The 72089-nt window shown below is 45.0% G+C and overlaps 3 protein-coding genes across 4 annotated transcripts in view; all 3 read left to right on the top strand.

The window, feature by feature from the left end:
* The first annotated feature begins 12224 nt into the window (after positions 1-12224).
* LOC142659753 (cytochrome P450 2C8-like) lies at positions 12225-29963 on the top strand. 2 transcript variants are annotated; one of them, XM_075836195.1, is made up of 7 exons: positions 12225-13976; positions 17477-19451; positions 20317-20464; positions 27830-27971; positions 28414-28601; positions 29115-29238; positions 29750-29963. In XM_075836195.1, the coding sequence occupies exons 3-6, from the start codon at positions 20444-20446 to the stop codon at positions 29154-29156; spliced, it is 393 nt and encodes a 130-aa protein (XP_075692310.1). In that variant the 5' UTR covers positions 12225-13976; positions 17477-19451; positions 20317-20443; the 3' UTR covers positions 29157-29238; positions 29750-29963. The 2 variants fall into 2 exon arrangements, with proteins under 2 accessions (XP_075692310.1, XP_075692311.1); XM_075836196.1 differs by lacking the exon at positions 20317-20464.
* Positions 29964-49085: 19122 nt separating this feature from the next.
* On the top strand, positions 49086-50824 carry LOC142660013 (cytochrome P450 2B19-like). Its single transcript, XM_075836662.1, has 3 exons — positions 49086-49221; positions 50001-50142; positions 50586-50824. Exons 1-3 carry the CDS (start codon positions 49126-49128, stop codon positions 50822-50824), a joined length of 477 nt encoding a protein of 158 aa, XP_075692777.1. The 5' UTR covers positions 49086-49125.
* Positions 50825-60473: 9649 nt separating this feature from the next.
* The window catches only part of LOC142659755 (cytochrome P450 2C8-like), a 13994-nt gene continuing 2378 nt past the window's right edge, over positions 60474-72089 (top strand). The window contains exons 1-2 of the mRNA XM_075836199.1: positions 60474-60875; positions 69810-70084. Coding sequence (XP_075692314.1) covers positions 70082-70084 — 3 coding nt within the window. The 5' untranslated portion in view covers positions 60474-60875; positions 69810-70081. The remainder of the gene's footprint in view (positions 60876-69809; positions 70085-72089) is intronic.

Here is a 72089-nt window from a genome sequence, read left to right on the forward strand (position 1 = left end):
AGTGTGGGAGCCGTTTTCACAGATCCCCATAGATTTGGGTCTATGGAGGGCACAGTGAACATGGAAGAAAATAGGACATATTCTATTTTTCACCGGATCCTACACACGGTCAATGTGAACGGCCCCTTTGAAATACATGCGTTCGTGTGACGGCAGTTGTTTTAACATCTGTCGCACGGAGGTATTTAACGCTCGTGTGAAAAAGCCCTTAGACTGTGTTCACACAGTGCACTTAAGCTGCAGTTGGATCCTAAAAGGCCACCTTTACATTTCTCTTTATACTTCTCACATTAGAATCTACTCATTGTCTGATTTGGCAAAACTAATTTCTTAGTAGAGTTTAAGGATATTAATAGAGAGAGATTCCTTATTTGTGACCTCTATCAATTAGTCAGAGAGTCGCTACAGTACTTAAAGCGTATCTCTCTCTTGCTGGAGGACCCAGCACATCGGTGCATATCATGGACAGTACATTAATAATAATGTGCACCATGTAATGCTTCATTTCTCCTGTGGTAGTGCTGCCAGGCTGCCCTCCCGATTACAGCTGATCGCATTAAAGGACGAGTGTCGCGAAAAAATTTTTTTTTATATCAATTTGCTTTTAGTGTTTTATTTAAAAAATATTTATTTATTTGTGTGTTTGTGTTTTACTTTTTTTATTTTTGAACTTTTTCTTGTCTATGGGGGCTGCCATTTTTTTTTCATCTCTGTATGTGTCGATTAACGACACATACAGACATGTAATACGGCACATACAGCCCCATAGTGAATGGCGACACACGGTGTAGGAGGTTTGACCGTTCAATCCCCTCCTTTCTCCTGGCACTAGCCAGGATAAGGGAGGGGGGATTCTGTGAGCTCACTAGAGCGAGTGTGTATTCTCAAATTTTGCAGCATAAAGCAATGTGGTTGCTTTACCACATGCCAATGCTGCAATTTTGGGAATTGCTCCATCTAGTTACCAGCACTGGGAAATGTTATAAATTAGAATCTAATTTATAATATTTCCTGACTCGTGAAAAAATTAAAAAAATTAGTACAATGTTTAATCGTGTATATAATAACTGTTTAACAAAAAAAAAAAATCTTAATATCTGGGATATATGCTATCCTTGCTAATTCGCCTCTTCAGGAGACGGCCAGACATAGCTATATGGCTAGGTGGGAGGCGTACCTGGGTAGGGAGCTCCCCATGTCGCTGTGGCAAATCATCTGGTCCCAGGCAGCGAAATCATCCCTATGTGCTGCTTATAAAGAAAACCAATATAAAATTTTGATGCATTGGTACCACACTCCAGAATTCCTCCATCGCATTTTCCCTTTGGTATCGGATAGGTGCTGGAGATGTCGCAGCGACGTGGGGTCACTTCCTCATATCTTTTGGGACTATCAACTAATACGACCCTTCTGGAGGAAGTTGGAGACCTTATTCAAGAGGTTTTGGAGGTTAGACCCCCAATGCAAGCTTTGACCTATCTTCTAAATGTGCCACCCAAGGGATGGGGGAAGGTCCAGTCCCGGTTGCTTCTTCATATACTTACAGCTGCAAAATGTCTTATTGCGGCCCATTGGAAACGCACTACTCCTCCTACTTTGAATGCCCTTCATAATAGAATTAGAGAAGTCAAGAGAATGGAATCACTGACAGCCTCACTGAATAATCTCATGGATCGCTTTACTAGTGTGTGGAGGCCCTGGGACATGTATGACTCCTCTAGACCACCATGACAGGGACCATTGCTCTCAAAGTACACTTAGGCCCAATAGATAGAATATGATATCTCCTAGGATTCATCTTTCCCTTACCTTCTCCCTACCATAGTGTATCTGTCTATTGTCATGTTATTATTGTTTGAACCTTTTCTTATCTAGTGCAGACAGTGGATGCTGACGTGAAGTAGCATAAAGCGAAGCTTCTTATTTCTTATTGTATATTCCGAGCTGAAAGTAGTCTCATCAATGTTTTCATAATGCATAGACAGATCTTGGACAATCCGTCCATTGAGTCCTCGTACCCCATTGTAGTTATATTGTGTTGAACTATGTATGGACGGTCATTGTAATGTACAAATTTTTTTTGTTAATCCACTTTGTGCCTGCACGGCTGTATATGCTACTGTTTTTTCTATGTTGATACAAATAAAAAGAAAAATATATAATTAAAAAAAAAAAAAAAGACAGTTTTCAAGGCATTCAGACATAAGATTAAATCCACCTGACTAATATTGTGTAGGTTCCCCTCGTGGTACCAAAACAGATCGGACCCTTCGAGGCACAGACTCCACAAGACCTCTGAAGGTGTCTATGTATCTGGAATTAAGATGTTAGCAGCAGATCCTTTAATTTCTGTAGGTTATGAGGTAGGGCCTCCATGGATTGGACTTGTTTCTCCAACACATCCCACAGATGCTCGATCAGATTGAGATCTGGGTAATTTAGAGAGCAAGTCAACACCTAAAACTCTTTGTCATGTTCCTAAAACCATTCCTGAGAAATTCTTGCAGTGTGGCAGGGCGCGTTATTCTAATAAAAGAGGCCATTGCCATTAGCGAATATAGTTTCCATGAAGGGGAGTACTTGGTCTGCAACAAAGTTTAGGTAGGGGGTACGTGTCAAAGTAACACCCACATGAATGTCAGTAGGCCAAGATATCTCAGCAGATTGCATCACACTGCCTCTACCAGCTTGCCCAGCCATCCACCCAGCCATCTACATAATGGAAAAGGAAACGTGATTCATCAGACCAAGCCGCCTTCTTTCATTGCTTGTTTCTTATGCCCACGTGCCCATTGCAGGAGCTTTCGATGCTGAATAGGGGTCAGCCTGGCACTCTGACCGGTCTTTGGCTATGCAGAAAGCTGCAATGCACTATGTGTTCTGACACCTTTATATGAATGCCACCATTATCTTTTTATGGGTTTTGTGCTACAGTAACTCTTCTGTGGATCGGACTAGACGTGCTAGCCTTTGCTCCCCACACGCATTAATACACCTCCAGCGCCCATGACCTTGTCGCCGATTCAACATTTGTCCTTCCTTGGACCACATTCGGTAGATACTAACCACTGCAATGCTGGTTTGGAGATGCTCTCATCCAGTTATCTAGATATCACACGTTGGACATTGCAAAAATCAATCAAATCTCAACGCTTGCCCATTTTTCCTACTTTCAACACATGAACGTCAAGAACTAAATGTTCACTTGCTGCCTAATAAATCCCACCCCTTGTCAGGTGCCATTGTAACCAGATAATCAATGATTTTGACTTCACCTATCAGTGGTTTTAACCCCTTCCCGACATTTGACGTATGGCTACATCATAGCCGGGTAGGGGAAGTAGTGACCACGGCATTTAAATCATTAGAAAGAGGGGGGTCGACACCCTCTAGCAGCTCATCGCGCCCCCCGCAATGCACTCGCAGTGCGGCGATGCTTGCTATGGCAGCCTGGTGGACTAATGAAGGCCCCCAGGTCCGCCATCTTTGTGCTCCTATTAAGCGCTGCCTCCGGCAGGGCTTAGTAGAAGCCTGTCAGAAAACGATATACTGCAATACATTAGTGTGATCGCTGGTTGAGGTCCCCTAGGGGGACTAATAAAAAAAGTAAAAGTTAGTAAAATAACGTTTTTTTTTTTATGTCAAAAAAACCTTTTCCCCTAAAGCATTGTAAATAAATAAATAAATAAATAAATAAATAAACATAATTGGTATCGCCGCATCTGTAAAAGTCTAAACTATTACAATATATCATTATTTAACTCGCACGATGAACGCCGTAAAAAAATAAAAATGTTAACGCCAGAATCGTTATTTTTTGGTCACCTCATCTCTCACAAAAAATAGAATAAAAAGTGATCAAAACCTCGCATGTACCCCAAAATAGTAGCATTAAAAACTACAGCTTATCCTGCAAAAAATAAGCCCTTATACCACTTAATCGATGGAAAAATAAAAAATGTATCGCTCTCAGAATTTGTCAACACAAAATACATTTTATTTTTTAAACGTACTGTTTCCTTTGGAAAAGTAGGCAAATATAGAAAAAACTATATATATTTGGTATCGCCGTAATCGCATTGACCCGCAGAATAAAGATAACATGTTGTTTTTATTGCACAGTGAATTCTGTAAAAATGAAGAGCAAAAAACAATGGAGGAATCGCTGTTTTTTTTTTTTCCGTTTTCCCTGGTAATGCGGAGGATGTTTTAAATATTGAAATAAAGAAGCAAAGATTTTATTACATTGCTGTGGATTTGTATCGCTGGAATTTCTCCCTCAATCCCTTTAAGAGGTACAGAAAGCTTATTAGTTACAGCACTTAAAGTTGTACAGTGACTAAAAAGTCTCTAAACAGTTAAATAACGAACTCCTTGAACAGGTCCCTGTCTATGAGACCAATCAGCTCTCCACATTCTTTTCAGCTTTCTGGCCTTTTGTCCAAGTGTCTGCGCTCCCTAGCGGTCCTCTCCACACCCGTCTGGCCCTTGTTATCCAATCCTATACTTCTGTACCTAGCAGCTTTGTGTCCCACCTCTCAGGGGGCTATCAACTCCTCCACAATACATGCCCAACAGGCACTACTTTTGATCGGTCACCAGACTCCACCCGGGTCTTCTTACTGACACCTCCAGTCACTCCAAAATCCAGGTAGCCAACTCACCAGCGCCCTACTCTCAAGGCACGCCCATCGCTTCCTACTCCAGTGTCTTCCAAGTAGCACAACCTTTCGCAGGACTACAAATACAAGGCCCTTTCTCTCCTAGTCCCTACTTCCAGGCTGACTATGCCTACAGCCCCCATTGGACTTTCCAAGAGCTAACACACCAGCAAGGCAAATACCCTGCCACTGGCACCGCTTGAGAAATGGCCCGCATTGACTCACGGGATCCCCTTTCTCCATGGTCCGCCTCTCTCCATACTAGACTACGAATAGTCTGACAGCTCACTGTCTGCTCGTGACTGCCTCCTACTGTGCATTACACAACAGCATTCCCCTCCTCTATTCACAGCCTTCTACTGATTGATGTTCATGCAGCAATACAGGCCACCCTGACCTGACAGATCCTACAACACAGCGCTCTCTTCATGTCACATGCTGTTCTCCCTCTCCCTTGGGTACCAAATCTCCATTATTCCTTCTCCTTCAGCCCACTGACTAGTTTCTCAGCAGCTGGATCCATGCCTGGTCCTCTTTCTCCCAATGCAGCATTTGCCTCTGCACTCCATGTGGTTCATTCACCCACTGAAGCGCTTCCTGCAGGAACTCCCTTTTATAACACAATACAACAGAGCCACCTAGGGGCAACATCGCAAACTGCAACATAACTTCTATAAACACATTTTCGGTGTCCAGCATCAGCAGCTTGGCAGCCATGGCAGCGCTGCAGGGCATTACTACCAGCCGTCCAGATATCCTGCAAAGCAAAAAGGAGGAAGACAATATATATCTACAGGGCAACTTATTTTCAAAGGATATATGGCAGTCCATAGGCTTCAAATGGAGGATTTGTAGATTTGCAGTTCACCCTCCTTACACATCCACTAGGCTGACAGACAGGGATAAATTAGGAAAGGACAATGAGGGGAGAAAGAATAATGTCTTCCTGGAATCCTCGGTCCATACTATACCACTGTATGGCTACAACTTTTTGATACCGCACAGTGAAGGGTTCAACAAGGGGATATTAAGGGAGGCCCAACCATGTGGCCTCACCACAAATGTAGTGCCACTGCTAAGTAGGCTGGGCCTCTTTGGATGCTCAGAATTTTAGTTGCCTGTCCGCTCTCACCTAATTGTGTATTTATTTGTACTAGTTATTAAATGTTGTTTTTTTTGGTTTTTTTACGGTTTGTTTTCTTGTTTTTGTTTTTTTGTTTTGTTTTTTACACATATATATTATATGTTATTACATTTTTAAAAAAAAAATACACAGATAATAGTCAATAGGGAGGGAGGGAGAATCTAACTTCCCCTAGCCCTGCTGTACCCATATTAACCCCTGCATTGCCCACAGTCATAGTCCCTACGGCCGATAAGCCTGAGGGCCTGTACATTTCTGTACATCCAGCATGTCTACAGATGAGGTACGGTATCCATACGTAATTGTAATGGCAGGAAGGAGGTGAAGGGAAAGTGAGCCCTAATCTACCCACCGCCCTGTCCCTGCCTACTTGCAACGACCCGCCCTAGGCGACGAGGTACAACTGGGCGGCGGTCCCTACGCTGGCTAAGTGCACAGGAAGACAAACAGGGAACACGCAAGGGAAGGGGCAGTAGCCACGGAACGCCACGAGGAAACGGGGCGGCGAACGAACAGTCAGGACCAGGACGAAGTGAGTACACCCGAGCAGGCACGGAGACAGAAGCAAGCCAGGGCAAGCAAGCAGGTCAAGCAGAACTGCAGCAAGGCAGAAGCAGGCTGGAGCAAGCAGCAGTGGGGCCAGGAATCCAAAAGAATTACAAGCACTGAGGGAGAGCACAGGGCAGGTAATAAAGGGCAGGGGGCGGAGCTAACTCCGAGAGACCAGGCCGCGATAGGCTCTCCCACTCCTGAGCCTGCCACCCTGGTTGGTGGGAGATGGTGTCAGTCGAGCAGGTCTGGCCTCAGGTGTGGATTGATTAATCCCAGGAGTATAGCTAGATGAAGTACCTGGCAGATCCCTAACAGTACTCCCCCTTTTATGAGGGGCCACCGGACCCTTACTAAGGGGACCCGGTTTAGTGGGGAAGAGGAGGTGGAACCTCCTGATCAATACCCCAGCGTGAACATCACGGGCAGGTACCCAAGTCCTCTCCTCCGGCCCGTATCCTCTCCAATGGACCAGGTACTGGAGGGAGCCCTGGACCATCCTACTGTCCATAATCTTGGCCACCTCGAATTCCACCCCCTCAGGGGTGAGAACGGGAACAGGAGGTATCCTCGAGGGGGACCAGGACGGGGAGCAGCGTTTAAGGAGGGAGGCATGGAAGACGTCATGTATGCGAAAGGATGGGGGGAGCTCCAGACGGAAGGATACAGGGTTGAGGACTTCAATGATCTTATAAGGTCCAAAAAATCGGGGAGCAAACTTCCTGGACGGGACCTTAAGGCGCAAGTTCCTGGACGACAACCAGACCAAATCCCCGACGACAAACCGGGGGTTAGCAGAACGTCTACTATCCGCCTGAATCTTTTGTGCGCTCTGGGACGCCTCTAGGTTCTTCTGAACCTGGGCCCAGACAGTGCACAGTTCCCGATGAACCTCCTCTACCTCAGGATTATTGGAACAACCAGGGGAGACGGAGGAGAACCTTGGGTTAAACCCGAAATTACAGAAAAACGGGGAGACCCCTGACGAGTTACTGACCCGGTTATTCAGGGAAAATTCAGCAAGGGGAAGGAATGAGACCCAATCGAATTGACAGTCAGAGATGAAACACCTTAAATATTGTTCCAGGGATTGGTTGGTCCTTTCCGTTTGGCCGTTAGTTTCGGGATGGAAGGCGGAGGAGAAGGACAGATCAATCTCCAACTTTTTACAAAAAGCTCTCCAAAATAAGGAAACAAATTGTACCCCTCTGTCAGAAACGATATTGACTGGGGCCCCATGGAGACGCAGGATGTGTTTCACAAACAAAGAAGCTAACGTCTTGGCGTTAGGTAGCTTCTTAAGGGGCACAAAGTGGCACATCTTGCTGAAGCGGTCGACTACCACCCACACCACCGACTTGCCCTGAGATGGAGGCAAATCGGTGATAAAATCCATGGAGATATGGGTCCAAGGTCTCTGGGGAATGGGTAAGGAACGTAGTAGGCCCGCAGGTCGGGACCTAGGGGTTTTGGACCTAGCGCAAACCTCACAAGCGGCGACGTAAGCCCTAACATCTTTAGGCAACCCAGGCCACCAATAGTTTCTGGTAATGAGGTGTTTGGTGCCCAAGATGCCAGGATGACCAGATAGAGCGGAGTCATGGTTTTCCCTGAGTACCCTCAGCCGGTATTGCAGGGGAACAAACAGTTTGTCCCCAGGGACGTTCCCGGGAGCTGCACCCTGATCAGCCGCGATATCAGAAGCTAAATCAGAATCCGTGGCAGAGACGATTATACCAGGGGGTAAAATACAAGCGGGATCCTTCTCGGAAGGAGGATTGGCCATGAAACTACGTGACAGAGCGTCAGCCTTAATATTCTTGGACCCAGCCCTATAGGTAACCAAGAAATTAAATCTGGTAAAGAATAGTGCCCACCGAGCTTGTCTAGGATTAAGCCTCCGGGCCGATTCTAGGAAAACCAGATTCTTGTGATCCGTAAGGACCGTTACCTGGTGTCTGGCCCCCTCCAGGAAGTGCCGCCACTCCTCAAAAGCCCATTTAATGGCTAGAAGTTCGCGGTTACCAATATCATAGTTACTCTCCGTGGGCGAAAACTTCCTAGAGAAGTAAGCACAGGGGCGGAGATGGGTGAGGGAGCTGGTACCCTGGGACAAGACAGCCCCCACTCCCACCTCGGAAGCGTCAACCTCCACAATAAATGGCTCCTCTTGGTTGGGCTGAATCAGCACGGGGGCCGAGATAAAGCACTTCTTGAGAGTCTCAAAGGCCTGGACGGCCTCAGGGGGCCAATGGAGGACATCGGCACCCTTGCGGGTAAGGTCCGTAAGAGGCTTAGCGACGACCGAGAAGTTGGCAATAAATCTCCTGTAATAGTTGGCGAACCCTAAAAAACACTGTAACGCCTTAAGGGAGGCAGGTTGGACCCATTCCGCCACAGCTTGAACCTTGGCAGGGTCCATGCGGAATTCATGAGGAGTGAGGATTTGCCCTAAAAATGGTATCTCCTGTACCCCAAAGACACATTTTTCAGTCTTAGCAAACAGATTATTCTCCCGAAGGACCTGGAGCACCTTCCTGACATGCTCCACGTGGGAGGACCAGTCCTTGGAAAACACCAGTATGTCATCAAGGTACACAACAAGAAAATTACCCAGGTACTCTCTCAGGATTTCATTAATAAAATTCTGGAAGACAGCAGGGGCATTACACAACCCAAAGGGCATGACCAGGTATTCGAAATGACCCTCGGGTGTATTGAACGCAGTTTTCCACTAATCCCCCTCTTTGATGCGGATAAGGTTATATGCCCCCCGTAGATCGAACTTAGAAAACCATTGGGCTCCCTGAACCTGATTAAAAAGATCCGGAATCAAAGGAAGTGGGTACTGGTTCCTTACGGTGACCTTATTCAGGTTACGATAATCAATGCACGGCCTAAGACCACCATCCTTCTTCCCCACGAAGAAGAAGCCAGCACCTACAGGAGAAGTCGAGGGGCGAATGAAACCCTTGGCCAGGCATTCTTGGATATACACCCTCATCGCTTCACGTTCAGGACATGAAAGATTAAATATCCTACCCTTAGGAAGCTTGGCACCAGGCACCAAATCGATAGCGCAATCGTAATCTCTATGGGGGGGCAACACCTCGGAGGCCTCCTTAGAAAACACATCGGCGAAGTCCTGAACAAACTCAGGAAGCGTGTTTACCTCCTCCCGGGGAGAAATAGAGTTAACAGAAAGACATGACATAAGACATTCATTACCCCATTTGGTGAGATCCCCAGTATTCCAATCAAATGTGGGATTATGCAACTGCAACCAGGGAAGACCTAATACCAGATCAGACGATAATCCCTGCATCACCAGTACAGAGCACTGCTCCAAATGCATGGAGCCAACCAGGAGTTCAAAAACAGGAGTATGCTGAGTAAAATAACCATTAGCAAGGGGGGTTGAGTCGATTCCTACTACAGGGATGGGATAAGGTAAATCAATACAAGGCATCTTTAGAGACATAGCAAAATCCACAGACATGATATTAGCAGATGAGCCAGAATCCACGAAAGCACTGCCCGTGGCAGACCGGCCAGCAAACGAGACCTGAAAGGGAAGCAAAATTTTATTGCGTTTCACATTAACGGGAAATACCTGTGCGCCCAAGTGACCTCCCCGATGATCACTTAGGCGCGGAAGTTTTCCGGCTTCTTATTCTTGCGCCTGGGACAGGTGTTCAGTAGATGCTTGTCGTCCCCACAGTAGAAGCAGAGACCATTCATTCTGCGAAACTCCCTACGTTGTCGAGGGGACATGGAGGCCCCGAGTTGCATAGGTACCTCCGAGTCCTCCGTGGAGGGGCGAGGAGACGGGACCTCGGGGGGAATCGCAGAAAAGTCAGAGGGGAGCACACTGAAGCGTTCTAGCTGACGTTCCCTGAGACATCGGTCAAGTCGTACTGCTAGGGCCATAACCTGGTCAAGGGAGTCAGGCGAGGGGTAGCTAACCAGCAGATCCTTCAGGGCGGCAGATAATCCTAACCTAAACTGGCACCTTAGGGCCGGATCGTTCCACTGAGAAGCTACGCACCACTTCCTAAAATCAGAACAGTATTCCTCAACCGGTCTCCTACCCTGACGTAAGGTCACCAGCTGACTCTCGGCTAAAGCAGTCCTGTCAGTCTCGTCGTAAATGAGTCCGAGGGCAGAGAAAAAACGATCAACAGAGGAAAGTTCAGGGGCGTCAGGAGCCAAGGAGAAGGCCCACTCTTGGGGCCCTTCCTGGAGTCAGGATATGATGATACCCACCCGCTGGTTCTCGGAACCTGAGGAGTGGGGCTTTAGGCGGAAATACAGTCTGCAACTCTCCCGGAAGGAGAGAAACGTCTTACGGTCCCCTGAAAACCGGTCAGGTAACTTGAGGTCGGGTTCTAGAGGTGAGGTGAGGGGTACTACTAAAGCAGCGTCACCCTGATTGACCCTTTGGGCCAGGGCCTGGACCTGTAGGGAGAGGCCCTGCATCTGCTGGGTCAGGGTCTCAAGGGGGTCCATGATAGCGTCAGCGTAGGAGAAATGGTAGACTAGGTAAGGGCTTGTAATTATGTAATGGCAGGAAGGAGGTGAAGGGAAAGTGAGCCCTAATCTACCCACCGCCCTGTCCCTGCCTACTTGCAACGACCCGCCCTAGGCGACGAGGTACAACTGGGCGGCGGTCCCTACGCTGGCTAAGTGCACAGGAAGACAAACAGGGAACACGCAAGGGAAGGGGCAGTAGCCACGGAACGCCACGAGGAAACGGGGCGGCGAACGAACAGTCAGGACCAGGACGAAGTGAGTACACCCGAGCAGGCACGGAGACAGAAGCAAGCCAGGGCAAGCAAGCAGGTCAAGCAGAACTGCAGCAAGGCAGAAGCAGGCTGGAGCAAGCAGCAGTGGGGCCAGGAATCCAAAAGAATTACAAGCACTGAGGGAGAGCACAGGGCAGGTAATAAAGGGCAGGGGGCGGAGCTAACTCCGAGAGACCAGGCCGCGATAGGCTCTCCCACTCCTGAGCCTGCCACCCTGGTTGGTGGGAGATGGTGTCAGTCGAGCAGGTCTGGCCTCAGGTGTGGATTGATTAATCCCAGGAGTATAGCTAGATGAAGTACCTGGCAGATCCCTAACAGTAATATTGTGATTTCTCACTGGACGACCAGTGCTTGTGAGCATATCCTATGTTAACTTTTCAGTGTTGGGAACCAGTTGCCAACTTCCCTGGAGAAATGCCATGGTGGTGGGGAGGGGGCGGGGCAGAAGTTCAGATGTGGCATCATCAATAAGCACCACCAGCTCTTCTCCTGGTCTCCGGAGCAGCATGGACATTCAGTGCAGTCACCTGTTCACGTAATACGTGTTGCTAGGCAATAGTCTAATTTACTTGCGTGCAGTAATTGATACGTTTTAGTTTATTTTTCAGCTGGTCTGATGAATATTGTTTCACGGTAGATGTCTGCGGTGTGTTGGCCAGTACATGCACCAGCCACATGTGATTGCCAATACAAGTCCAATATTCAGTCAATTGGAGCTCTGTTTTTCGGAGGCTTTACAAGATCACAGTGCACATCACTCCTACAACCTATGTCCAGTATATATCAGTGAGAAGCAGCGGTTGGGAGCGCTATCACGTCTCTCCCATGTCCCTCAACAGAAAAAATCCAACTGATTTTTTTTATTCAGTTGCACCTGTTTACAGCACAGGTAATGTGCACTACAGATCCCAGCATGCTCCTCTATAGTCAGAAGGGAATGAGCTAGATTTAAAATGTTAGACTTTTATAACCAGAACATCTCTGCCGGCTCCTCAATGAACCCAGACGATAGAAGAAACACACATTGGATTCATTACTATTGTCCATGACAATCCATCCAAAGTTATGTTTTCTGGCCTCCACTTGTACAGTGAGCGCTGGGATCTGTTTTGTTGCCGTGGGTAACACTAGTTAGAACCCCGGTGCTGTGTACAGCTTTATTACATGACAGAAGCGTTGCCCTGGAGACACGGAATACTCAGCAAGGACGGTCAGTACGAAGCAAGCATCGAGAGAGAGAGGAGCGCTGAGTACTTTCTGCAGAGCAGGCATTTGCCCGGCTGGGCTCTTATTTGTTTATTTGTTTATTGTTTGTTTTGTTACTGTTTTCTACTCTCCACAAACACTTTATCTGAGGGTGTTGTGGAAGAGGCAGCCAAATGGCTGCAACTGGGGGAAAACTCCAGCCCCGGAGACATCTCCAACGTCTCCGGAGGTCCCCATACAGCCAAAAGCCTGAAAAACATCAAGGGCAAACTGGCTGTATTGGATTTATAACATCTGCATTAAGAGGTATCGTGCAGTGTATAAAAAACCTGCTGCCTAAAGAGGAATCTGGCCGATACCTAAGGCTGCAATCACCACCACCGAGACCTGTAGCCACCTGCGCAGCCAGAAAAGAAAAACCCAAGGTCTGGACCACTGCCCCATGGCTGAGGAAACAATCTCCCATGGAGCTATATCTGGCAAGACAGTCATCAGTCTTGCCAACTCAGAGAGGGTCAGCAGCAGTAACATCAAGGGTCCGCAGTGCACCTTATGTCCTACCACCACGCATTAAGGTGACTGCAAAACAGCTAAATGGGCCCCGACCAATGGTCAGTTTGAGTAATGCAGCACGTAACAACTTGAGAGCTATGCTGACCGGACCTGTGGTAGATCAGAGATTGTCCAGCTCAGAGATGTCATCTATTCTGAGCAAGATCCCCAGGGAGAGATATCCTCATATTGCTGCAGAATAATGTAGTGGTTGAGTCAACTGCAGCGTGCGAATAACATCTTATTGCACTAGCTGCTCTACTGAATGATTGATTTTCCGGTTTTGACCTTGGCTTGATTATTGGACTATGCTTATTGACTGCCGCCTGCCCTGACCTTTGCCTGTTTCTGAACTATGCTTGTTTGCCGCCTGCCCTGACCTCGGTACGTTTATCGCCTTTGATTGTTTGCCGCCTGCCCTGACCTCGGCCTGTTTATCGCCTATGATTGTTTGCCGCCTGCCCTGACCTCGGCCTGTTTATCGCCTATGACTGTTTGCTGCCTGCCCTGACCTCGGCCTGCTTATCGTCTATGATTGTTTGCTGCCGACCCTGACCTTTGCTTTGATATTGACTATTCTTCTGCCTGCCGATTTGGTACCTAAAGCTGGAATCCAGCCCAATTAGCATTTCAGCATTCAATCACCCTTAAAAAAAAACTTCCTTTAATGCTCCAGAGGGTCCTTAGATCAATTTGAAGGTCCTACAGAATTAATTACCCCATGACAGGATACATACTATGGCCAGTGTCAGACCGGCCCACCAAAGGACTGGGGAATCCTCCTGTGGCTTGCCCCCTGTGCACTTACTACAATGCTCCTACTGTAGAGCCGGCTGGCAGCTTTTAAGTATAGTCAGGGCTCTGTCATATGATAAAGTGTACAAAAATTGCATGAAAATCAAGACATTGCTCAGTGGACTGCTGGTAGTAACACCTACTGGGGAAAAAATGGATGCATTGGTACGGCGACACCAAAGATGAGAAAGACGGTGGCCGCTGATTCGATTCTTCAGGCTGCCTGCATGTCAGAGGTCCAAACATCAGCGATCTGCAGAAAAGGTAAATGTCTATGTAATGTGTGTATAACTACTGTATATATATATGTGTGTAATGTGTGTATAACTACTGTATATGTGTGTGTAATGTGTGTATAACTAATGTATATGTGTGTGTAATGTGTGTATAACTAATGTATATGTGTGTGTAATGTGTGTATAACTACTGTATATATGTGTGTAATGTGTGTATAACTACTGTATATATGTGTGTAATGTGTGTATAACTACTGTATATGTGTGTGTAATGTGTGTATAACTAATGTATATGTGTGTGTAATGTGTGTATAACTACTGTATATATGTGTGTAATGTGTGTATAACTACTGTATATATGTGTGTAATGTGTGTATAACTACTGTATATGTGTGTGTAATGTGTGTATAACTAATGTATATGTGTGTGTAATGTGTGTATAACTACTGTATATATGTGTGTAATGTGTGTATAACTAATATATATGTGTGTGTAATGTGTATATGTCTAATTTGTATAAATGTAATGTTTTATGCGTGTAGTGTGTAATATGTATATACATGTGTATAATGTGTATATTTGTGTGTAATGTTGAATTTGTATATATGTGTATGTTTGTGTATAATATATATATATATATATATAATATGTGTGTGTATACAAATGTATGTGTATCATTATTTAGAGATACTATTTATGTGTATGGTTAGTTGTACTATTTATCTGTACATGTCGGCTGTACTCCTTACTTGTATAGTATAGTGGCACTATTTGTTTGGTATAGTGGTGCTATTTACATTGTGTGTAGTTATTGGTAATATTTATGTGTTTGATTAGTGGCACAATTTATGTGTATGGTAAGTGATACTATTTATGTGTATAGTGTAGCGGCACTATTTATGAGTATAAAATGGCGGCACTATTTGTGTGTATATAGTGTAGCGGCACTAATTATGTGTATAAAAAGGTGTCACTATTTATGTGTATAGTGTAAGCGCACTATTTATGTGTATAGTGTAATGGCACTATTTATGTGTATAGTGTAGCGGCACTATTTATGTGTATAGTGTAGCGGCACTATTTGTGTGTATAGTGTAGCGGCACTATTTATGTGTATAGTGTAGCGGCACTATTTGTGTGTATAGTGTAGCGGCACTATTTATGTGTATAGTGTAACGGCACTATTTATGTGTATAGTGTAGCGGCACTATTTATGTGTATAGTGAAGCGGCGCTATTTATGTGTATAGTGTAGCGGCACTATTTATGTGTATAGTGTAGCGGCACTATTTATGTGTATAGTGAAGCGGCGCTATTTATGTGTATAGTGTAACGGCACTATTTATGTGTATAGTGAAGCGGCGCTATTTATGTGTATAGTGTAGCGGCGCTATTTATGTGTATAGTGTAACGGCACTATTTATGTGTATAGTGTAGTGGCGCTATTTATGTGTATAGTGAAGCGGCGCTATTTATGTGTATAGTGTAGCGGCACTATTTATGTGTATAGTGTAGCGGCACTATTTATGTGTATAGTGAAGCGGCGCTATTTATGTGTATAGTGTAGCGGCGCTATTTATGTGTATAGTGTAACGGCACTATTTATGTGTATAGTGTAGTGGCGCTATTTATGTGTATAGCGTAGCGGCACTATTTATGGGTATAGTGTAGAGGAACTATTTATGTTTATAGTGTAGCGGCACTATTTATGTTTATAGTGTAACATCACTATTTGTGTGTATAGCATAGCGGCACTATTTATGTGTATAGTGCAGCTGCACTATTTATGTGTATAGTGTAACGTCACTATTTATGTGTATAGTGTAGCGGCACTATTTATGTGTATAGTGTAGCAGCACTATTTATGTGTATAGTGCAGTGGCACTATTTATGTGTATAGTGTAGCGGCGCTATTTATGTGTATAGTGTAGCGGCACTATTTATGTGTATAGTGTAGCGGCACTATTTATGTGTATAGTGTAGCGACACTATTTATGTGTATAGTGTAACGGCACTATTTATGTGTATAGTGTAGCGGCACTATTTGTGTACAGTGTAGCAGCACTATTTATGTGTATAGTGTAAGGGCACTATTTGTGTGTATAGTGTAGCGGCACTATTTATGTGTATAGTGTAGCGGCACTATTTATGTGTATAGTGTAGCGGCACTATTTATGTGTATAGTGTAACGGCACTATTTATGTGTATAGTGTAGCAGCACTATTTGTGTACAGTGTAGCAGCACTATTTATGTGTATAGTGTAAGGGCACTATTTGTGTGTATAGTGTAGCGGCACTATTTATGTGTATAGTGTAGCGGCACTATTTATGTGTATAGTGTAGCGGCACTATTTATGTGTATAGTGTAGCGGCACTATTTATGTGTATAGTGTAGCGGTACTATTTATGTGTATAGTGTAGCAGCACTATTTATGTGTATAGTGTAAGGGCACTATTTGTGTGTATAGTGTAGCGGCACTATTTATGTGTATAGTGTAACGGCACTATTTATGTGCATAGTGTAACGGCACTATTTATGTATATAGTATAGCGGCACTATTTGTGTATAGTGTAGCGGCACTATTTGTGTATAGTGTAGCGGCACTATTTGTGTATAGTGTAGCGGCACTATTTATGTGTATAGTGTAGCGGCACTATTTATGTGTATAGTGTAGCGGCACTATTTACGTGTATAGTGTAGCAGCACTATTTATGTGTATAGTGTAACGGCACTATTTATGTGTATAGTGTAGCGGCACTATTTATGTGTATAGTGTAGCGGCACTATTTATGTGTATAGTGTAGCGGCACTATTTATGTGTATAGTGTAGCGGCACTATTTATGTGTATAGTGTAGCGGCACTATTTATGTGTATAGTGTAGCGGCACTATTTATGTGTATAGTGTAACGGCACTATTTATATGTATAGTGTAGCGGCACTATTTATGTGTATAGTGTAGCGGCACTATTTATGTGTATAGTGTAGCGGCACTATTTATGTGTATAGTGTAGCGGCACTATTTATGTGTATAGTGTAGCGGCACTATTTGTGTATATAATGTAACGGCACTATTTATGAGTATAGTGTAGCGGCACTATTTGTGTATAGTGTAGCAGCACTATTTATGTGTATAGTGTAGCGGCACTATTTATGTGTATAGTGTAGCGGCACTATTTATGTGTATAGTGTAGCGGCACTATTTATGTGTATAAAATGGCGGCATTGTCCATTTGTATTGCATGTCAGCATGTTTTATGTACTTCATTATGAGCGCACTATTGTCTCATCTTCAGCAGGTTCGCATTCTCTTTCTGCGCTGCACATATATTTCAAAACCGGTAATCGGACTGTTCCTGTATAAGAGACATAACTGTGTTTACATTCTGACTTACATTCTGCTCTCATTTCTAAATTCTATAACATTTTCTGAGTATTAAATATCTGAGCAACGCAGAAGGAAAGCGGCACTTCAGGTCGCATCAAGAACATTGATAATTGTAAACGTAACATTCATTGTTTTTATTTAGATGGACGGTGGGCGCTCAGAATCAAGGAACCTCAGTCCCACACTGGCCGTGCCCTATACAATCCAGTGTCCCACTCATAATCATGAACTCATAATCATCGACACTAAGGCATCCCCTAAGGAATATACCAGAAGCCTCTAGGTCCGCAATCCAGATCCAAGGCACATACCTTCATTTTTGTAATACTGTGAGACAGAAGGCACCAGAGATTTTCTATTTCCACTGGACAATTCTCAACAGGGGTCTTCATCAGAGGCCTCCTCTCCCTCTCCCAGTATTTTAGCTGATGTCTGAGACTCCCTCATCCCTGCACCCTCCCATAACTGAGCAGTCCATGAAGCATTTATGGAAGGCCAAACAAGGAACATGTCATATCTCACAGGGAACCATTCTTGCTGCCTCTTCATAGGACCAGAGACATGTAATTTGCCTATATTGATGTACCGTCTCTTAAAGAGCCCACACCTGCAAGCTGCTGTCCACCATGTCCTATCCCTGGGAAAGCTGCTGGACTTTAAGGAGGCTCTGATAACTGACTCTAATCAGTCCCCCTTTATCTCTTCCTAATCAATACAAAGATAAACTATAATTATAAAAAAAAGAAAAAGGACACCCTCCTCTACTTCTGATTCTACATCCATAAGGCAGGATATTGAGCAATGCATTCAGCCTCATAAATATGACTTGATGGCCAGGCAGAGGTATTCAGCAACACTGCACTACTATTACAGCTCTCACTATGCCATACAGATTCCTGGAGTACAATACAAATCTAAATGCAAAGGCTGTCCTGACAGACTTACTGATTATTTTCAATACATTGGACAATTCTCAACAGGGGTCTTCATCAGAGGCCCCCTCTCCCTCTCACAGTGTTGTCAGAGACTCCCTCATCCCTGCACCCTCTAATAACTGAGGAGTCCATAAAGCGTTTTAGGCCAAAAATGGAGGATGTCATATCCCACGAGGAACAATCTTTGCTGCCTGTTCCTCTGACCAAAGACAAATCTAAATTGCCAATATTGATGTAACGTCTCTTAAAGGACCCATGTCTGTAGACTGCTGTCCACCTGGTCCTATCTCTGGGAATGCTACTGGACTTAAAGAGGACTCTACTGGTAACTGACTCTACTGTGGACCTTAGCAAAGAACTCCATGAAGCCTTTATTAAAGGCCCAACAAAAAGATGCAATATTTCTGAGGAAACCATCCTTGCGGCCTCTTCATCTGTTCAGGATCTAAATTGCCTTTATTATTGTCTCATAAAGGGTCCATGCCCATCCCTGGGGCAGCTTGCTCTGGTAACTGACTCTACCCGGGGCCTTACATTCCCCTTGATTTCCTAATAAGTACTAGGATAACAATATAAGGAAAAACAGGAAAAAAGTAGGACAGCCTTTCTCTCTCACAGTATTCCAGCCAATAGAGAAGACTTCTTCATTCCTGTTCAGGAGTTCATGAAGTATCTACTCACAGCCCAACCTGGAGGATGATAAAGAAATTGTTGACTTTCAAAATGAGGAATTGCTTCAGTTAGGAGACCTTGACCAAATCACATAATGAACTGATTAATAAAAATAAGAGAATGGAGTAAAACATGGATAAAACGTCCATAACAATTATCGACATGAGAGATCAATCCCTACAACCATATTTGACTTTACGGAATTGGTCTCTAAGTCACTGATTTCTGCTTCCTGATGTGTCCGCCATTCAGAAGACACTGGCCCCAAATCTTCTCCATCAGATGTGGACTTCTTTGTGACTAATCTCTTCAAGATCATTAGATTTCCTACAAATGGACCATTCCCGTGAAACTACTAAAGTGAAAAATGGCCATCATTATGTTTTCACAACCCCTTCTGCAGCTCTGAACGACTTGAAGAAATGGGGGCTCCTGTCCCATCACCACTGAGGAAAAAAAGGCACAACCTCGGAAACTCAATAAGGAATAGACGACAGTTGGATTGTGATGGTAAGTGTAAATACTGACTGATTTCCCTAATGATAATTTAGTATGTGCTTATACTCTTTACATAATGTGTATTAAAATTCTTCACAAACACGAGTAACGTCGGCACAAATCATAGATCACTGTAAGCAGCTATTCTAGTAAGGCTACAGCTACTAACCACTGACTGCACTGGGCATATCCGTCACACTGAGCAGACACATGAGAAATATCTGCTTAGTATCAGTTTTTTTTTTTTTTTTTTTAAATCAGCTGCTTGATGAGGGAGTGGTGCCCTGGTGAGTGCGGCGCCCCCTTCATTGTTTACACTGCTCTGTACAGCACAGCGCCGTACTCTTAGTAGTGGCTGTGCCTGGTATTACAATTTGCTATGGTTTTATTCCATTTAAGTGAATAGGACTGAGCTGTAATACCAGACACCGCGGCCTCTATACAACGAAGTCGACCAGCGCTGCGGCCCCTTCAAACAGCTCATCAGTGGGGGTGCTGAGAGTCGGACCCCCACCAATCTAATATTAATGTCCTATCCTAAGACTAGACCATCACTTTAAAGGAACCAGAAAAACCCTTTAAATATAAACCCCTGGTAAAGCTGCACATGTTCTGCACAACACACAAATCTAACTCATATGAATCGTCTGGTAAATTTACCCCTTTGATCTGATAAACGTCTCATATTATTCATTCAGAGCTTCTTATCATCCGTGTAAATAACATCCGTCAGTGCAGTGAATATATGAGGTCATTCTGCATGTAGCCTGTGCAGATCTTGTACATTGGACTCACGTGACTAAAAATAATAGGCAGTAGATAACCCTCCCCACACTGTACTGTATATATATAATATTTCCTACATTCCTGCTGTCAGTGTGCAGAGAAGATGGAGCTGGGAGTAACAGGGACCATCCCCCTGATATTTGAGGAGAAAAAACGTACACCCTGGTCCTCCCCCGCTTCCCGTACTGGGCACTGTTCTACATGTGAGCGCTACTGAAATGCCCCGGTCTTTCATGAAGGTGAGTAGCGATGAGCTCCATCATAAAGTATCTGCTGCACTATAATCCTCATCATTCATGGTATTCAGTGAGACGGGTATCACTTAACCTATCTTCTGCCTCCTGGGATGACGCTGCAGTCCATGTGACTGCTTCAGCCTTTGATTGGCTGCAGCAGTCACATGGGATGAAACTTTATACCAGGAGGCCGGGCTGCACTCAGAGAACGTAGAACGGGCACATTTCTGCACAGTGAGGCTGAAGAACATACACACCAAACAGTTGCAGTCCACAAGAATACGACGGGTCATGAAAGAGTCACATGTACATGTAACTTTGCCATGGACATTTGAGAAGTGTTTCCGATGACCAAATAACAGGAACATTTGCTCCATCGCAGCTTAATTGGCTGACACACTTAGTTTTTAGAGAGTTACTTCCAGAAACTCAATGTAAAGTTTTACATTTTTGGCTTGAGGTACGGCTTAACTAGTAATGTTTTGTGTCCATCAATCCTTTGATGTGTCATAATCTACAGAAGAGGCTGGACGCAGCTGCAGGCTTAAGGGAAGCCGACATGACCGTCCTGGTAGGGAAAGGGTTAATGTTACGAGGTCAGGGAAAGTTGAAAGAGCTGAAGGAGGGACGGGGAGGAGTTAAGGGGGGCGGGGGGGCCGTTACTGCGCTTCCCGCTGTTTCTCGGCATTGAGCCGGAAGCAGCGGGAGGAGTAACACACAGTAAGCAAAGCTCCCCGTTGCCCGGTTTTTTAGTAATGGCAGAGGCCTTGATTTTAGAGCGGCTGCGCGCCGCTGCTGTGCACCACGGTCCCGGATGGCTGGAGGAGACCGTGGCTGCATTAACGCGGATCCCGGACGCCGTTTCGCCACGTCGGGCACGGCGTTCGGGGTCTGTTGTAAGGGACAGGCTCCCCTCCCCCGGCCCCCCTACGAGCATGGCTATGGCGGCGGGGGGGGAGTCGGCAACAACCGCTCCTGCGCTGGGCAGGCAGAGAGCGGTGGCAGGGGTGACGGCGATGCAGGCTGTGTCGACCCGTCCCTCTCGGCGGTCCCGACCTCCAGAGCGCCTTAGTCCGGAGGTAGTCCCGCGGACACGGCGTCGCAGAGGGAGCCCGATCCCGGACGCTGCAGGCCAGGCAGCTGGGAGGACCGCCCCTTCCCAGGCCCTGCGTCCTGGCAGGAATCCCAGGCCGCGACGGGGTCCGGCGGTAAGCAGGGAGTCGCAGGCCGGGCTCCCTGTCACCCCTCCCCCATCAGATGGAAGATGTCGAGAGCAAGGTACGGCCGCCCCGCATGGTGATGTTCCGGCCAGGGGGCAGGCTTCGTCAGGATCGTCTAGACGGACGACTAGATCTGCAGCGACGTCGAGGCAACAGGTCCGGTCGGAAGTCTGGGTCCCGGCGGTCGGGCGGCAGGTTGCCGGCCCATCGGTCAGCGCGTCCTCATCCCCTTTCCGAAGATGTCGTTGGGAGGGACAGTCGTCGGCGAGAGAAGAACTGGAGGAAGGTGAACTGGACGTCTATCGTCGAGGTCAGGATGGTCCGGCTGACGGGAACACAGCGCCTGTGCAGCCCGGTGAGTGTATAACTCCATTATTGTCTTATCCAGCGATTTTTATGTCGGGTGTCGGCGGGGGGGCTGCTAGCATAGCATCGGGGGCCGGTAGTGGCGCGGGCGGACGCGACGGAGCGGGTTTGGCAGATTTAGTGGGTTGCTTACGGGAGCTGGTGGGGCGCCTTGATAGGGCCGCGGCGCCGGTAGTAACGGAAGTGTCCCCTGCGGTAGTTTGGGAAGGCCCCAGGGACGTGGGATCGTTGCAGGCGCGTCCTGTGGTGGCGGTTAGAGAGGCGGTCGCGGTGTCGGTGCAGACTGAGGCACAGAAGGACGGCGATCGAGTGCGCATGGACGATCGTGCTCGGGGGGAGGTGTATGTTTGTTTTGAGGGTCCGTTGGGGGCGCATTTAAAGCAGGAGGTGCGTGATCGGATCTGGAAAGATGAATACGTTGAAATTTTTTCTCTCTTGCCGCTGGCTAAATTCAATTTGGATAAGAGCAAGCGGGATGAGAGTAAAAAGGACGAGGAGGAACGGCGGCGGTATAGGCTTATCCCGCAGACGTTCGTTAATTGGTCGCAGGCGTTCGCCATATTGGCTAGTGTGATAGGGGAAAAGGCGCCGAAAAATTGTTCGGCGTTATTTTGTTATTTTGATGCTATTGGGGAGGCTCATAGGGCGTATGGGGGTCAGGCGTGGCTGCGATATGATGAGCAATTCCGTCAGCGGAAGGCGGTTCGGCCGGCGATTCGGTGGGACCAGAAGGATATTGCTCTCTGGTTACGGGTTACGGCTCCGGTTAGGCAGCCCTTTCCCGGGAGCGGTGGCCAGGGAGGCCAGTCTAGTCAGAGTGGACCAAGCGGCGGGGGAAAGGCGGGGTTTTGCTGGCAATTCAATGAAGGCCAGTGCAAGTTTGGGGCCACGTGCAAGTTCAAGCACGTGTGCTCCGAGTGTAATGGTGCATCACACGGGGCGGCAAAATGTCTGCGGAAAAAGAGGTCCGGGAACCAGCACGGGGCTGGTCAAGGGGGTGTCGCCGGTGAGGGTGGAAAGGATGGCCCCTTATCTAAATGAGTATCCGGATAGGGCGGCAGCTAAGTTGCTTTATGAAGGGTTTAGTGTTGGTTTTGTTATTCCTCCGCCTCCTTATGAGGTTCCGGTTACGCGGAGAAATTTAAAATCGGCTTACTTGCATGCGGAAGTTGTGTCGGAAAAGTTGTTAAAAGAAGTTTCGTTGGGGCGCATGTCGGGGCCATTTGTGGAGTCGCCGGTGAAAGATTTAGTTGTGTCCCCTTTGGGTATTGTCCCTAAACGCGAGCCCGGAAAGTTTCGTTTGATTCAACATTTATCGTATCCCAAAGGTTCGTCGGTAAATGACGGGATTGATCACGAGTTGTGTTCCGTAGTTTATACCTCATTCGATAAGGCGGTGGGGTTAGTGCGTGCTGCGGGTCCGGGGGCGCTGCTAGCAAAAACCGACATCGAGGCGGCGTTCAGGTTGTTGCCGGTGCATCCAGAAAGCCAACGGCTGTTGGGTTGTTTTTGGAATGGGGCCTTTTACGTGGATCGGTGCCTTCCGATGGGGTGTTCTCTTTCTTGTGCATACTTCGAGGCGTTTAGTAGCTTCGTGGAGTGGGTAACGAGGGGAGTATCCGGGGTCGATTCGTTGATCCATTACTTAGATGATTTTTTGTGCGTTGGCCCGGGGGGTTCGCCGGTTTGCGGTAACTTGCTTCATGCCCTGCAGAAGGTGGCGAGGGATTTTGGGATCCCTTTGGCGCCGGAAAAAACGGAGGGCCCGGTAGCGACGATTTGTTTCTTGGGAATCGAAATTGACTCGGTGGCAATGGAGTGTCGGCTCCCGGCGGATAAGTTGGGTGCTTTGAGGCTGGAGGTGCGACGGGCTTGTAGAAGGAAGAAAATGTCGCTGAGGGAGCTTCAGTCGCTGCTGGGGAAGTTGAATTTCGCCTGCCGGATTATGCCGATGGGGAGGGTGTTTGGTAGAAGGTTGGCGGCGGCAACGGCGGGAGTGCGGGCGCCGCATCATTTTGTGAGGCTCAAGGAGGAGCACCGAGCTGATCTTCAGGTTTGGGATGACTTCTTGGGCCAGTACAATGGTCGCTCGCTATGGATGGCCCCAGCGCAGGATACGAGTGATCTGAATATTTTCACGGATGCGGCTGGGGCGGGTGGCTTTGGAGCTTACGGGGGAGGTCCGTGGTGCGCAGGTCAATGGCCGGCTAGCTGGGTGTCCAGTGGATTGACGCGGAATCTGGCCCTGCTCGAGCTGTTTCCCATCGTGGTGGCGGCTACCATTTGGGGGGACAGGCTCAGGGATAAGAAGGTCCGTTTTTACTGCGACAACATGGGGGTGGTGCTTGCCATTAATAACATCACGGCGTCCTCTCCTCCGGTAGTTCAATTGTTGCGACATTTAGTGTTGGTGTGTTTGTCGTTGAACGCGTGAGTGGTGGCGGTGCATGTCCCGGGTGTACGGAATTGTGTGGCTGATGCTCTTTCTCGCTCGCAGTGGGACCGGTTTCGGCAATTGGCCCCGGGAGCGGAACGTCTCGGTTTGGCGTGTCCGGATCATCTATGGGATCTGGTATCGGTCCCGTAGAGCAGCTGTTACAAAGGTCTTTGGCGCGCACGACGTGGAGTGCTTATGCTGCTTGTTGGAGGCAGTGGGAGGAGTGGGTAAGAGGGTTGGGTGATGTCAATACGGATAGAGACAGGTTGGTGGCACTTTCGTATTGGTTAGGGGATGCCTGGGAGGGGGGGTTTTCAGTAGCGAAGGTGAACCGGTTTATATCCGCGGTGGCGTTTGGGCTTAAGTTGCGGGGCTTGCGGGATGTATCGAAGGAATTTCTGGTATCGCAGGCTTTGAAGGGGTTGCGCAGAGGTAGGGTGGAGGCGGATAGTAGAAGGCCGGTGTCGTTTGCTTTGCTGGGCTTGTTGGGCGGTTCATTGGCATCGGTATGTCGTTCTTCAGATGAAATGGATTTGTTTCGGTTGGCTTTCTCGTTGGCGTTCTTCGGAGCATTTAGAATAGGTGAGTTGGTGTCGCCAAGTACTAAACAGGCAGGGGGGCTGAGATCTGGGGAGGTGAGCCTTTTTGCAGATCGGTTGGAGGTATGGTTGCGTAGATCAAAAACTGACCAATTAGGGAAGGGAAAACTGATAGTTTTGTTCGCTCTCCCGGGGCCGGTCATGTGCCCAGTAGAGTGCATGCGGGGTTTTACAAAAAACAGGGGGTCTCCAGATTTGCCTTTGTTACGTCATGTGGACGGGTCGTTCTTGTCCAGGTTTCAGTTTGGAGCTGTTTTTAAAAAATGTTTGTCGGCGGTTGGGGTTGCGGCAGGCTCATATTCATCTCATTCCTTCCGGATTGGCGCAGCAACGGAAGCAGGGCGCTGGGGGTTGGATGATGAGGGGGTGAGGCGTATTGGTCGTTGGGAGTCTAAAAGGTTTAAGTCTTATGTCCGCCCCCATATGTTGTAATTTTGTTGTTATGCTTGCAAATGTTATATGGTGGTGCCTAACTGTGTTTTCCGTTTCAGATTCGCCTCCTTGTCTGGTGTGGTTGATGGGTCATTCGTACGTGCACTGGGGGGCTTTGAGGGCGGACGTCCGCCCGGATGGTCGCCAGTTGCGCATTCCGCGACAGGATGCGGTTGTGCATTGGCTGGGGTTTAGAGGTATGTCGTGGAACAGGGTGTTGGCGGAATTCCAGACATATGTGCGGCTCGATAGGGTTCCGGAGGTTTTAGTGTTGCACGTGGGTGGGAATGACTTAGGAGTCCGCCCTTTTCGTGAGTTGGTGCGGGATATCAAACATGATTTGTTGTGTTTGTGGGTATCTTATCCCAAGTTGGTGGTAGTGTGGTCGGACATAGTCCCAAGGAAGCATTGGCGGTTAGCTAGATCGGTGGAGAGAGTCAATAAGGCTCGGATAAAAGTTAACCGGGCGGTGTCCCGTTTTGTGGCGAAGAACGGGGGCATTTGCGTGAGGCATAGGGATTTGGAGTCAGGATTGGGGAATTTCTGGAGGAGTGACGGGGTTCATCTGACCGAGGTTGGCATTGATATTTGGAGCTTGGCTATAGCAGAAGGCATAGAAAGGGCGGTGGTGGTGTGGAGGAACTCACAGGCTTAAGGTGGTCAAGGCCTGTTTCGCGGTGGCGGGGGGAGTCCTTGAGGCCAGTCAGTACAAAATGGTGGGGGGGTCGCATCGGGGGTATGCGTCCCCCAAAAAAGGTACATGGTTGAAGACTTCATCGGGTGTTATCCCTTTGAAGTGGTCTTCTGGTAGAAGGTATGTCACTTGAAGGCTTCATCGGGTGTTATCCCTTTGAAGTGGACTTCTAGTGGTCGGTATATCACTTGAGGGCTTCATCGGGTGTTATCCCCTTGAAGTGGACTTCTAGTGGTTGGAGCCATCTGCAGAGGTGAACGGTGCTTCCGAGCTGGTTTACGGCTGGAGGTAATTAGTGGTTTGCAGATGGCTAATTCGGTGTGTTCTTGAAAGGAACATCTGAAGGGGCTTCAAGGACTTCCTCTGCTCGGGTTAATGTTAACGTTTAATTGTTATTTATGATTCTGACCCATGTTGGGTCATGTGAATTATTAGGAGGAATTCTCTGGTGGATTCCTAACTAGTTATCCGAATGTTTCGGATTTAAACTGTTTTTATAAAACTGTGAAATTAATAAACGGCTGCTGTGGCCATTTCACATCCAACCTCGGTGTCATGTGTTGTTACTAAATGGGGATGGGGGATAGTATGGTTTAAGGTTAACACACGACTCTACCTAGGCAGGTCAAGAAGAGGCTGGACGCAGCTGCAGGCTTAAGGGAAGCCGACATGACCGTCCTGGTAGGGAAAGGGTTAATGTTACGAGGTCAGGGAAAGTTGAAAGAGCTGAAGGAGGGACGGGGAGGAGTTAAGGGGGGCGGGGGGGCCGTTACTGCGCTTCCCGCTGTTTCTCGGCATTGAGCCGGAAGCAGCGGGAGGAGTAACACACAGTAAGCAAAGCTCCCACCCTCCCACCCTTGTTTTGTTACTCCTTAGGTCTTATGTACGTCTGGCTATGAGCGTTGTGTTTTATTTTGTGTGCTTATTTAACATGTTTTTCTTTTTTCCGGAGTAGGTTCTGTTGTCATGGCAGCTGGCGGGGGGAGTCCTTGAGGCCAGTCAGTACAAAATGGTGGGGGGGTCGCATCGGGGGTATGCGTCCCCCAAAAAAGGTACATGGTTGAAGACTTCATCGGGTGTTATCCCTTTGAAGTGGTCTTCTGGTAGAAGGTATGTCACTTGAAGGCTTCATCGGGTGTTATCCCTTTGAAGTGGACTTCTAGTGGTCGGTATATCACTTGAGGGCTTCATCGGGTGTTATCCCCTTGAAGTGGACTTCTAGTGGTTGGAGCCATCTGCAGAGGTGAACGGTGCTTCCGAGCTGGTTTACGGCTGGAGGTAATTAGTGGTTTGCAGATGGCTAATTCGGTGTGTTCTTGAAAGGAACATCTGAAGGGGCTTCAAGGACTTCCTCTGCTCGGGTTAATGTTAACGTTTAATTGTTATTTATGATTCTGACCCATGTTGGGTCATGTGAATTATTAGGAGGAATTCTCTGGTGGATTCCTAACTAGTTATCCGAATGTTTCGGATTTAAATTGTTTTTATAAAACTGTGAAATTAATAAACGGCTGCTGTGGCCATTTCACATCCAACCTCGGTGTCATGTGTTGTTACTAAATGGGGATGGGGGATAGTATGGTTTAAGGTTAACACACGACTCTACCTAGGCAGGTCAAGGAGAAGGACAACCCGGACACTGAATTCCACTTGGAGAACTTGTTTGGTACAGTGATGGATCTCTTCTCTGCTGGAATTGAAACCACCAGTACAACTATGAAAAATGCCCTCCTCATCCTCCTCAAATACTTGAATGTAGCACGTAAGTAAAGTCTTGAGATCGGTTACATTATATGAGGTTGGATTTGTAGGCCGGATCCGATCAGCAGTTCCAGGAGTTTGGCCTCTTTGGCGCCTCCATCCGGTGTATTAGGCCAGGTGACACTCGAGGGGGTGACGTCGATTTGGCCACCTCCTGTAATATTGTGAGTCAGCACTGGCTCCACGTCCGAGCGGGAGTTCCTCCCGTCCCCGGGAGTAGACTCCATCAAATACAACTTATAAACATTTCCTAATATTAGGAAGTGAATGACATATTGGCCTCTTTTCATATTCAGAGCAAAAACATGTTTGGGGGGAATACAACTTAACCTGGTGATCAAGGAACATAAATGAATGAGAACAATAATAACACTAAATCTCCTACATGCTCAACCTACATTATTTATACATCTGTGGTACAAAAATGTTATGTTTGTCTGCAGGGAAAATCCAAGAAGAGATTGACAATGTGATTGGACAGAATCGATGTCCTGCCCTGGAGGGTCCCACTTTCATGTCATATACAGATGCAGCGATTCACGAGATCCAGAGATTTGCTGACATAGTCCTTCTGGGAGTTCCACATGTGGCCAGCGAGGATACAGTATTCAGAGGATACAGCATCCCAAAGGTCAGAATCGTAAAGGATCCTTACAAGAAATTCATGGAATTTACTACTTAGAGAGCAATTCCATCCAGTAAATATTCATAAATGAAATCAGTCATTATATATTCATTATATATACACATTAGATCGTTGACTGATAATACTACAATTGACGGGTCTGACTGACTTTAATCTACGGTTTATGACCAGATTTAGAATTAGATGGACGTTCAACAGATGTCGTCTTATTGCATTATTAGGATCCAGTTCTCTAGTTCATGTTGATTGGAGATCCTGCTTAAAGTATTTGGTAGCTTGGATAAAATGAAGATGCTGTGTTAGGCTCGGTTCACATCTGCGTTAAGACCTCCATTATATGACAGATACCAATGGTGGCCGACAGAACGCATTAAGCTAAATCGGGGTCCATCGTGGTTCTTCATTTCACTGCATGAATAGCGCTACAATTCTTGTGCCGTCAAGTGTTATGGAACTTGTTTATTTCTGTTGCTTATATAGCACCAATATATTCCACAGGGCTGTATAGAGATTGTCATCACTCACAAGTATTTTAAGTGACCAGAAGATTTTGACCCAAGACATTTCCTGGATGAAAATGGACGCTTCAAGAATAATGAGGCTTTTCTTCCCTTCTCCACTGGTAATATGACATGAATATATGAGCAAGAACTTCTTTTATACAATTCATAGGGGTTGAAACTTCTAGCAGCTGCTCCACATCCACACGCCACGCTGTATTGTGTCAGGGTGGGATAATGGCCTGTTCCTTTGGTTTGTACGATCCATTATATGAGGGACATGTGGCCACAAAACAGCAGCTTCATCGTGATTCCACGCTGGGTTGAGGTGAGCTGCTTACAATGTTGAGGTACAATGCAGTTTATAGATACAAAATGGCGACAGTCATTGACCAAACTTAGCAATGGGTCTATATCATCAACTCTAGTACATGGTAAACTGATGATATAAAATAGTGATATGCTGAATGTATATATGCCAGTGATGTAAGATAACACTGACTTGTAGCATAGATACCAGACATCTGAAGACAATCCAACACCTTCCAGATGTGTAATATAATAATCCCCTTATGTCCCATCACTACAGTCCAGACTGAGGAGCTCTAACATTTCCCATATTATTATCCACAGGAAAGAGGAGCTGTCTAGGAGAGGGGTTAGCACGCATGGAGATCTTCCTCATATTGACCACCATACTGCAGAAGTTGAACCTGAAATCCAACAAAGCTCCAGAAGATCTTGAAATTACCCCCGAACCTGGGAAAAATGGAGTTGTAGCCAGAACATATCAGCTCTACGTGGAACCGAGATGAACATAAAATAATCAAATCCATGCTAATAAATAATGAACCAGTCTACACAGAACACGTCCTTTACTATATTACAGTAGTTTATTACTTTGGTTTATTATACCAGTGGGCATGGGTGCAGATGATTTTTACTTGTGGAAACAACTTCCATTCTGCTATGAAGGTGTCAGTCTCACTTTGTAGTGACTGTCTCTAATGTAGTGCAGCAATTTTTTTTATGGGTTTATAGGGGCCGTTCCTTTTGCAATACCCGGTTGGCCCAGGATCCGTAAACTATTCCAGCAGAGAGAATTCTAGTCAAGTCAAGGTCTTCCGTTTTTCGGGGACAGAAGTCCAGAAGATGGTATTATGGCTCCTGGCATAGTGAATGTGTAGCCTGGTTATATGGCTAGTAAGGTTAACATAGTCATATGTCCATCTAGTTCCACCTATTCACCTGCATTGTTGGTCCATAAGAAGCCAAAAAAATGCCACAACGAAGGAGCCAATTTTCTTCATTTTAGGGAAAAAAAATTCCTTCCCGTCTCCAAAATGGAGAATAAATCCTTGGATCCATGAACCATCTCCAGTAATCTGTACATAGAACTTGTAATATCATCTAAGCATCCCGGGTGGTCTTCTATTTGACGGATTTGTAACACCATATGTAGCCACATCTACTTTCAATTCCACAATTTACCTAATTTAGAAGTTAGGACCTGCACAGACACCTGCTTTAGTGTAGACTCCCCAACAAGCTCCATCTCCATCATCATCACTCTATATACACTATATATGAGAGCATTGTATCAGCATACTGATTTTTCTGTTCATTGTAGAATGATATACAGGTAATAAGTCAAAACAAAAAGAAAACTCAACTGGATGAGTGTCAGTAAACAGCAGAGGTTTTGACATTGGATTTTTAGGGCTTAAGTACATGGCAGTATGGAGCTGCACATCCTCCTTGTGCTGTCTTACAGGCTCCATCGAATGCCGCTGAGATATTCTTCCCTAGTAGCAATGCTTATGTTAGGTTTATACTGAATCCGACAGAAAATCCTTCATGTGCCTCCATAGGAAATCAGAGGCGTACAGAGGTTCAGTAAAGGCCCTATGTACCTCTATAGCAGCCCTATTAATATGGCCGTGTGGATGAGCCCTTATTGATATACCATCAGTATAAAAACACAACATTTACAAGCAGTTATATTTCTCATATAGACATGTTCCCATGGACAATATTGTTCCTAATGTAGCAGAAACATCTGCGCTATTGATTTAGTCAAAAACAACGGAACCCTGTCACAACGGTGACAAGCCAAAACCATTAGCGACATTTCCGTCACCATTGAGATCAATGGTGATGCAAACGGAGGCTAAGGTTTCCGTTTGTCTTTCCGTTGAGGGGTTAACCCATCGGACACCTCCGACTGTGCTATAACCTTGCAGTGAGAGGGTCTAGAAGTAACAACAGCTCATCCACGAAGTGATAGACCACGCAAGATTACAGAGTGAGGCCGCCAAGTGCTGAGGCGTGTAGCACATAAAAATCACCAATACTCTGTTATATCACTCATTACAGAGATCCAGGCTGCCTCTGGAAGTAAAATCAGCACAAGAACTGAAATGGGCTTTTATGGTCCAGCAACTGCAGACAAATGTAAGATCACCATGGAGTGGTGTAAAGCGTCCGCCACTGACTCTGGAGCAGCGGAAACGTGTTCTCTGGAGTGATGAATCACATCTCACTATCTGACCGACTGATGGAGGATCGGGGTTTGGCGGGTGCCGGGAGAATGCTATTTACCGGAGTGCATAGTGCCTACTATTGGTGGAGGAGGGATAATGGTCTGTGCTGTTTTTCATGGTTTGGTCCCTTATTTCCAGTAAAGAGTTAATGCTACATATACAAAGCCATTTTGGACAATTGTAACTTTCAACTTTGTGGGAACAGTTTGGGGTTCAGTCCTTTCTTGTTCCAACTTGACTGTTCGACTGTGAACAAAGCGAGGTTCATAAAGACACGGGTTGGCGAGTTTGGTGTGGAGGAACTCGAGTGGCTGCTCAGAGCCCTGACCCCAGCCCCAGCCAACACCTTTGGGATGAATTGGAACGGCGATTGCGAACCCAACTAAATGTTGTTTGGCTGAATGGGCACAAACGCTCACAGGAATGGGATGTCAAAAAGTATATATATATATATACACACACACACGCTGTATATACCATATTATCTGGAATACATACAGATCATATTTGTATTTTTGTGTGTTTTTATTATTGATCTGTTCTTCATATTTCCTCACACTTCGCTATACTGCGTTGGCGCATACCATGCAGCATTATACAACATAATTTTGCCTTTGAGTGTGGTGCTTAAAACATTTCTCCTTAAAGTCTCTGTGCAGCTGTGAATCTGAGAAAGAAAAATAACGGCGCCTCATTGTGCAAGTATCTCAAAGGGAAAGGTTGGCAAAGTGTCATTGAGGGGCGAGGGGCATTAGGCTCACCTTTTAGGGCTGTGCTAGTACAACCCTGGTAGACGCGTAGTGGTGGGTTATGGTGGTCCTCAGCTGCTGCTCCTTCCTTGTTAAAGTTGTAATAAAATAAATAAAAAACAATGATTTCTGGCACGGCTGCAAAGAACCGAGGACGCCTATAAGTATTGCTAATAAAGTTGTTTTTTTCAATTGGTAAAGTGGCAAATCCTTGCTTTTTATTTCTTTTTTTATTTCTTTTCTCTGTGCAGCAGTGATCATGATTAAAATGTTCAGATAGTAAAAATATGCAACTAATAAATGTATTGTAATTATATTACACAATTGGCAGACACATAATCTAAGGAACTAAATTAGAGGAATATAACATAATTATCAAACAAGAATTACACAGCGCTCCGGACGGAACAATACAATAGGATAAGAGATTATGTAATGCAAACAGGAACGAAGACAAATGAACAAGTAGAGTAATAAAGTAACATCCCTGATCACATGTAATTGTAGAACTGAGCAATCATGGGTTAACAAAGGGTGTGACGACTTATAGGAAATGCTGGTTTGAACCCTGCAGATTCTTATGTCCTGGCTCTTGTGTACACAGTTCTCCTCATACTGCCTGCCATTCTCCTTTACTGCAGCTCACAGACATGGAGTTGCTCCTTACGTCTTTTCTTCTTGCCCTACTCCTGCTTCTCATGGTTAAAAAGTTGTTTAGAAACAGAGGAAACCTTCCCCCAGGTCCCAGACCTCTACCTATCGTAGGAAACTTACTGCAACTGACGAGTCGAGAGATACACAAACCCATCCTGGAGGTGAGTCTCTGCAGGCAGATGTATGTATTGGGTCAGGGCCCGATGACGACCAGTGATGGTCAGTAGAACAAGACTTGACCGCGGAGGCTGACCAAACATTAGTCCACATTTATCAAGCAGTGAACGGCGAGTTTTGGCGTACAAATTTGGCAAGCAACGGGAATAGTAGTCATAGTCTAGAAAGGAGGCGTACTTCACACCACATTTATTGTGTGGAATTGGAGAAAATAGCTGTAATTTACCGCAAAAAAATTATATGACGTTCCTGACTGTCAGGCGGTTAAAAATGCGCCAAATATATTAAGAAGATTGAATCTTTTAATAAATTTGGTGTAAATCATTCCAACCGCCTCCTTTATTCAGACTGGCCACTCTTTGTAAATGTGGGTTATACTTTCCTCCGGTCTGATAAAGAAGAGGGGTATGAATACCTCAACCAGTAACCCCAGAAGATGCTGTTTGCTGCTTATTTCCTCTGCAGTGACCACTACAGGTAGCTACAGCCCCCATTAGACTTTCTAAGAGATAACACACCAGCAAGGCAATTACCCTGCCACTGGCACCGCTTGAGAAATGGCCCGCATTGACTCACGGGATCCCCTTCTCCATGGTCCGCATCTCTCCATACTAGACTACGACTAGTCTGACAGCTCACTGTCTGCTCGTGACTGCCTCCTACTGTGCATTACACAACAGCATTCCCCGTCTCTAATTTACACATCCTCCTGCATCCACCTCTATTCACAGCCTTCTACTGATTGATGTTCATGCAGCAATACAGGCCACCCTGACCTGCCAGATCCTACAACACAGCGCTCTCTTCATGTCACATGCTGTTCTCCCTCTCCCTTGGGTAGCAAATCTCCATTATTCCTTCTCCTTCAGCCCACTGACTAGTTTCTCAGCAGCTGGATCCAGGCCTAGTCCTCTTTCTCCCAGTGCAGCATTTGCCTCTACACTCCATGTGGTTCATTCACCCACTGAAGCGCTTCCTGCAGGAACTCCCTTTTATAACACAATACAACAGAGCCACCTAGGGGCAACATCACAAACTGCAACATAACTTTTATAAACACATTTTCGGTGTCCAGCATCAGCAGCTTGGCAGCCATGGCAGCGCTGCAGGACATTATTAGCTGCCGTCTAGATAACCTGCAAAGCAAAAGGGAGGAAGACAATATATATCTACAGGGCAACTTATTTGCAAAGGATACATGGCAGTCCATAGGCTTCAAATGGAGGATTTGTAGATTTGCAGTTCACCCTCCTTACACATCCACTAGGCTGACAGACTGGGATAAATTAGGAAAGGACAATGAGGGGAGAAAGAATAATGTCTTCCTGGAATCCTCGGTCCATACTATACCACTGTATGGCTACAACATTTTGATACCGCACAGTGAAGGGTTCAACAAGGGGATATTAAGGAGGCCCAACCATGTGGCCTCACCACAAATGTAGTGCCACTGCTAAGTAGGCTGGGCCTCTTTGGATGCTCAGAATTTTAGTTGCCTGTCCGCTCTCACCTAATTATGTATTTTTTTGTACTAGTTTTGTTCTTTTCCATTTGAATATTCATAAAAAGAAAAAAGTTGCACACGACCGTAAAAATCTTCCATAATTGCAGACCATATTTACGGTCCGCAATTACAGACATATTCACTTCTATTGACCTCGGACACCTTCCCGTATATTTTCATATTATAAAATGTTTTTTTTACGGTTTGTTTTCTTGTTTTTGTTTTTTTGGTTTGTTTTTTACACATATATATTATATGTTATTACATATTTTTTTTATTTAAAAAAAAAAAATACACAGATAACAGTCAATAGGGAGGGAGGGTGGGACAAGTGACGGCCAAAGAGGAAGATGCCCTCCCACCCTTGCCTTATAAACCCAGGCAAGGGGAGGAGGGCAAAACCGTCCCTATTCCCCCTAAAGCCACCCTGTAGGAGGGACCTTAAATCCCTATAGGCTGCCCTGCCATTTACATAGAGTAAAGAAAAGTGGGGAGGGAGAATCTAACTTCCCCTAGCCCTGCTGTACCCATATTAACCCCTACATTGCCCACAGTCATAGTCCCTACGGCCGATAAGCCTGAGGGCCTGTACATTTCTGTACATCCAGCATGTCTGCAGATGAGGTACGGTATCCATACGTAATATTGTGATTTCTCACTGGACGACCAGCGCTTGTGAGCATATCCTATGTTAACTTTTCAGTGTTGGGAACCAGTTGCCAACTTCCCTGGAGAAATGCCATGGTGGTGGGGAGGGGGCGGGGCAGAAGTTCAGATGTGGCATCATCAATAAGCACCACCAGCTCTTCTCCTGGTCTCCGCAGCAGCATGGACATCCAGCGTAGTCACCTGTTCACGTAATACGTGTTGCTAGGCAATAGTCTAATTTACTTGCGTGCAGTAATTGATACGTTTTAGTTCATTTTTCAGCGGGTCTGATGAATATTGTTTCACGGTAGATGTCTGCGGTGTGTTGGCCAGTACATGCACCAGCCACATGTGATTGCCAATACAAGTCCAATATTCAGTCAATTGGAGCTCTGTTTTTCGGTAGCTTTACAAGATCCACAGTGCACATCACTCCTACAACCTATGTCCAGTATATATCAGTGAGAAGCAGCGGTTGGCAGCGCTATCACGTCTCTCCCATGTCCCTCACAAGAATAAATCCAACAGATTTTTTTTTATTCAGTTGCACCTGTTTACAGCACAGGTAATGTGCTCTACAGATCCCAGCATGCTCCTCTACAGGCAGAAGGGAATGAACTAGATTTATAGATTTAGACTTTTATAACCAGATCATCTCTGCCGGCTCCTCAATGAACGCAGACGATAGAAGAAACACACATTGGATTCATTACTATTGTCCATGACAATCCATCCAAAGTTATATTTTCTGGCCTCCACTTGTACAGTGAGCGCTGGGATCTGTTTTGTTGCCGTGGGTAACACTAGTTAGAACCCCGGTGCTGTGTACAGCTTTATTACATGACAGAAGCGTTGCCCTGGAGACACGGAATACTCAGCAAGGGCGGTCAGTACGAAGCAAGCATCGAGAGAGAGAGGAGCGCTGAGTACTTTCTGCAGAGCAGGCATTTGCCCGGCTGGGCTCTTATTTGTTTATTTGTTTATTGTTTGTTTTGTTACTGTTTTCTACTCTCCACAAACACTTTATCTGAGGGTGTTGTGGAAGAGGCAGCCAAATGGCTGCAACTGGGGGAAAACTCCAGCCCCGGAGACATCTCCAACGTCTCCGGAGGTCCCCATACAGCCAAAAGCCTGAAAAACATCAAGAGCAAACTGGCTGTATTGGATTTATTACATCAGCTATAAGAGGTATCGTGCAGTGTATAAAAAACCTGCTGCCTAAAGAGGAATCTGGCCGATACCTAAGGCTGAAATCACCACCACCGAGACCTGTAGCCACCTGTGCAGCAACAAAAGAAAAACCCAAGGTCTGGACCACTGCCCCATGGCTGAGGAAACAATCTCCCATGGAGATGTATCTGGCTAGACAGTCATCAGTCTTGCCAACTCAGAGAGGGTCAGCAGCAGTAACATCAAGGGTCCGCAGTGCACCTTATGTCCTACCACCACGTATTAAGGTGACTGCAAAACAGTGTAATGGGCCCCGACCAATGGTCAGTTTGAGTAATGCAGCACGTAACAACTTGAGAGCTATGCTGACCGGACCTGTGGTAGATCAGAGATTGTCCAGCTCAGAGATGTCATCTATTCTGAGCAAGATCCCCAGGGAGAGATATCCTCATATTGCTGCAGAATAATGTAGTGGTTGAGTCAACTGCAGCGTGCAAATAACATCATATTGCACTAGCTGCTCTACTGAATGATTGATTTTCCGGTTTTGACCTTGGCTTGATTATTGGACTATGCTTATTGACTGCCGCCTGCCCTGACCTCTGCCTGTTTCTGAACTATGCTTGTTTGCCGCCTGCCCTGATCTCGGTTCCGTTTATCGCCTATGATTGTTTGCCGCCTGCCCTGACCTCGGCCTGTTTATCGCCTATGATTGTTTGCCGCCTGCCCTGACCTCGGCCTGCTTATCGCCTATGATTGTTTGCTGCCGACCCTGACCTTTGCTTTGATATTGACTATTCTTCTGCCTGCCGATTTGGTACCTAAAGCTGGAATCCAGCCCAATTAGCATTTCAGCATTCAATCACCCTTAAGAAAACCTTCCTTTAATGCTCCAGAGGGTCCTTAGATCAATTTGAAGGTCCTACAGAATTAATTACCCCATGACAGGATACATACTATGGCCAGTGTCGGACCGGCCCACCAAAGGACTGGGTAATCCTCCTGTGGCTTGCCCCCTGTGCACTTACTACAATGCTCCTACTGTAGAGCCGGCTGGCAGCTTTTAAGTATAGTCAGGGCTCTGTCATATGATAAAGTGTACAAAAATTGCATGAAAATCAAGACATTGCTCAGTGGACTGCTGGTAGTAACACCTACTGGGGAAAAAATGGATGCATTGGTACGGCGACACCAAAGATGAGAAAGACGGTGGCCGCTGATTAGATTCTTCAGGCTGCCTGCATGTCAGAGGTCCAAACATCAGCGATCTGCAGAAAAGGTAAATGTCTATGTAATGTGTGTATAACTACTGTATATGTGTGTGTAATGTGTGTATAACCACTGTATATGTGTGTGTAATGTGTGTATAACCACTGTATATGTGTGTGTAATGTGTGTATAACCACTGTATATATGTGTGTAATGTGTGTATAACCACTGTATATGTGTGTGTACTGTGTGCATAACTACTGTATATATGTGTGTAATGTGTGTATAACTACTGTATATATGTGTGTAATGTGTGTATAACTAATGTACATGTGTATGTAATGTGTATATGTGCATATGTGCATATAATGTGTGTGTAATGTGTATATGTGCATATAATGTGTGTGTAATGTGTATATGTCTAATTTGTATAAATGTAATATTTTATGCGTGTAGTGTGTAATATGTATATACATGTGTATAATGTGTATATTTGTGTGTAATGTTGAATTTGTATATATGTGTATGTTTGTGTATAATATATATATATATATATAATATGTGTGTGTGTGTATACAAATGTATGTGTATCATTATTTAGAGATACTATTTATGTGTATGGTTAGTTGTACTATTTATCTGTACATGTCGGCTGTACTCCTTACTTGTATAGTATAGTGGCACTATTTGTTTGGTATAGTGGTGCTATTTACATTGTGTGTAGTTATTGGTAATATTTATGTGTATGGTAAGTGGCACAATTTATGTGTATAGTGTAGCGGCACTATTTATGTGTATGGTAAGTGATACTATTTATGTGTATAGTGTAGCGGCACTATTTATGTGTATAAAATGGCGGCACTATTTGTGTGTATATAGTGTAGCGGCACTAATTATGTGTATAAAAAGGTGTCACTATTTATGTGTATAGTGTAATAACACTATTTATGTGTATAGTGTAGTGGCACTATTTATGTGTATAGTGTAGCGGCACTATTTATGTGTATAGTGTAGCGGCACTATTTATGTGTATAGTGTAGCGGCGCTATTTATGGGTATAGTGTAGAGGAACTATTTATGTTTATAGTGTAGCGGCACTATTTATGTTTATAGTGTAACATCACTATTTGTGTGTATAGCGTAGCGGCACTATTTATGTGTATAGTGTAGCGGCACTATTTGTGTGTATAGCATAGCGGCACTATTTATGTGTATAGTGTAGCTGCACTATTTATGTGTATAGTGTAACGGCACTATTTATGTGTATAGTGTAGCGGCACTATTTGTGTATAGTGTAGCGGCACTATTTATGTGTATAGTGTAGCGGCACTATTTATGTGTATAGTGTAGCGGCACTATTTATATGTATAGTGTAGCGGCACTATTTATGTGTATAGTGTAGTGACACTATTTATGTGTATAGTGTAACGGCACTATTTATGTGATAGTGTAGCGGCACTATTTGTGTACAGTGTAGCAGCACTATTTATGTGTATAGTGTAAGGGCACTATTTGTGTGTATAGTGTAGCGGCACTATTTATGTGTATAGTGTAACGGCACTATTTATGTGCATAGTGTAACGGCACTATTTATGTATATAGTATAGCGGCACTATTTGTGTATAGTGTAGCGGCACTATTTGTGTATAGTGTAGCGGCACTATTTGTGTATAGTGTAGCGGCACTATTTATGTGTATAGTGTAGCGGCACTATTTATGTGTATAGTGTAGTGGCACTATTTATGTGTATAGTGTAGTGGCACTATTTATGTGTATAGTGTAGTGGCGCTATTTATGTGTATAGTGTAGCGGCACTATTTATGTGTATAGTGTAGCGCCACTATTTATGTGTATAGTGTAGCGGCACTATTTATGTGTATAATGTAGCGGCACTATTTATGTGTATAGTGTAGCGGCACTATTTATGTGTATAGTGTAGCGGCACTATTTATGTGTATAGTGTAGCGGCACTATTTGTGTATAGTGTAGCGGCACTATTTATGTGTATAGTGTAGCGGCACTATTTATGTGTATAGTGTAACGGCACTATTTATGTGCATAGTGTAACGGCACTATTTATGTATATAGTATAGCGGCACTATTTGTGTATAGTGTAGCGGCACTATTTGTGTATAGTGTAGCGGCACTATTTATGTGTATAGTGTAGCCGCACTATTTATGTGTATAGTGTAACGGCACTATTTATGTGCATAGTGTAACGGCACTATTTATGTATATAGTATAGCGGCACTATTTGTGTATAGTGTAGCGGCACTATTTATGTGTATAGTGTAGCGGCACTATTTATGTGTATAGTGTAGCGGCACTATTTATGTGTATAGTGTAGCGGCACTATTTGTGTATAAATGGTGGCATTGTCCATTTGTATTGTATGTTAGCATGTTTTATGTGCTTCATTACGAGCGCACTATTGTCTCATCTTCAGCAGGTTTGCATTCTCTTTCTGCGCTGCACATATATTTCAAAACCGGTAATCGGACTGTTCCTGTATAAGAGACATAACCGGTGTTTACATTCTGACTTACATTCTGCTCTCATTTCTCAATTCTATAACATTTTCTGAGTATTAAATATCTGAGCAACGCAGAAGGAAAGCGGCACTTCAGGTCGCATCAAGAACATTGATAATTGTAAACTTAACATGCATTGTTTTTATTTAGATAGACGGTGGGCGCTCAGAATCAAGGAACCTCAGTCCCACACTGGCCGTGCCCTATACAATCCAGTGTCCCACTCATAATCATGAACTCATCATAATCATCGACACTAAGGCATCCCCTAAGGAATATACCAGAAGCCTCTAGGTCCACAATCCAGATCCAAGACACATACCTTCATTTTTGTAATACTGTGAGACAGAAGGCACCAGAGATTTTCTATTTCCACTGGACAATTCTCAACAGGGGTCTTCATCAGAGGCCTCCTCTCCCTCTCCCAGTATTTTAGCTGATGTCTGAGACTCCCTCATCCCTGCACCCTCCCATAACTGAGCAGTCCATGAAGCATTTATGGAAGGCCAAACAAGGAACATGTCATATCCCACAGGGAACCATTCTTGCTGCCTCTTCATAGGACCAGAGACATGTAATTTGCCTATATTGATGTACCGTCTCTTAAAGAGCCCACACCTGCAGGCTGCTGTCCACCATGTCCTATCCCTGGGAAAGCTGCTGGACTTTAAGGGGGCTCTGGTAACTGACTCTAATCAGTCCCCCTTTATCTCTTCCTAATCAATACAAGGATAACTATAATTATAAAAAAAAGAAAAAGGACACCCTCCTCTACTTCTGATTCTACATCCATAAGGCAGGATATTGAGCAATGCATTCAGCCTCATAAATATGACTTGATGGCCAGGCAGAGATATTCAGCAACACTGCACTACTATTACAGCTCTCACTATGCCATACAGATTCCTGGAGTACAATACAAGTCTAAATGCAAAGGCCGTCCTGACAGACTTACTGATTATTTTCAATACATTGGACAATTCTCAACAGGGGTCTTCATCTGAGGCCCCCTCTCCCTCTCACAGTGTTGTCAGAGACTCCCTCATCCCTGCACCCTCTAATAACTGAGGAGTCCATAAAGCGTTTTAGGCCATAAATGGAGGATGTCATATCCCACAAGGAACAATCCTTGCTGCCTCTTCCTCTGACCAAAGACGAATCTAAATTGCCAATATTGATGTAACGTCTCTTAAAGGACCCATGTCTGTAGACTGCTGTCCACCTGGTCCTATCCCTGGGAATGCTACTGGACTTAAAGAGGACTCTGGTAACTGACTCTACTGTGGACCTTAGCAAAGAACTCCATGAAGCCTTTATTAAAGGCCCAACAAAAAGATGCAATATTTCTGTGGAAACCATCCTTGCGGCTTCTTCATCTGTTCAGGATCTAAATTGCCTTTATTATTGTCTCATAAAGGGTCCATGTTCATCCCTCGGGCCGCTTGCTCTGGTAACTGACTCTACCCGGGGCCTTACATTCCCCTTGATTTCCTAATAAGTACTAGGATAACAATATAAGAAAAAACAGGAAAAAAGTAAGACAGCCTTTCTCTCTCACAGTATTCCAGCCGATGGAGAAGACTTCTTCATTCCTTCTCAGGAGTTCATGAAGTATCTACTCACAGCCCAACCTGGAGGATGATAAAGAAATTGTTGACTTTCAAAATGAGGAATTGCTTCAGTTAGGAGACCTTGACCAAATCACATAATGAACTGATTAATAAAAATAAGAGAATGGAGTAAAACATGGATAAAACGTCCATAACAATTATCGACATGAGAGATCAATCCCTACAACCACATTTGACTTTACGGAATTGGTCTCTAAGTCACTGATTTCTGCTTCCAGATGTGTCCACCATTCAGAAGACACTGGCCCCAAATCTTCTCCATCAGATGTGGACTTCTTTGTGACTAATCTCTTCAAGATCATTGTATTTTCTACAAATGGGCCATTCCCATGAAACTACTAAAGTGAAAAATGGCCATCATTGTGTTTAGACAACCCCTTCTGCATCTCTGAAAGCCTTGAAGAAATGGGGGCTCCTGTCCCATCACCACTGAGAAAAAAAAGGCACGACCTCGGAAACTCAATAAGGAATAGACGACAGTTGGATTGTGATGGTAAGTGTAAATACTGACTGATTGTAAAGGATCTGCCAGGCACTACGTCTGTGGAGACTCCCAGGGTTAATCAGTCGACACCTGAGGCCAGACCTCTTAGACTGACACCGGCTCCCACCAATCAGGGTGGCAGGCTCAGGAGTGGGAGAGCCTATCGCGGCCTGGTCAGTCAGAGTTAGCTCCGCCCCCTGTCCATTTATACCTGCAGTTTTCTCTTCCTCATTGCTTGTTATTCTTTTGGATTCCTGGCCCCACTGCTGCTTGCTCCAGCCTGCTTCTGCCGTGCTTCTGCCTTGCTGCAGTTCTCCTTGACTTGACTTGCTTTGCTTTGCTTTGCCCCTGGCTTGCTTCTGTCTCCGTGCCCGCTCGGGTTACTCACTTCGTCCTGGTCCTGACTGTTCGTTCGCCGCTCCGTTTCCTCGTGGCGTTCCGTGGCTACTGCCCCTTCCCTTGCGTGTTCCCTGTTTGTTTTCCTGTGCACTTAGACAGCGTAGGGACCGCCGCCCAGTTGTACCTCGTCGCCTAGGGCGGGTCGTTGCAAGTAGGCAGGGACAGGGCGGTGGGTAGATTAGGGCTCACTTTCCCTTCACCTCCTTCCTGCCACCACAGAATAACAAGCCCTTACCTAGTCTACCATTTCTCCTACGCTGTCGCTATCATGGACCCCCTTGAGACCCTGACCCAGCAGATGCAGGGCCTCTCCCTACAGGTCCAGGCCCTGGCCCAAAGGGTTGGGCGCACCACCTCACCTCTAGAACCCGACCTCAAGTTACCTGACCGGTTTTCAGGGGACCGTAAGACGTTTCTCTCCTTCCGGGAGAGTTGCAGACTATATTTCCGCCTTAAGCCCCACTCCTCAGGTTCCGAGAACCAGCGGGTGGGTATCATCATATCCCGACTCCAGGAAGGGCCCCAAGAGTGGGCCTTCTCCTTGGCTCCTGACGCCCCTGAACTTTCCTCTGTTGATCGTTTTTTCTCTGCCCTCGGACTCATTTACGACGAGACTGACAGGACTGCTTTAGCCGAGAGTCAGTTGGTGACCTTACGTCAGGGTAGGAGACCGGTTGAGGAATACTGTTCTGATTTTAGGAAGTGGTGCGTAGCTTCTCAGTGGAACGATCCGGCCCTAAGGTGCCAGTTTAGGTTAGGATTATCTGACGCCCTGAAGGATCTGCTGGTTAGCTACCCCTCGTCTGACTCTCTTGACCAGGTTATGGCCCTAGCAGTACGACTTGACCGACGTCTCAGGGAACGTCAGCTAGAACGCTTCAGTGTGCTCCCCTCTGACTTTTCTGCGATCCCCCCCGAGGTCCCGCCTCCTCGCCCCTCCACGGAGGACTCGGAGGTACCTATGCAACTCGGGGCCTCCATGTCCCCTCGACAACGTAGGGAGTTTCGCAGAATGAACGGTCTCTGCTTCTACTGTGGGGACGACAAGCATCTACTGAACACCTGTCCCAGGCGCAAGAATAAGAAGCCGGAAAACTTCCGCGCCTAAGTGATCATCGGGGAGGTCACTTGGGCGCACAGGTATTTCCCGTTAATGTGAAACGCAATAAAATTTTGCTTCCCTTTCAGGTCTCGTTTGCTGGCCGGTCTGCCACGGGCAGTGCTTTCGTGGATTCTGGCTCATCTGCTAATATCATGTCTGTTGAATTTGCTATGTCTCTAAAGATGCCTTGTATTGATTTACCTTATCCTATCCCTGTAGTAGGAATCGACTCTACTCCCCTTGCTAATGGTTATTTTACTCAGCATACTCCTGTTTTTGAACTCCTGGTTGGCTCCATGCATTTTGAGCAGTGCTCTGTACTGGTAATGCAGGGATTATCGTCTGATCTGGTTTTAGGCCTTCCCTGGTTGCAGTTGCATAATCCCACGTTTGATTGGAATACTGGGGATCTCACCAAATGGGGTAATGAATGTCTTATGTCATGTCTTTCTGTTAACTCTATTTCTCCCCGGGAGGAGGTAAACACGCTTCCTGAGTTCGTTCAGGACTTCGCCGATGTGTTTTCTAAGGAGGCCTCCGAGGTGTTGCCCCCCCATAGAGATTACGATTGCGCTATCGATTTGGTGCCTGGTGCCAAGCTTCCTAAAGGTAGGATATTTAATCTTTCATGTCCTGAACGTGAAGCCATGAGGGTGTATATCCAGGAATGCCTGGCCAAGGGTTTCATTCGCCCCTCGACTTCTCCTGTAGGTGCTGGCTTCTTCTTCGTGGGGAAGAAGGATGGTGGTCTTAGGCCGTGCATTGATTATCGTAACCTGAATAAGGTCACTGTAAGGAACCAGTACCCACTTCCTTTGATTCCGGATCTTTTTAATCAGGTTCAGGGAGCCCAATGGTTTTCTAAGTTCGATCTACGGGGGGCATATAACCTTATCCGCATCAAAGAGGGGGATGAGTGGAAAACTGCGTTCAACACACCCGAGGGTCATTTCGAATACCTGGTCATGCCCTTTGGGTTGTGTAACGCCCCTGCTGTCTTCCAGAATTTTATTAATGAAATCCTGAGAGAGTACCTGGGTAATTTTCTTGTTGTGTACCTTGATGACATACTGGTGTTTTCCAAGGACTGGTCCTCTCACGTGGAGCATGTCAGGAAGGTGCTCCAGGTCCTTCGGGAGAATAATCTGTTTGCTAAGACTGAAAAATGTGTCTTTGGGGTACAGGAGATACCATTTTTAGGGCAAATCCTCACTCCTCATGAATTCCGCATGGACCCTGCCAAGGTTCAAGCTGTGGCGGAATGGGTCCAACCTGCCTCCCTTAAGGCGTTACAGTGTTTTTTAGGGTTCGCCAACTATTACAGGAGATTTATTGCCAACTTCTCGGTCGTCGCTAAGCCTCTTACGGACCTTACCCGCAAGGGTGCTGATGTCCTCCATTGGCCCCCTGAGGCCGTCCAGGCCTTTGAGACTCTCAAGAAGTGCTTTATCTCGGCCCCCGTGCTGATTCAGCCCAACCAAGAGGAGCCATTTATTGTGGAGGTTGACGCTTCCGAGGTGGGAGTGGGGGCCGTCTTGTCCCAGGGTACCAGCTCCCTCACCCATCTCCGCCCCTGTGCTTACTTCTCTAGGAAGTTTTCGCCCACGGAGAGTAACTATGATATTGGCAACCGCGAACTTCTAGCCATTAAATGGGCTTTTGAGGAGTGGCGGCACTTCCTGGAGGGGGCCAGACACCAGGTAACGGTCCTTACGGATCACAAGAATCTGGTTTTCCTAGAATCGGCCCGGAGGCTTAATCCTAGACAAGCTCGGTGGGCACTATTCTTTACCAGATTTAATTTCTTGGTTACCTATAGGGCTGGGTCCAAGAATATTAAGGCTGATGCTCTGTCACGTAGTTTCATGGCCAATCCTCCTTCCGAGAAGGATCCCGCTTGTATTTTACCCCCTGGTATAATCGTCTCTGCCACGGATTCTGATTTAGCTTCTGATATCGCGGCTGATCAGGGTGCAGCTCCCGGGAACGTCCCTGGGGACAAACTGTTTGTTCCCCTGCAATACCGGCTGAGGGTACTCAGGGAAAACCATGACTCCGCTCTATCTGGTCATCCTGGCATCTTGGGCACCAAACACCTCATTACCAGAAACTATTGGTGGCCTGGGTTGCCTAAAGATGTTAGGGCTTACGTCGCCGCTTGTGAGGTTTGCGCTAGGTCCAAAACCCCTAGGTCCCGACCTGCGGGCCTACTACGTCCCTTGCCCATTCCCCAGAGACCTTGGACCCATATCTCCATGGATTTTATCACCGATTTGCCTCCATCTCAGGGCAAGTCGGTGGTGTGGGTGGTAGTCGACCGCTTCAGCAAGATGTGCCACTTTGTGCCCCTTAAGAAGCTACCTAACGCCAAGACGTTAGCTTCTTTGTTTGTGAAACACATCCTGCGTCTCCATGGGGCCCCAGTCAATATCGTTTCGGACAGAGGGGTACAATTTGTTTCCTTATTTTGGAGAGCCTTTTGTAAAAAGTTGGAGATTGATCTGTCCTTCTCCTCCGCCTTCCATCCCGAAACTAACGGCCAAACGGAAAGGACCAACCAATCCCTGGAACAATATTTAAGGTGTTTCATCTCTGACTGTCAATTCGATTGGGTCTCATTCCTTCCCCTTGCTGAATTTTCCCTGAATAACCGGGTCAGTAACTCGTCAGGGGTCTCCCCGTTTTTATGTAATTTCGGGTTTAACCCAAGGTTCTCCTCCGTCTCCCCTGGTTGTTCCAATAATCCTGAGGTAGAGGATGTTCATCGGGAACTGTGCACTGTCTGGGCCCAGGTTCAGAAGAACCTAGAGGCGTCCCAGAGCGCACAAAAGATTCAGGCGGATAGTAGACGTTCTGCTAACCCCCGGTTTGTCGTCGGGGATTTGGTCTGGTTGTCGTCCAGGAACTTGCGCCTTAAGGTCCCGTCCAGTAAGTTTGCTCCCCGATTTATTGGGCCTTATAAGGTCATTGAAGTCCTCAACCCTGTATCCTTCCGTCTGGAGCTGCCCCCATCCTTCCGCATACACGACGTCTTTCATGCTTCCCTCCTTAAACGCTGCTCCCCGTCCTGGTCCCCCTCTAGGAAACCTCCTGTTCCCGTTCTCACCCCTGAGGGGGTGGAATTCGAGGTGGCCAAGATTGTGGACAGTAGGATGATCCAGGGCTCCCTCCAGTACCTGGTCCATTGGAGAGGATACGGGCCGGAGGAGAGGACTTGGGTACCTGCTCTAGATGTTCACGCTGGGGTATTGGTCAGGAGGTTCCACCTTCTCTTCCCCACTAAACCGGGTCCTCTTAGTAAGGGTCCGGTGGCCCCTCATAAAAGGGGGAGTACTGTAAAGGATCTGCCAGGCACTACGTCTGTGGAGACTCCCAGGGTTAATCAGTCGACACCTGAGGCCAGACCTCTTAGACTGACACCGGCTCCCACCAATCAGGGTGGCAGGCTCAGGAGTGGGAGAGCCTATCGCGGCCTGGTCAGTCAGAGTTAGCTCCGCCCCCTGTCCATTTATACCTGCAGTTTTCTCTTCCTCATTGCTTGTTATTCTTTTGGATTCCTGGCCCCACTGCTGCTTGCTCCAGCCTGCTTCTGCCGTGCTTCTGCCTTGCTGCAGTTCTCCTTGACTTGACTTGCTTTGCTTTGCTTTGCCCCTGGCTTGCTTCTGTCTCCGTGCCCGCTCGGGTTACTCACTTCGTCCTGGTCCTGACTGTTCGTTCGCCGCTCCGTTTCCTCGTGGCGTTCCGTGGCTACTGCCCCTTCCCTTGCGTGTTCCCTGTTTGTTTTCCTGTGCACTTAGACAGCGTAGGGACCGCCGCCCAGTTGTACCTCGTCGCCTAGGGCGGGTCGTTGCAAGTAGGCAGGGACAGGGCGGTGGGTAGATTAGGGCTCACTTTCCCTTCACCTCCTTCCTGCCATCACACTGATTTTCCTAATGATAATTTAGTATGTGCTTATACTCTTTACATAATGTGTATTAAAATTCTTCACAAACACGAGTAACGTCGGCACAAATCATAGATCACCGGTGGCAAATAGCTACGTTCTGGGATCAGTGGTTCCACATGACGTTTCCTCCGGTGGTGCTCTGTGTATAAAGTCCATACTAGGAATCATTCAATATAGAAGAGAGTCCACGGCACTCACCATTTGGTATCAAGCATATATCTTTTCTTTGCTTTAAAGTAGGTAAAATATAAGGAGCGGACACATATAATTTGGACGAATTATATGTTTCTTCTCCTCGTATTTTACCTGCTTTGATGCAAAGAAAATCTCTTATACTCTGTTTATTATTTATCCCACCTGTACAGTAAATTGCTGCACCGTGACATTTTAGGCTGTGTTCACACTTTGCAGCCATATTACGTTTATTTGCCACAAAAATGCTGTTTCTGGAAAACCCACTATTTTTACCCTGTAAGCAGCTATTCTAGTAAGGCTACAGCTACTAACCACTGACTGCACTGGGCATATCCGTCACACTGAGCAGACACATGAGAAATATCTGCTTAGTATCAGGTTTTTTTTGTTTTTTTAAATCAGCTGTTTGATGAGGGAGTGGTGCCCTGGTGAGCGCGGCGCCCCTCCGTACTCTTAGTAGTGGCTGTGCCTGGTATTACAATTTGCTATGGTTTTATCCCATTTAAGTGAATAGGACTGAGCTGTAATACCAGACACCGCGGCCTCTATCTCTATAAGAACAGACCTGAGCTGTACAGAGCAGTGTAAACAACAAAGTCGACCAGCGCTGCGGCCCCTTCAAACAGCTCATTAGTGGGGGTGCTGAGAGTCGGACCCCCACCAATCTAATATTAATGTCTTATCCTAAGAATAGACCATCGCTTTAAAGGAAATAGAAAAACCCTTTAAATATAAACCCCTGGTAAAGCTGCACATGTTCTGCACAACACACAAATCTAACTCATATGAATCGTCTGGTAAATTTGCCTCTTTGATCTGATAAACGTCTCATATAATTCATTCAGAGCTTCTTATCATCCGTGTAAATAACATCCGTCAGTGCAGTGTAGTCATTCTGCATGTAGCCTGTGCAGATCTTGTACATTGGACTCACGTGACTACAAATAATAGGCAGTAGATAACCCTCCCCGCACTGTACTATATATATATATAATTCCTACATTCCTGCTGTCAGTGTGCAGAGAAGATTGAGCTGGGAGTAACAGGGACCATCCTCCTGATATTTGATGAGAAAAAACGTACACCCTGGTCCTCCCCCGCTTCCCGTACTGGGCACTGTTCTGCATGTGAGCGCTACTGAAATACCCCGGTCTTTCATGAAGGTGAGTAGCGATGAGCTCCATCATAAAGTATCTGCTGCACTATAATTCTCATCATTCATGGTATTCAGTGAGACGGGTATCACTTAACCTATCTTCTGCCTCCTGGGATGACGCTGCAGTCCATATGACTGCTTCAGTCTTTGGCTGGATTGACACGAGGTCATTACGTCCGTAATTGACGGAAGTATTTCGGCCGCAAGTCCCGGACCGAACACAGTGCAGGGAGCCGGGCTCCTAGCATCATACTTATGTACGATGCTAGGAGTCCCTGCCTCGCTGCCGGACAACTGTCCCGTACTGAAATCATGATTACAGTACAGGACAGTTGTCCGGCAGTTGTCCGTCAATTACGGACGTAATGACCTTGTGTGAATCCAGCCTTTCATTGGCTGCAGCAGTCACATGGGATGAAACGTCATCCCAGGAGGCCGGGCTGCACTCAGAGAAGAGGGATGTATCGCTATGACAACGGAGATCGGGCACATTTCTGCACAGTGAGGCTGAAGAACATACACACCAAACAGTTGCAGTCCATAACAATACGACGGGTCATGAAATAGTCGCATGTACATGTACCTTTGCCATGGACATTTGAGGAGTGTTTCCAATGACCAAATAACAGGAACATTTGCTCCATCGCAGCTTAATTGGCTGACACACTTAGTTTTTAGAGAGTTACTTCCAGAAACTCAATGTAAAGTTTTACATTTGTGGCTTGAGGTACGGCTTAACTAGTAATGTTTTGTGTCCATCGATCCTTTGTATGTCATAATCTACAGGAGAAGGACAACCCGGACACTGAATTCCACTTGGAGAACTTGTTTGGTACAGTGATGGATCTCTTCTCTGCTGGAATTGAAACCACCAGTACAACTATGAAAAATGCCCTCCTCATCCTCCTCAAATACCCGAATGTAGCACGTAAGTAACGTCTTGTGATCGGTTACATTATATGAGGTTGGATTTGTAGGCCGGATCCGATCAGCAGTTCCAGGAGTTTGGCCTCTTTGGCGCCTCCATCCGGTGTATTAGGCCAGGTGACACTCGAGGGGGTGACGTCGATTTGGCCACCTCCTGTAATATTGTGAGGGAGCGCGGGCTCCACGTCCGAGCGGGAGTTCCTCCCGTCCCCGGGAGTAGACTCCATCAAATACAACTTATAAACATTTCCTAATATTAGGAAGTGAATGACATATTGGCCTCTTTTCACATTTAGAGCAAAAAACATGTTTGGGGGGAATACAACTTAACCTGGTGATCAAGGAATATAAATGAATGAGAACAATAATAACACTAAATCTCCTACATGCTCAACCTACATTATTTATACATCTGTGGTACAAAAAATTTATGTTTGTGTGCAGGGAAAATCCAAAAAGAGATTGACAATGTGATTGGACAGAATCGATGTCCTGCCCTGGAGGATCGCACTTTCATGTCATATAGAGATGCAGCGATTCACGAGATCCAGGGATTTGCTGACATAGTCCCTCTGGGAGTTCCACATGTGGCCAGCGAGGATACAGTATTCAGAGGATACAGCATCCCAAAGGTCAGAATCGTAAAGGATCCTTACAAGAAATTCATGGAGTTTACTACTTAGAGAGCAATTCCATCCTGTAAATATTCATAAACGGAATCAGTCATTATATATTCATTATATATACACATTAGATCGTTGACTGATAATACTACAATTGACGGGTCTGACTGACTTTAATCTACGGTTTATGACCAGATTTAGAATTAGATGGACGTTCAACAGATGTCGTCTTATTGCATTATTAGGATCCAGTTCTCTTGTTCATGTTGATTGGAGATCCTGCTTAAAGTATTTGGTAGCTTGGATAAAATGAAGATGCTGTGTTAGGCTCGGTTCACATCTGCGTTAAAGGAACAGTGTCATCACAAATAAATTTTTTATATGTTAAAGATGTTAGTGCTTTAATAAAAACGTTTATATTCATTTGTGTGTTTGTGTTTTACTGTTTCTTATTTTTACACTTTTTCTTCCCTATGGGGGCTGCCATTTTTTGTTCCATTTCTGTGTGTGTCGATTAACGACACACACAGACATGGAGTACGGCAGCCACAGTCCCATAGGGACTGTGAACGGCTCCCGTCCCATTCACGTCCGTGTACGGCGTCTGTGTGGGAACTGCGCATGCGCCGCTCCCACACAGTCCTATTCGAAATTGGCGCCGTCCGGCGCCATTTTCCTGTGGACCGGAAGTCGCGGCCGGACTGTAATATTACTACTTCCGGTCGCGGCTTCCGGACTTGTGCACATGGAACAGCGGCAGCAAAGGGAGCGGACGGGCCGGAGGGAGCCGCGGCGGCAGGAGCAGGTAAGAGATTTCAATGTATGTTAGTGTTTGTGTGTGTTTACTACTGTATGTAAACCTACTACACTGTGGGTTACCTCAAAAAATGGCGACACACAGTGTAGGAGGTTAAACCTTTCAAACCCCTCGTTTATCCCGGCACTAGCCAGGATAAAGGAGGGGGGGATGCTGAGAGCTCACTAGAGCGAGGGCTTTTAACCCAATGTTGCAATGCTGCAATTTTGGGAACTAGCTCCATCTAGTGACCAAAAATGGGTAGTATTATAAATTAGAAAAAATTTATAATATTTCCTGTCTCTTGAAAAAAATAAAAAAAATTTGAACAATGTTTAATCACCCACACACTAAATGTTTAATTTTTAAAAAAAAAACATGTTTTTCTGGCAACACATTCCCTTTAAGACCTCCATTATATGACAGATACCAATGGTGGCCGACAGAACGCATTAAGCTAAGTCGGGGTCCATCGTGGTTCTTCATTTCACTGCATGAATAGCGCTACAATTCTTGTGCCGTCAAGTGTTATGGAACTTGTTTATTTCTGTTGCTTATATAGCACCAATATATTCCACAGGGCTGTATAGAGATTGTCATCACTCACAAGTATTTTAAGTGACCAGAAGATTTTGACCCAAGACATTTCCTGGATGAAAATGGAGCTTCAAGAATAATGAGGCTTTTCTTCCCTTCTCCACTGGTAATATGACATGAATATATGAGCAAGAACTTCTTTTATACAATTCATAGGGGTTGAAACTTCTAGCAGCTGCTCCACACCCACACGCCATGCTGTATTGTGTCAGGGATAATGGCCTGTTCCTTTGGTTTGTACGATCCATTATATGAGGGACATGTGGCCACAAAACAGCAGCTTCCTCGTGATTCCCCGCTGGGTTGAGGTGAGCTGCTTACAATGTTGGGGTACAATGCAGTTTATAGATACAAAATGGCGACAGTCATTGACCAAACATAGCAATGGGTCTATCTCATCAACTCTAGTACATGGTAAACTGATGATATGAAATAGTGATATGCTGAATGTATATATCCCAGTGATGTAAGATAACACTGACTTGTAGCAAAGATACCAGACATCTGAAGACAATCCAACACCTTCCAGATGTGTAATATAATAATCCCCTTATGTCCCATCACTACAGTCCAGACTGAGGAGCTCTAACATTTCCCATATTATTATCCACAGGAAAGAGGAGCTGTCTAGGAGAGGGGTTAGCACGCATGGAGATCTTCCTCATATTGACCACCATACTGCAGAAGTTGAACCTGAAATCCAACAAAGCTCCAGAAGATCTTGAAATTACCCCCGAACCTGGGAAAAATTGAGTTGTAGCCAGAACATATCAGCTTTACGTGGAACCGAGATGATCATAAAAAAATAAATTCCATGCTAATAAATAATGAACCAGTCTACACAGAACACGTCCTTTACTATATTACAGTAGTTTATTACTTTGGTTTATTATACCAGTGGGCATGGGTGCAGATGATTTTTACTTGTGGAAACAACTTCCATTCTGCTATGAAGGTGTCAGTCTCACTTTGTAGTGACTGTCTCTAATGTAGAGCAGCAATTTTTTTTATGGGTTTATAGGGGCCATTCCTTTTGCATGACCCAGTTGGCCCAGGATCCGTAAACTATTCCAGCAGAGAGAATTCTAGTCAAGTCAAGGTCTTCAGCTTTCCGGGTCCAGAAGTGCAGAAGATGGTATTATGGCTCCTGGCATAGTGATGTGTAGCCTGGTTATATGGTTAGTAAGGTTAACATAGTCATATGTCCATCTAGTTCCACCTATTCACCTGCATTGTTGGTCCATAAGAAGCCAAAAAAATGGCACAAGGAAGGAGCCAATTTTCTTCATTTTAGGGAAAAAAAATTCCTTCCCGACTCCAAAATGGAGAATAAATCCTTGGATCCATGAACCATCTTCAGTAATCTGTACATAGAACTTGTAATATCATCTAAGCATCCCGGGTGGTCTTCTATTTGACGGATTTGTAACACCACATGTAGCCACATCTACTTTCAATTCCACAATTTACCTAATTTAGAAGTTAGGACCCGCACAGACACCTGCTTTAGTGTAGACTCCCCGACAAGCTCCATCTCCATCATCATCATCACTCTATATACACTATATATGAGAGCATTGTATCAGCATACTGCTTTTTCTGTTCATTGTAGAATGATATACATGTAATAAGTCAAAACAAAAAGAAAACTCAACTGGATGAGTGTAAGTAAACAGCAGAGGTTTTGACATTGGATTTTCAGGGCTTAAGTACATGACAGTATGGAGCTGCACATCCTCCTTGTGCTGTCTTACAGGCTCCATCGAATGCCGCTGAGATATTCTTCCCTAGTAGCGATGCTTATGTTAGGTTTATACTGAATCTGACAGAAAATCCTTCATGTGCCTCCATAGGAAATCAGAGGTGTACAGAGGTTCAGTAAAGACCCTATATACCTCTATAGCAGCCCTATTAATATGGCCGTGTGGATGAGCCCTTATTGATATACCATCAGTATAAAAACACAACATTTACAAGCAGTTATATTTCTCATATAGACATGTTCCCATGGACAATATTGTTCCTAATGTAGCAGAAACATCTGCGCTATTGATTTAGTCAAAAACAACGGAACCCTGTCACAACGGTGACAAGCCAAAACCATTAGCGACATTTCCGTCACCATTGAGATCAATGGTGATGCAAACGGAAGCTAAGGTTTCCGTTTGTCTTTCCGTTGAGGGGTTAACCCATCGGACACCTCCGACTGTGCTATAACCTTGCAGTGAGAGGGTCTAGAAGTAACAACAGCTCACCCACGAAGTGATAGACCACGCAAGATTACAGAGTGAGGCCGCCAAGTGCTGAGGCGTGTAGCACATAAAAATCGCCAATCCTCTGTTATATCACTCATTACAGAGATCCAGGCTGCCTCTGGAAGTAAAATCAGCGCAAGAACCGAAATGGGCTTTTATGGTCCAGCAGCTGCAGACAAATGTAAGATCACCATGGAGTGGTGTAAAGCGTCCGCCACTGACTCTGGAGCAGCGGAAACGTGTTCTCTGGAGTGATGAATCACATCTCACTATCTGACCGGCTGATGGAGGATCGGGGTTTGGCGGGTGCCGGGAGAATGCTATCTACCGGAGTGCATAGTGCCTACTATATAGTTTGGAGGAGGAGGGATAATGGTCTGTGCTGTTTTTCATGGTTTGGTCCCTTATTTCCAGTAAAGAGTTAATGCTACATATACAAAGCCATTTTGGACAATTGTAACTTTCAACTTTGTGGGAACAGTTTGGGGTTCAGTCCTTTCTTGTTCCAACTTGACTGTTCGACTGTGAACAAAGCGAGGTTCATAAAGACACGGGTTGGCGAGTTTAGTGTGGAGGAACTCGAGTGGCTGCTCAGAGCCCTGACCCCAGCCCCAGCCAACACCTTTGGGATGAATTGGAACGGCGATTGCGAACCCAACTAAATGTTGTTTGGCTGAATGGGCAAAACGCTCACAGGAATGGGATGTCAAAAAGTATATATATATACACACACACACGCTGTATATACCATACTATCTGGAATACATACAGATCATATTTGTATTTTTGTGTGTTTTTATTATTGCTTCGTTCTTCATATTTCCTCACACTTCGCTATACTGCGTTGGCGCATACCATGCAGCATTATACAACATAATTTTGCCTTTGAGTGTGGTGCTTAAAACATTTCTCCTAAAAGTCTCTGTGCAGCTGTGAATCTGAGAAAGAAAAATAACGGCGCCTCATTGTGCAAGTATCTCAAAGGGAAAGGTTGGCAAAGTGTCATTGAGGGGCGAGGGGCATTAGGCTCACCTTTTAGGGCTGTGCTAGTACAACCCTGGTAGACGCGTAGTGGTGGGTTATGGTGGTCTTCAGCTGCTGCTCCTTCCTTGTTCAAGTTGTAATAAAATAAGTAAAAAGCAATGATTTCTGGCACGGCTGCAAAGAACCAAGGACGCCTATAAGTATTGCTAATAAAGTTGTTTTTTTCAATTGGTAAAGTGGCAAATCCTTGTTTTTTATTTCTTTTTTTATTTCTTTTCTCTGTGCAGCAGTGATCATGATTAAAATGTTCAGATAGTAAAAATATGCAACTAATAAATGTATTGTAATTATATTACACAATTGGCAGACACATAATCTAAGGAACTAAATGAGAGGAATATAACATAATTATCAAACAAGAATTACACAGCGCTCCGGACGGAACAATATAATAGGATAAGAGATTATGTAATGCAAACAGGAACGAAGACAAATGAACAAGTAGAGTAATAAAGTAACATCCCTGATCACATGTAATTGTAGAACTGAGCAATCATGGGTTAACAAAGGGTGTGACGACTTATAGGAAATGCTGGTTTGAACCCTGCAGATTCTTATGTCCTGGCTCTTGTGTACACAGTTCTCCTCATACTGCCTGCCATTCTCCTTTACTGCAGCTCACAGACATGGAGTTGCTCCTTACGTCTTTTCTTCTTGCCCTACTCCTGCTTCTCATGGTTAAAAAGTTGTTTAGAAACAGAGGAAACCTTCCCCCAGGTCCCAGACCTCTACCTATCGTAGGAAACTTACTGCAACTGACGAGTCGAGAGATACACAAACCCATCCTGGAGGTGAGTCTCTGCAGGCAGATGTATGTATTGGGTCAGGGCCCGATGACGACCAGTGATGGTCAGTAGAACAAGACTTGACCGCGGAGGCTGACCAAACATTACTCCACATTTATCAAGCAGTGAACGGCGGGTTTTGCCGTACAATTTTGGCAAGCAACGGGAATAGTAGGCATAGTCTAGAAAGGAGGCGTACTTCACACCACATTTATTGTGTGGAATTGGAGAAAATAGCTGTAATTTGCTGCAAAAAAATTATATGACGTTCCTGACTGTCAGGCGGTTAAAAATGCGCCAAATATATTAAGAGGATTGTTTCTTTTAATAAATTTGGTGAAAATCATTCCAACCGCCTCCTTTATTCAGACTGGCCACTCTTTGTAAATGTGGGTTATACTTTCCTCCGGTCTGATAAAGAAGAGGGGTATGAATACCTCAACCAGTAACCCCAGAAGATGCTGTTTGCTGCTTATTTCCTCTGCAGTGACCACTACAGGTAGCTACAGCCCCCATTAGACTTTCTAAGAGCTAACACACCAGCAAGGCAATTACCCTGCCACTGGCACCGCTTGAGAAATGGCCCGGATTGACTCACGGGATCCCCTTCTCCATGGTCCGCCTCTCTCCATACTAGACTACGACTAGTCTGACAGCTCACTGTCTGCTCGTGACTGCCTCCTACTGTGCATTACACAACAGCATTCCCTGTCTCTACTTTACACATCCTCCTGCATCCACCTCTATTCACAGCCTTCTACTGATTGATGTTCATGCAGCAATACAGGCCACCCTGACCTGCCAGATCCTACAACACAGCGCTCTCTTCATGTCACATGCTGTTCTTCCTCTCCCTTGGGTAGCAAATCTCCATTATTCCTTCTCCTTCAGCCCACTGACTAGTTTCTCAGCAGCTGGATCCAGGCCTAGTCTTCTTTCTCCCAGTGCAGCATTTGCCTCTGCACTCCATGTGGTTCATTCACCCACTGAAGCGCTTCCTGCAGGAACTCCCTTTTATAACACAATACAACAGAGCCACCTAGGGGCAACACCACAAACTGCAACATAACTTCTATAAATACATTTTCGGTGTCCAGCATCAGCAGCTTGGCAGCCATGGCAGCGCTGCAGGGCATTACTACCTGCCGTCCAGATAACCTGCAAAGCAAAAGGGAGGAAGACAATATATATCTACAGGGCAACTTATTTGCAAAGGATATATGGCAGTCCATAGGCTTCAAATGGAGGATTTGTAGATTTGCAGTTCACCCTCCTTACACATCCACTAGCCTGACAGACAGGGATAAATTAGGAAAGGACAATAAGGGGAGAAAGAATAATGTCTTCCTGGAATCCTCGGTCCATACTATACCACTGTATGGCTACAACTTTTTGATACCGCACAGTGAAGGGTTCAACAAGGGGATATTAAGGAGGCCCAACCATGTGGCCTCACCACAAATGTAGTGCCACTGCTAAGTAGGCTGGGCCTCTTTGGATGCTCAGAATTTTAGTTGCCTGTCCGCTCTCACCTAATTATGTATTTTTTTGTACTAGTTTTGTTCTTTTCCATTTGAATATTCATAAAAATAAAAAAGTTGCACACGACCGTAAAAATCTTCCATAATTGCAGACCATATTTACGGTCCGCAATTACAGACATATTCACTTCTATTGACCTCGGACACCTTCCCGTATATTTTCATATTATAAAATGGTTTTTTTTTTGTTTTTTTTTACAGTTTGTTTTCTTGTTTTTGTTTTGCTTTTTTACACATATATATTATATGTTATTACATATTTTTTTTATTTAAAAAAAAAAATACACAAATAACAGTCAATAGGGAGGGAGGGACGGAGGGTGGGACAAGTGACGGCCAAAGAGGAAGATGCCCTCCCACCCTTGCCTTATAAATCCAGGCAAGGGGAGGAGGGCAAAACCGCCCCTATTCCCCCTAAAGTCACCCTGTAGGAGGGACCTTAAATCCCTATAGGCTGCCCTGTCATTTACATAGAGTAAAGAAAAGTGGGGAGGGAGAATCTAACTTCCCCTAGCCCTGCTGTACCCATATTAACCCCTACATTGCCCACAGTCATAGTCCATACGGCCAATAAGCCTGAGGGCCAGTACATTTCTGTACATCCAGCATGTCTACAGATGAGGTACGGTATCCATACGTAACATTGTGATTTCTCACTGGACGACCAGCGCTTGTGAGCATATCCTATGTTAACTTTTCAGTGTTGGGAAACAGTTGCCAACTTCCCTGGAGAAATGCCATGGTGGTGGGGAGGGGGCGGGGCAGAAGTTCAGATGTGGCATCATCAATAAGCACCACCAGCTCTTCTCCTGGTCTCCGCAGCAGCATGGACATCCAGCGTAGTCACCTGTTCACGTAATACGTGTTGCTAGGCAATAGTCTAATTTACTTGCGTGCAGTAATTGATACGTTTTAGTTCATTTTTCAGCGGGTCTCATGAATATTGTTTCACGGTAGATGTCTGCGGTGTGTTGGCCAGTACATGCACCAGTCACATGTGATTGCCAATACAAGTCCAATATTCAGTCAATTGGAGCTCTGTTTTTCGGTAGCTTTACAAGATCACAGTGCACATCACTCCTACAACCTATGTCCAGTATATATCAGTGAGAAGCAGCGGTTGGCAGCGCTATCACGTCTCTCCCATGTCCCTCACAAGAATAAATCCAACTGATTTTTTTTTATTCAGTTGCACCTGTTTACAGCACAGGTAATGTGCACTACAGATCCCAGCATGCTCCTCTATAGTCAGAAGGGAATGAGCTAGATTTAAAATTTTAGACTTTTATAACCAGAACATCTCTGCCGGCTCCTCAATGAACCCAGACGATAGAAGAAACACACATTGGATTCATTACTATTGTCCATGACAATCCATCCAAAGTTATATTTTCTGGCCTCCACTTGTACAGTGAGCGCTAGGATCTGTTTTGTTGCCGTGGGTAACACTAGTTAGAACCCCGGTGCTGTGTACAGCTTTATTACATGACAGAAGCGTTGCCCTGGAGACACGGAATACTCAGCAAGGACGGTCAGTACGAAGCAAGCATCGAGAGAGAGAGGAGCGCTGAGTACTTTCTGCAGAGCAGGCATTTGCCCGGCTGGGCTCTTATTTGTTTATTTGTTTATTGTTTGTTTTGTTACTGTTTTCTTCTCTCCACAAACACTTTATCTGAGGGTGTTGTGGAAGAGGCAGCCAAATGGCTGCAACTGGGGGAAAACTCCAGCCCCGGAGACATCTCCAACGTCTCCGGAGGTCCCCATACAGCCAAAAGCCTGAAAAACATCAAGGGCAAACTGGCTGTATTGGATTTATTACATCCGCATTAAGAGGTATCGTGCAGTGTATAAAAAACCTGCTGCCTAAAGAGGAATCTGGCCGATACCTAAGGCTGCAATCACCACCACCGAGACCTGTAGCCACCTGTGCAGCAACAAAAGAAAAACCCAAGGTCTGGACCACTGCCCCATGGGTGAGGAAACAATCTCCCATGGAGATGTATCTGGCAAGACAGTCATCAGTCTTGCCAACTCAGAGAGGGTCATCAGCAGTAACATCAAGGGTCCGCAGTGCACCTTATGTCCTACCACCACGCATTAAGGTGACTGCGAAACAGCTAAATGGGCCCCGACCAATGGTCAGTTTGAGCAATGCAGCACGTAACAACTTGAGAGCTATGCTGACCGAACCTGTGGTAGATCAGAGATTGTCCAGCTCAGAGATGTCATCTATTCTGAGCAAGATCCCCAGGGAGAGATATCCTCATATTGCTGCTGAATAATGTAGTGGTTGTGTCAACTGCAGCATGCGAATAACATCATATTGCACTAGCTGCTCTACTGAATGATTGATTTTCCGGTTTTGACCTTGGCTTGATTATTGGACTATGCTTATTGACTGCCGCCTGCCCTGACCTTTGCCTGTTTCTGAACTATGCTTGTTTGCCGCCTGCCCTGACCTCGGTACGTTTATCGCCTTTGATTGTTTGCCGCCTGCCCTGACCTCGGCCTGTTTATCGCCTATGACTGTTTGCTGCCTGCCCTGACCTCGGCCTGCTTATCGTCTATGATTGTTTGCTGCTGACCCTGACCTTTGCTTTGATATTGACTATTCTTCTGCCTGCCGATTTGGTACCTAAAGCTGGAATCCAGCCCAATTAGCATTTCAGCATTAAATCACCCTTAAGAAAACCTTCCTTTAATGCTCCAGAGGGTCCTTAGATCAATTTGAAGGTCCTACAGAATTAATTACCCCATGACAGGATACATACCATGGCCAGTGTCAGACCGGCCCACCAAAGGACTGGGTAATCCTCCTGTGGCTTGCCCCCTGTGCACTTACTACAATGCTCCTACTGTAGAGCCGGCTGGCAGCTTTTAAGTATAGTCAGGGCTCTGTCATATGATAAAGTGTACAAAAATTGCATGAAAATCAAGACATTGCTCAGTGGACTGCTGGTAGTAACACCTACTGGGGAAAAAATGGATGCATTGGTACGGCGACACCAAAGATGAGAAAGACGGTGGCCGCTGATTAGATTCTTCAGGCTGCCTGCATGTCAGAGGTCCAAACATCAGCGATCTGCAGAAAAGGTAAATGTCTATGTAATGTGTGTATAACCACTGTATATATGTGTGTAATGTGTGTATAACTAATGTATATGTGTGTGTAATGTGTGTGTAATGTGTATATAACTACTGTATATATGTGTGTAATGTGTGTATAACTAATGTATATGTGTGTGTAATGTGTATATGTGTGTGTAATGTGTGTGTAATGTGTGTATAACTACTGTATATATGTGTGTAATGTGTCTATAACTAATGTATATGTGTGTGTAATGTGTATATGTGCATATAATGTGTGTGTAATGTGTGTATAACCACTGTATATGTGTGTGTAATGTGTGTATAACTAATGTATATGTGTGTAATGTGTGTATAACTACTGTATATATGTGTGTAATGTGTGTATAACTAATATATATGTGTGTGTAATGTGTATATGTGCATATAATGTGTGTGTAATGTGTATATGTCTAATTTGTATAAATGTAATGTTTTATGCGTGTAGTGTGTAATATGTATATACATGTGTATAATGTGTATATTTGTGTGTAATGTTGAATTTGTATATATGTGTATGTTTGTGTATAATATATATATATATATATATATATATATATATATATATATATATATATAATATGTGTGTGTGTATACAAATGTATGTGTATCATTATTTAGAGATACTATTTATGTGTATGGTTAGTTGTACTATTTATCTGTACATGTCGGCTGTAACTCCTTACTTGTATAGTATAGTGGCACTATTTGTTTGGTATAGTGGTGCTATTTACATTGTGTATAGTTATTGGTAATATTTATGTGTTTGATTAGTGGCACAATTTATGTGTATGGTAAGTGATACTATTTATGTGTATAGTGTAGCGGCGCTATTTATGTGTATAGTGTAGCGGCACTATTTATGTGTATAGTGTAGCGGCACTATTTATGTGTATAAAAAGGTGGCACTATTTATGTGTATAAAAAGGTGGCACTATTTATGTGTATAAAAAGGTGGCACTATTTATGTGTATAGTGTAGCGGCACTATTTATGTGTATAAAAAGGTGGCACTATTTATGTGTATAAAAAGGTGGCACTATTTATGTGTATAGTGTAGTGGCACTATTTATGTGTATAGTGTAGCGGCGCTTTTTATGTGTATAGTGTAGCGGCACTATTTATGTGTATAGTGTAGCGGCACTATTTATGTGTATAGTGTAGCGGCACTATTTATGTGTATAGTGTAGCTGCACTATTTGTGTATAGTGTAGCGGCAATATTTATGTGTATAGTGTAGTGGCACTATTTATGTGTATAGTGTAGCAGCACTATTTATGTGTATAGTGTAGCGGCACTATTTATGTGTATAGTGTAGCGGCACTATTTATGTGTATAGTGTAGCAGCGCTATTTATGTGTATAGCGTAGCGGCACTATTTATGGGTATAGTGTAGTGGCACTATTTATGTTTATAGTGTAGCTGCACTATTTATGTGTATAGTGTAGCGGCACTATTTATGTGTATAGTGTAGCGGCACTATTTGTGTATAAACGCACTAGGCAGAAATCGGGATGATTTACTCAACCCGAAACCAAAGAAAGTGGAGGAGGAAACAACTAGATTCATTGGCACTTTTGACTCGGCCAATGTTGAGGTTCGTTGTATTCTACAACGCTATTGGGGTATTCTGCAAGCGGATCCCGATATTGGTGACCTTGTGGGACAGTCCCCCCTGATTACTTATAGACGTGGACGGAATGTGAAAGATCGGCTAGTGCACAGCCATCTAAATACTCAGGAAACAGGTGGTACTTGGTTAAATCAGAGTTTAAAGGGTAGCTACAGATGCGGGTCTTGTAAGGCTTGTGCGTCAATACTTTGTAGCAGTAAATTTACCAGCACTACTACTGGGAAGAGCTTTGAAAATTGGTCCTACATTAATTGCAAAACAATGGGTTTGGTATACCTGATCACCTGTGATTGTAAACTGCAATATGTAGGGAAAACAATACGAGAATTCAGAAGGAGGATCAGGGAGCATATTGGCGACATTAGGCGACAAGTGGATACCTCAGTGTCCCGCCATGTCTGGGAGCATCATAAAGGTGACTCCTCATGTCTCAAATTTCAAGGGGTAGAATGCATTAGACAGACAATGAGAGGCGGTGATTTAGATAGGAGGATCATGCAAAAAGAAGCGCAATGGATCCACCGTCTACAGACTATCTGTCCCCAAGGTTTGAATGAGCAGATCTCCTATGCGTGTTTCCTGTAGAATTTACATCTAGAAGACCTACTCCCGTGTATGGCTGTATCCGCCTTCTATTCAATGCCGTTTGCTGGTATGTTGGTCATAATCTGACTAATGGCTGGTTGGTAGGCTCTGCAATTGTGTCACGGTTATTGCGGTTTGGTACCGGACATTATTGTCTCGGGCATCTGGAATAGCTATAGTTCGTGCATTATGGGCTGGTCCGGTTTCTCCGATGTACCCCATCCTGCGTTAACAGATTGTTTTGTACCTGGATCGCAAGGTTCCTTTATCTAAAGATATCTCATCAAATATAGATAATCAATATCTGACAATGTTCAGGATGCAGCTGGTGTTTGTGTGGTTGTGTGGTTTTTTGTGCTGAGACGTATTTGCGGTATTGGATCGCTTAGGGTAAAATGTATCCGCCTCTAGATCTCCATGGCAACACAGGACGCTGTGGCGTCCGTAACAGAGCTGATTGGTGGCCAGTAAAGAGGCTCGGCTATCACCCTGCAACGTCATTCCCTTGACGTGGTCACTGCGGGTTGGTGCTGGGCCTAAGCTACGTCAGCACAGTGGGTGGGCCTGGACCTGTCAAATAGACCGGAACTTCGCCGGCGCGTGTGCGGCCAAGGCATTAGTGTCGTACACGCGCCGGGAGGTTTTGAATAAGCACACAATCGTGCTAACCGGCTGAATTAACAGTGAAATCTAACACAATACCGAATTGAATCGATAATCCCTGATGATGTGTCACTTATGTATGTGGCACTGAAACGCGTTGGATTGTCTGTCAGTCAGTGAGGTGTGTCAGTAGAATATATCGTGAGGGGTGAGGTGGTGCTTGGTGTTTGCAACTATACTATCACATCAGCACACCTCTCCTTATTACTGACCACTTTATCTGAGCCTGTTTATATTGTTATTTGGGGCTAAGATGGCTCATTTTAATGAAACAACTCAATAAATTTAATTTTAATCGTTCTATCTTCAGGCAGTAAAAGTGTATAGTGTAACGGCACTATTTATGTGTATAGTGTAGCGGCACTATTTGTGTGTAGTGTAGCGGCACTATATATGTGTATAGTGTAACAGCACTATTTATGTGTATAGTGTAGCGGCACTATTTATGTGTATAGTGTAGCGGCACTATTTATGTGTATAAAAAGGTGGCACTATTTATGTGTATAAAAAGGTGGCACTATTTATGTGTATAGTGTAGCGGCACTATTTATGTGTATAAAAAGGTGGCACTATTTATGTGTATAAAAAGGTGGCACTATTTATGTGTATAGTGTAGTGGCACTATTTATGTGTATAGTGTAGCGGCGCTTTTTATGTGTATAGTGTAGCGGCACTATTTATGTGTATAGTGTAGCGGCACTATTTATGTGTATAGTGTAGCGGCACTATTTATGTGTATAGTGTAGCTGCACTATTTGTGTATAGTGTAGCGGCAATATTTATGTGTATAGTGTAGTGGCACTATTTATGTGTATAGTGTAGCAGCACTATTTATGTGTATAGTGTAGCGGCACTATTTATGTGTATAGTGTAGCGGCACTATTTATGTGTATAGTGTAGCAGCGCTATTTATGTGTATAGCGTAGCGGCACTATTTATGGGTATAGTGTAGTGGCACTATTTATGTTTATAGTGTAGCTGCACTATTTATGTGTATAGTGTAGCGGCACTATTTATGTGTATAGTGTAGCGGCACTATTTGTGTATAAACGCACTAGGCAGAAATCGGGATGATTTACTCAACCCGAAACCAAAGAAAGTGGAGGAGGAAACAACTAGATTCATTGGCACTTTTGACTCGGCCAATGTTGAGGTTCGTTGTATTCTACAACGCTATTGGGGTATTCTGCAAGCGGATCCCGATATTGGTGACCTTGTGGGACAGTCCCCCCTGATTACTTATAGACGTGGACGGAATGTGAAAGATCGGCTAGTGCACAGCCATCTAAATACTCAGGAAACAGGTGGTACTTGGTTAAATCAGAGTTTAAAGGGTAGCTACAGATGCGGGTCTTGTAAGGCTTGTGCGTCAATACTTTGTAGCAGTAAATTTACCAGCACTACTACTGGGAAGAGCTTTGAAAATTGGTCCTACATTAATTGCAAAACAATGGGTTTGGTATACCTGATCACCTGTGATTGTAAACTGCAATATGTAGGGAAAACAATACGAGAATTCAGAAGGAGGATCAGGGAGCATATTGGCGACATTAGGCGACAAGTGGATACCTCAGTGTCCCGCCATGTCTGGGAGCATCATAAAGGTGACTCCTCATGTCTCAAATTTCAAGGGGTAGAATGCATTAGACAGACAATGAGAGGCGGTGATTTAGATAGGAGGATCATGCAAAAAGAAGCGCAATGGATCCACCGTCTACAGACTATCTGTCCCCAAGGTTTGAATGAGCAGATCTCCTATGCGTGTTTCCTGTAGAATTTACATCTAGAAGACCTACTCCCGTGTATGGCTGTATCCGCCTTCTATTCAATGCCGTTTGCTGGTATGTTGGTCATAATCTGACTAATGGCTGGTTGGTAGGCTCTGCAATTGTGTCACGGTTATTGCGGTTTGGTACCGGACATTATTGTCTCGGGCATCTGGAATAGCTATAGTTTGTGCATTATGGGCTGGTCCGGTTTCTCCGATGTACCCCATCCTGCGTTAACAGATTGTTTTGTACCTGGATCGCAAGGTTCCTTTATCTAAAGATATCTCATCAAATATAGATAATCAATATCTGACTATGTTCAGGATGCAGCTGGTGTTTGTGTGGTTGTGTGGTTTTTTGTGCTGAGACGTATTTGCGGTATTGGATCGCTTAGGGTAAAATGTATCCGCCTCTAGATCTCCATGGCAACACAGGACGCTGTGGCGTCCGTAACAGAGCTGATTGGTGGCCAGTAAAGAGGCTCGGCTATCACCCTGCAACGTCATTCCCTTGACGTGGTCACTGCGGGTTGGTGCTGGGCCTAAGCTACGTCAGCACAGTGGGTGGGCCTGGACCTGTCAAATAGACCGGAACTTCGCCGGCGCGTGTGCGGCCAAGGCATTAGTGTCGTACACGCGCCGGGAGGTTTTGAATAAGCACACAATCGTGCTAACCGGCTGAATTAACAGTGAAATCTAACACAATACCGAATTGAATCGATAATCCCTGATGATGTGTCACTTATGTATGTGGCACTGAAACGCGTTGGATTGTCTGTCAGTCAGTGAGGTGTGTCAGTAGAATATATCGTGAGGGGTGAGGTGGTGCTTGGTGTTTGCAACTATACTATCACATCAGCACACCTCTCCTTATTACTGACCACTTTATCTGAGCCTGTTTATATTGTTATTTGGGGCTAAGATGGCTCATTTTAATGAAACAACTCAATAAATTTAATTTTAATCGTTCTATCTTCAGGCAGTAAAAGTGTATAGTGTAACGGCACTATTTATGTGTATAGTGTAGCGGCACTATTTGTGTGTAGTGTAGCGGCACTATATATGTGTATAGTGTAACAGCACTATTTATGTGTATAGTGTAGCGGCACTATTTATGTGTATAGTGTAGCGGCACTATTTATGTGTATAGTGTAATGGCACTATTTGTGTGTATAGTGTAGCGGCACTATTTATGTATATAGTGTAGCGGCACTATTTATATGTATAGTGTAGCGGCACTATTTATGTGTATAGTGTAGCGGCACTATTTATGTGTATAGTGTAATGGCACTATTTATGTGTATAGTGTAGCGGCACTATTTATGTGTATAGTGTAAGGGCACTATTTGTGTGTATAGTGTAGCGGCCCTATTTGTGTATAGTGTAGCGGCACTATTTATGTGTATAGTGTAGCGGCACTATTTATGTGTATAGTGTAGCGGCGCTATTTATGTGTATAGTGTAAGGGCACTATTTGTGTGTATAGTGTAGCGGCACTATTTATGGGTATAGTGTAGCGGCGCTATTTATGTGTATAGTGTAATGGCACTCTTTATGTGTATAGTGTAGCGGCACTATTTATGAGTATAGTGTAGCGGCACTATTTATGTGTATAGTGTAGCGGCGCTATTTATGTGTATAGTGTAAGGGCACTATTTATGTGTATAGTGTAACGGCACTATTTATGTGTATAGTGTAGCGGCACTATTTATGTGTATAGTGTAGCGGCACTATTTATGTGTGTAGTGTAGCGGCACTATTTATGTGTATAGTGTAGCGGCACTATTTATGTGTATAGTGTAGCGGCACTATTTATGTGTATAGTGTAGCGGCACTATTTATGTGTATAGTGTAAGGGCACTATTTATGTGTATAGTGTAGCGGCACTATTTATGTGTATAGTGTAGCGGCACTATTTATGTGTATAGTGTAGCGGCACTATTTATGAGTATAGTGTAGCGGCACTATTTATGTGTATAGTGTAGCGGCACTATTTATGTGTATAGTGTAGCGGCACTATTTGTGTGTATAGTGTAGCGGCACTATGTATGTGTATAGTGTAGCGGCACTATTTATGTGTATAGTGTAGCGGCACTATTTGTGTGTATAGTGTAGCGGCACTATTTATGTGTATAGTGTAGCGGCACTATTTATGTGTATAGTGCAGTGGCACTATTTATGTGTATAGTGTAGCGGCACTATTTATGTATATAGTGTAACGGCACTATTTATGTGTATAAATGGTGGCATTGTCCATTTGTATTGCATGTCAGCATTTTTTCTGTACTTCATTATGAGCGCACTATTGTCTCATCTTCAGCAGGTTCGCATTCTCTTTCTGCGCTGCACATATATTTCAAAACCGGTAATCGGACTGTTCCTGTATAAGAGACATAACCGGTGTTTACATTCTGACTTACATTCTGCTCTCATTTATCAATTCTATAACATTTTCTGATTATTAAATATCTGAGCAACGCAGAAGGAAAGCGGCACTTCAGGTCGCATCAAGAACATTGATAATTGTAAACTTAACATGCATTGTTTTTATTTAGATAGACGGTGGGCGCTCAGAATCAAGGAACCTCAGTCCCACACTGGCCGTGCCCTATACAATCCAGTGTCCCCGTCATGATCATGAACTCATCATAATCATCGACACTAAGGCATCCCATAAGGAATATACCAGAAGCCTCTAGGTCCACAATCCAAATCCAAGGCACATACCTTCATTTTTGTAATACTGTGAGACGGAAGGCACCAGAGATTTTCTATTTCCACTGGACAATTCTCAACAGAGGTTTTCATCAGAGGCCTCCTCTCCCTCTACCAGTATTTTAGCTGATGTCTGAGACTCCCTCATCCCTGCACCCTCCCATAACTGAGGAGTCCATGAAGCATTTATGGAAGGCCAAACAAGGAACATGTCATATCTCACAGGGAACCATTCTTGCTGCCTCTTCATAGGACCAGAGACATGTAATTTGCCTATATTGATGTACCGTCTCTTAAAGAGCCCACACCTGCAAGCTGCTGTCCACCATGTCCTATCCCTGGGAAAGCTGCTGGACTTTAAGGGGGCTCTGGAACTGACTCTAATCAGTCCCCCTTTATCTCTTCCTAATCAATACAAGGATAACTATAATTATAAAAAAAAGAAAAAGGACACCCTCCTCTACTTCTGATTCTACATCCATAAGGCAGGATATTGAGCAATGCATTCAGCCTCATAAATATGACTTGATGGCCAGGCAGAGATATTCAGCAACACTGCACTACTATTACAGCTCTCACTATGCCATACAGATTCCTGGAGTACAATACAAATCTAAATGCAAAGGCCGTCCTGACAGACATACTGATTATTTTCAATACATTGGACAATTCTCAACAGGGGTCTTCATCTGAGGCCCCCTCTCCCTCTCACAGTGTTGTCAGAGACTCCCTCATCACTGCACCCTCTAATAACTGAGGAGTCCATAAAGCGTTTTAGGCCAAAAATGGAGGATGTCATATCCCACAAGGAACAATCCTTGCTGCCTCTTCCTCTGACCAAAGACGAATCTAAATTGCCAATATTGATGTAACGTCTCTTAAAGGACCCATGTCTGTAGACTGCTGTCCACCTGGTCCTATCCCTGGGAATGCTACTGGACTTAAAGAGGACTCTGGTAACTGACACTACTGTGGACCTTAGCAAAGAACTCCATGAAGCCTTTATTAAAGGCCCAACAAAAAGATGCAATATTTCTGAGGAAACCATCCTTGCGGCCTCTTCATCTGTTCAGGATCTAAATTGCCTTTATTATTGTCTCATAAAGGGTCCATGTTCATCCCTCGGGCCGCTTGCTCTGGTAACTGACTCTACCCGGGGCCTTACATTCCCCTTGATTTCCTAATAAGTACTAGGATAACAATATAAGAAAAAACAGGAAAAAAGTAGGACAGCCTTTCTCTCTCACAGTATTCCAGCCAATAGAGAAGACTTCTTCATTCCTGCTCAGGAGTTCATGAAGTATCTACTCACAGCCCAACCTGGAGGATGATAAAGAAATTGTTGACTTTCAAAATGAGGAATTGCTTCAGTTAGGAGACCTTGACCAAATCACATAATGAACTGATTAATAAAAATAAGAGAATGGAGTAAAACATGGATAAAACGTCCATAACAATTATCGACATGAGAGATCAATCCCTACAACCACATTTGACTTTACGGAATTGGTCTCTAAGTCACTGATTTCTGCTTCCAGATGTGTCCACCATTCAGAAGACACTGGCCCCAAATCTTCTCCATCAGATGTGGACTTCTTTGTGACTAATCTCGTCAAGATCATTGTATTTCCTACAAATGGGCCATTCCCATGAAACTACTAAAATGAAAAATGGCCATCATTATGTTTAGACAACCCCTTCTGCATCTCTGAAAGCCTTGAAGAAATGGGGGCTCCTGTCCCATCATCACTGAGAAAAAAAAGGCACGACCTCGGAAACTCAATAAGGAATAGACGACAGTTGGATTGTGATGGTAAGTGTAAATACTGACTGATTTTCCTAATGATAATTTAGTATGTGCTTATACTCTTTACATAATGTGTATTAAAATTCTTCACAAACACGAGTAACGTCGGCACAAATCATAGATCGCCGGTGGCAAATAGCGACGTTCTGGGATCAGTGGTTCCACATGACGTTTCCTCCGGTGGTGTCTGCGTATAAAGTCCATACTAGGAATCATTCAATATAGAAGAGAGTCCATGGCACTCACCATTTGGTATAAAGCATATATCTTTTCTTTGCTTTAAAGTAGGTAAAATATAAGGAGCGGACACATATAATTTGGACGAATTATGTGTCTGCTCCTCGTATTTTACCTGCTTTGATGCAAAGAAAATCTCTGATACTCTGTTTATTATTTATCCCACCTGTACAGTAAATTGCTGCACTGTGACATTTTAGGCTGTGTTCACACTTTGCAGCCATATTACGTTTATTTGCCACAAAAATACTTTTTCTGGAAAACCCACTATTTTTACCCTGTAAGCAGCTATTCTAGTAAGGCTACAGCTACTAACCACTGACTGCACTGGGCATATCCGTCACACTGAGCAGACACATGAGAAATATCTGCTTAGTATCAGGTTTTTTTTGTTTTTTTAAATCAGCTGTTTGATGAGGGAGTGGTGCCCTGGTGAGCGCGGCGCCCCCTTCATTGTTTACACTGCTCTGTACAGCACAGCGCCGTACTCTTAGTAGTGGCTGTGCCTGGTATTACAATTTGCTATGGTTTTATCCCATTTAAGTGAATAGGACTGAGCTGTAATACCAGACACCGCGGCCTCTATAAGAACAGACCTGAGCTGTACAGAGCAGTGTAAACAACAAAGTCGACCAGCGCTGCGGCCCCTTCAAACAGCTCATCAGTGGGGGTGCTGAGAGTCGGACCCCCACCAATCTAATATTAATGTCTTATCCTAAGAATAGACCATCACTTTAAAGGAACCAGAAAAACCCTTTAAATATAAACCCCTGGTAAAGCTGCACATGTTCTGCACAACACCCAAATCTAACTCCTTATATGAATCGTCTGGTAAATTTGCCTCTTTGATCTGATAAACGTCTCATATAATTCATTTGCAGCTTCTTATCATCCGTGTAAATAACATCCGTCAGTGCAGTGTAGTCATTCTGCATGTAGCCTGTGCAGATCTTGTACATTGGACTCACGCGACTACAAATAATAGGCAGTAGATAACCCTCCCCGCACTGTACTGTATAGATATAATATTTCCTACATTCCTGCTGTCAGTGTGCAGAGAAGATGGAGATGGGAGTAACAGGGACCATCCTCCTGATATTTGATGAGAAAAAACGTACACCCTGGTCCTCCCCCGCTTCCCGTACTGGGCACTGTTCTACATGTGTGCGCTACTGAAATGCCCCGGCCTTTCATGAAGGTGAGTAGCGATGAGCTCCATCATAAAGTATCTGCTGCACTATAATCCTCATCATTCATAGTATTCAGCGAGACGGGTATCACTTAACCTATCTTCTGCCTCCTGGGATGACGCTGCAGTCCATGTGACTGCTTCAGTCTTTGGCTGGATTGACACGAGGTCATTACGTCCGTAGTTGACGGAAGTATTTCGGCCGCAAATCCCGGACCGAACACAGTGCAGGGAGCCGGGCTCCTAGCATCATACTTATGTACGACGCTAGGAGTCCCTGCCTCGCTGCCGGACAACTGTCCCGTACTGAAATCATGATTACAGTACAGGACAGTTGTCCGGCAGCGAGGCAGGGACTCCTAGCGTCGTACATAAGTACGATTCTAGGAGCCCGGCTCCCTGCACTGTGTTCGGTCCGGGACTTGCGGCCGAAATACGTCCGTCAATTACGGACGTAATGACCTCGTGTGAATCCAGCCTTTCATTGGCTACAGCAGTCACATGGGATGAAACGTCATCCCAGGAGGCCGGGCTGCACTCAGAGAAGAGGAATGTATTGCTATGACAACGGAGATCGGGCACATT

This window comes from Rhinoderma darwinii, chromosome 8 (assembly GCF_050947455.1).
Source record: "Rhinoderma darwinii isolate aRhiDar2 chromosome 8, aRhiDar2.hap1, whole genome shotgun sequence".
Classification (NCBI taxonomy): Eukaryota; Metazoa; Chordata; class Amphibia; order Anura; family Rhinodermatidae; genus Rhinoderma; species Rhinoderma darwinii.

What these genes read in the sequence shown, in the direction of transcription:
- LOC142659753 (XM_075836195.1), top strand. Translation starts at nt 20,444, where the DNA reads ATGCCCCGGTCTTTCATGAAG. An exon ending in TGCCCCGGTCTTTCATGAAG is followed by an intron (nt 20,465 to 27,829) that starts GTGAGTAGCGAT and finishes AGGCAGGTCAAG; the next exon opens with GAGAAGGACAACCCGGACAC. An exon ending in GAGGATACAGCATCCCAAAG is followed by an intron (nt 28,602 to 29,114) that starts GTCAGAATCGTA and finishes TATATTCCACAG; the next exon opens with GGCTGTATAGAGATTGTCAT.
- LOC142660013 (XM_075836662.1), top strand. Translation starts at nt 49,126, where the DNA reads ATGAGAAAAAACGTACACCCTGGTCCTCCCCCGCTTCCCGTACTGGGC. An exon ending in TACCCCGGTCTTTCATGAAG is followed by an intron (nt 49,222 to 50,000) that starts GTGAGTAGCGAT and finishes CATAATCTACAG; the next exon opens with GAGAAGGACAACCCGGACAC. An exon ending in CAAATACCCGAATGTAGCAC is followed by an intron (nt 50,143 to 50,585) that starts GTAAGTAACGTC and finishes GTTTGTGTGCAG; the next exon opens with GGAAAATCCAAAAAGAGATT.